Source organism: Nicotiana tomentosiformis, chromosome 12, assembly GCF_000390325.3.
Source record: "Nicotiana tomentosiformis chromosome 12, ASM39032v3, whole genome shotgun sequence".
Classification (NCBI taxonomy): Eukaryota; Viridiplantae; Streptophyta; class Magnoliopsida; order Solanales; family Solanaceae; genus Nicotiana; species Nicotiana tomentosiformis.
Genome location: NC_090823.1, coordinates 31794357 through 31855304, shown reverse-complemented (window position 1 = coordinate 31855304; position 60948 = coordinate 31794357). Strand labels below are relative to the sequence as shown.

General features: G+C 38.2%; 4 protein-coding genes across 4 annotated transcripts in view; 3 read left to right on the top strand and 1 right to left on the bottom strand.

The window, feature by feature from the left end:
* The first annotated feature begins 5298 nt into the window (after positions 1-5298).
* Positions 5299-5826, top strand: LOC138902426 (uncharacterized). Its single transcript, XM_070190292.1, has one exon. The coding sequence runs from the start codon at positions 5299-5301 to the stop codon at positions 5824-5826; it is 528 nt and encodes a 175-aa protein (XP_070046393.1).
* Positions 5827-5892: 66 nt separating this feature from the next.
* LOC138902425 (uncharacterized) lies at positions 5893-8013 on the top strand. The gene is made up of 4 exons (XM_070190291.1): positions 5893-6436; positions 6833-6914; positions 7536-7735; positions 7817-8013. The coding sequence occupies exons 1-4, from the start codon at positions 5893-5895 to the stop codon at positions 8011-8013; spliced, it is 1023 nt and encodes a 340-aa protein (XP_070046392.1).
* A 35788-nt stretch (positions 8014-43801) lies between these two features.
* Positions 43802-44862, bottom strand: LOC104118318 (uncharacterized). The gene is made up of 2 exons (XM_009629540.1): positions 44316-44862; positions 43802-44199 (listed from the first exon to the last, which is right to left on the bottom strand). The coding sequence occupies exons 1-2, from the start codon at positions 44860-44862 to the stop codon at positions 43802-43804; spliced, it is 945 nt and encodes a 314-aa protein (XP_009627835.1).
* A 14160-nt stretch (positions 44863-59022) lies between these two features.
* The window catches only part of LOC104118314 (uncharacterized), an 8352-nt gene continuing 6426 nt past the window's right edge, over positions 59023-60948 (top strand). The window contains exon 1 of the mRNA XM_009629536.4: positions 59023-59312. Coding sequence (XP_009627831.1) covers positions 59133-59312 — 180 coding nt within the window. The 5' untranslated portion in view covers positions 59023-59132. The remainder of the gene's footprint in view (positions 59313-60948) is intronic.

Sequence of the window (60948 nt, the reverse complement as noted above, 5' to 3'; positions counted from 1 at the left end):
AAACAACGCTAAAACCACGAATCGCACCCCAATTCAAGCTTAATGAAAATTAACGAATTCCAACTTCTACATTCGATGCTGAAACCTATCAAATGAAGTCACATTGAGTTTAAATTTTGCACACAAGTCATAAATGACATAACAGACCTATGAAAATTTTCAGAACTGGATTTCGATCCCGATATCAATAAAGTCAACTCCCAGTCAAACTTCCAAACCTTCAATTTTCCTAATTTAGCCGTTTCAAGTCAAAATCAACTACAAACTTCTAAATAATTTTCCGGACACACTCCTAAGTCCAAAATCACCATACGGAGCTATTGGAATCATCAAAACTCTATTTCGGAGTCGTTTACACGTAAGTCAATATTCGGTCAACCTTTTCAACTTAAGTCTTCATCCTTGATACTAAGTGTCTCAATCCATTCCGAAACCTCACCGGACCCGAACCAACTACCCCATCAAGTCACATAACAACTGTAAAGCATAAAATGAGCAGTAAATGGGGGAACAAAGCTATAATACTCAAAACGACCGGCCGGGTTGTTAAACTTCCCGGGCAAAGAGCCAAGTAGGCTTGAGGCTCAACTCGTTTGTATTTGAGCTCAACTCGACTCAACTTGGTTAAAATTAAAGCTCGACTCGGCTTGATTTCTGTCAAGATTTGACTGGGACTCAATTAGTTTCAAACTAATCATTACATGACTCAATCGAGCCAACCAAGCTGAGTCGATGCGAATCTAACTTAATTTCCACGTGAATTAAGTAACATGTTTAATGTTAATAGCTACTAACAAATTTATAAATTTTGCACTTCTTTAATTTATTAGATGTAATTACATCTTTAATACACATAGTTTCTTAAGACTAATTTATGGGTAATGCGAAGTGTGATTAATAATTTAAATTTAAGAATTCAAAATTTAATGAAGTTAATATTTGTATTTTTTTCAATTAATTGCTTCTTTATTTTTTATTTTTCGTCTGAAAGTTATATTTATGTTAGATACTATAAGTTTGCATCGTTTGAGTTTGAGTTCCAATTTAAACCGATAATGCGTATAATTCAATTACATTTGGTTTAAGCTATTTGATTAAATAATCAGGGTATTGATTTGATATTGCCTTATTATTTTGAATCGTGTACAACTAATTTACATATAATTTTATATTACTAGTTTTAGTATATGCGCGTTGCACGTGTTCTCATTCTAGTGAAAATAAATTTTTTAAGGATAGCATAAATAATATTCAAATTAGAGATGTATTTGTGATCTAAAATAAAGTTTAACAAAAAATTACAAGTTCCAAAATAATACGCAAAATTTAATAGTAACGTTTAGGAGTTGGGTGCATTCTAATGGTTCTTTCTCTGGTTGTTCTAGTACTTGATCATTGAATAAAAATGTTATAGGAATAATATTTGATTGAAAGGTAAAAAGGTCATTCAATTTTATGAGTACTTGGCTAGATGTTATATATATATATATATATATATATATATATATATAATTATTACAAAATTTTCTTGTGATAGTTTACTAACACTTGAAAATTTCAATACATTTTTCTCATTTTATTAGAGTGCTAAAAGTTGTACCCTTATCCATATTCATGCCTTAGAACTCACGTAGGTATCCAAACATGACAAATACTAATAGTCCTTAATTTTTTAGCTCGATCGTATTTTATTAATGGTTATTATAAATTTATAAGTCAATCATATTTTATTTTACCTATGATTTCTTTTTAAAAGAGTTCATTTTACATGCGGACAAATATATATATATATGTGTGTGTGTGTGTGTTGGTATTATTAATCTTGATAATGCAAAGCCAAAGATTTCTTTGTGGTCCCTTTACCTTCGTTATCTTTTTAAAAGACAAAGTCTCCCTCATTAGTTGTGGAAAGTCGTTTCCTTCTCTTTATATTGAATTGCTCTTTGTTGGGCTTGTAAAGAGCTAGTAAAAAGCAGTGATCCCGCGCACATGAGAATTAGTCCTGAAGGCAAAACGGGTCGATTTTTCACCCTACGCGCGAGATATACGTGAGGCATAATCCAAATTTGATTTTGATAAATTTATTTCTTCATTTTTTGTGCTTACCAGAATATGTCCAAATTTATTCTCTTTTGAATTAAATTTTTTAACGTTTGTAACAACTACAATTTAATTTATTGTAACTGCTACTAGAATTCTTGTAACTCCTACATGAATTCTGTAACAACTTTTTTATTTCATAACCCCCAATTAAATTCACATTCTTGTAACAACTCTAGCATCTTATCTATATTAGGAGCTGTTGTGTGAAGTTTTCAAATATAGAAAAATACCTTTATCTCTCTTCTTCTTCAACCGAATTATGGGTAAGTTTTGTGCAAATTCCAAACTTCCAGCCACGAATGCACGTGTTTGGAGGTGCTGTGGAACCTCGGGGACGACGGGGAGTGACCGGTCTTAATGATTTGCACCCAATCGGGCGAAAATAGCTTTCAAAGCAGTGGCTTGCCACGACACAGTATTTTTCGATAAGTTGTTCTTCTTTCTGTCATATTCTTAGTCAATACTATTATGATGACCCAAAATATCATCTTTAAATTTAATAATTATTTTTATGTTCTGAGACCTCAAATAGCACCATTCAGCTTTACTCGACTTGTGTGCGCAGTTCGAATAATTTTTTGGAAAGTCTTTATATGAAAAATTAATTAAAATGTGAAATAGAGCTTTAAAATCAACTGAGTTGACTTCGGTCAACATTTTGAGAAAACGGACTTGTATCATTATTTTGACAGTTCCAGTAGGTCCGTATCGTGATTTGAGACTTGGGCGTATTCCCGGAATCGAATTCGGAGGTCCCTAACTCAAATTATCGTTATTTAACGAAAACTAAAAATTTAAAGGCTAAAGATTTCCAAAGTTTGACCGCGGAGTTGACTTTATTGATATCGGACTCGGATTAAGATTCTAAAAATTTGAATAGCTCTGTTATGTCATGTATGACTTATGTGCCAAATTTGAAGTCATTCCGGATTCATTTAATACATTTCGGTACGCGTTTTGTAAATGGAAAGGATTTGAAAACTCAAGGTTCGAATCAAGATGTGAATTGTAATTTCAATATTGTTTGATGTGATTTGAGACCTCAAGTAAGTCTGTGTTATATTACGAGACTTGTTGGTATAATTGGACGAGGCCCCGAGTGGCTCGGGTGAGTTTCGGACATATTTCAGATCATTTTTGCAAAAAGTGCGAGTTCTGGTTCTGGTGCGTCGCACCTGCGAAGCTTAGAGCGCAGGTGCGAACACACTTCTGCGTGGAATTTGTCGCTTTTGTGACTTGAGCACCGGAATGAAAATCCGCTTCTGCGGAGTACTATTACGCAAATGTGCATTCGCTTCTGCGGCCAGTTCGTCACTTCTGCTATGTCGCAGGTGCGACACTCCTTGGGCAGGTGCGGCCACTCACCTGGCTGCTTGGCTTCGCAAATGCGGCCCTTGTTTCGTAAATGCGAGGCAGCAGATGCGACATTTTTGCTCGCAAATGCGAGACTGGGCAGAACATTAAGGGGTCGAAAATGACCATTTTTTTTCATTTCGCTTGGGTGTTAAAACTTCGGTTTCTGGGCGATTTGAAGGGATTTTCACGACTTTGAATTGGGTAAGTGGTCTATAACTAAAAGTGATTATATTTCATAAATTCATGTCTGTATTCATCATTTATTTCGGATTTAGATGGAAGAAATTGGAATTTTTGTATAACTTTCTAAAAACGAAAATTTAAGATTTGAAGGTCCATTTGAAATCGGAATTTGATAATTTTTATATGGTTGGACTCGTCTCAGAACGGGTATTCGAATTTCGTAAGTTTTTTCAAGATTCGATATGTGGGACCCACTGTCGATTTTTGAGATGAATTTCGAATTTTAATCCGGAAAATTAGTAAATTCATATGAATTATTTATGATTAGATTTGAGGATTTCGGACACGAATTCGCGAGACAAAGATTTATTGAAATCTTGCATTTGGCTGCAAAGCGAGGTAAGTGTTATGGTTACCTTGACTTGAGGTAGTAGGATTTTATTTGTTTATTTGCTACGTGATTTAATGTGCGGTACAATGTATATGTGAGGTGACTAGTACTTATGCTTTGTGGTTGAGTCAAAGCATGCTGGAGGAATTTAATTCATTTTGAATAATTATTTATTTAATTAAGATATTCCTGTTTAAGTTTATTATTGATTATTTTATCATGATTCATGAAATTTTTATTGATTTAATTATTGTTGAATATGGTGAGAAAGAGCGTAAAAGCACGAAGGTGATTCCATACCATTTTTATTATTTATATTATCATTCTCATGGTGAGAAAGAGCGTAAAAGCACGAAGGGTGCTGCCATGCCATTTTTGAGTGTAAAAGCACGAAGGGTGATGCCGTGCCATTTTCAGAGAGTGCAAAAGCACGAAGGATGATGCCGTGCCAAAAGAGAATAAAAGCACGAGGGGTGATTTCGTGCCAATTATTATTATTATTATTATCTATTTACCAATTTATGGGAGGAATGAGAGTAAAAGCACGAAGGGTGGTACCGTGCCATTTTCATATTATCAGTTGGTCATTTTATTGTTGAGGAATTAATTGGCTGCTAATTGATACTTCTCCTGCTGAAATTATTATATCATCCCCCTTCGCATTTTCCTTCCCAAATTTATAAAGTGTTATTTATTGTATTATTGTTGCTTTACGTACGTGTCCTGTCATAGCCTCGTCACTACTTCGTCGAGGTTAGGCTCGACACTTACGGAGTATATGGGGTTGGTTGTACTCATACTACACTCTGCACTTATTGTGCAGATTTTGGAGTTGGTCCCAGCGGCGTACCATAGACTTTCTCGGATTCAGCTACGCAGAGGAAACTTGAGGTATAACTGCACAACGTTCACAGTTCTGAAGTCCCCTTCTATCTTATGTCAGCTGTGTATTATCTTTCAAACAACTTGAATTTTACTCAAACCTTTATTTATATTATTCTAGTAGCTCGTGCACTTGTGACACCAGATTCAGGGATGTATTTGAATGGTTCGTTTGTTATGATCTTCTGCACTTTATTTCAGTAATGAACTCCTGTTTAATTTAATTTATTTAAAAATAGTTAAAATTATTCTAACGTTGGCTTGCCTTGCAAGTGAAATGTTAGGCGCCATCACGGTCCTGAAGGTGGAAATTTCGGGTCGTGGCAACTATCTTCTAATTTTTCTTACAATTTGAAAGTGATTTTTACATATAATATTTACTAATGGCTATCACTTTGAACAAAATACTTCCTGATCTGTCAAAGCTTGAACCTTTAGATGGAAACAATTATAAGTGTTGGTCCCAGAAACTTTTAATTTTCTTTGAACAGTTAGAAGTTGATTACGTTTTGTTTAATAAATCACCTGCTGATGTTGTTGATGATAATTCTAATACTGTTACTACTGTTATTGTTGATGATACTGCTAAGAAGAAATTTGAAAAAGATAATAAAACTGTTCAAGGGCATCTGCTTAACCATATGACTAACCCTCTCTTTGATTTGTTTATAAATTATAAATCTGCTAAAGTCATATGGGATAGTTTGGAGAAGAAATATGGCGCAGATGATGCGGAAAAAAAGAAGTATGTGGTTCGAAAGTGGATCAAGTTTCAGATGGTTGATAATAAGCCAATCATGGAGCAGGTTCACGAGTATGAAAACTTGATTGCTGATGTTTTGAACGAAGGCATGGAGATGTGTGAGATTCATCAGGCTAATGTTCTGCTTGAAAAGTTTCCACCTTCCTAGAGTGATTACAGAAATTAACTGAAACACAAGAAGAAAAACTTAACTCTTCAAGAACTGATCAGACACATGAGGACTGAGGAAGCAAACCGTCTCAAAGATGAGGAGTCTGAACGACTTAAGGAAAAGATGAAATATCTCTCTCTTAATTCTTCTAAAGCTAACCTTGTGGAATCTTCTAGTATGTTTTTGGTATCTTCTAGTACGTTTGTGAAAGACAGGTTTAAAGAAAAACAGAAGAAAGGCCAGAAGAAAGGACATGTGAAGAAGCAGAATTACTTCAATAAGCTGGAGGGCCATATTCAAAAGTCGAAAGGACCTTGCTATCTCTGCGGCAAAATTGGTCACAAGGGCTTTCAGTGCAACCAGAGACAAGGACAAAGCTCAAAGAAGAGAGGAAAAGCTCCATTCCAAGCTAACCTTACTGAGGGTGATGATGTCATTGCTGTTGTGGTCGTTGAGGCGAACATGGTGGCTAACAAAACTGACTGTATACTGGACACAGGAACTTCATGGCACCTTTGCGCCAGCAAGGAGCTGTTTCATGACTTTGAGGAAGCTGGTGATGGCGAGTGTGTCTACATGGGTAACTCCACTACAACTGGAGTTATGGGTAAAGGAAAAATTCTCCTTTAGTTAACTTCTAGAAAAACCTTGGCATTGAAAAATGTTCTATATATACCCTCCCTTTGTAGAAACGTAGTTTTTGGTGCGCTTCTCAATAAAGCAGGTCTTAAACTTATTTTTGAATTTAATAAAGTTGTTATTTCTCGTGGGGGAGACTTTGTTGGGAAGGGTTACCTTAGTGGGTGTTTATTTGTACTGAACATCGCTCGATAGATTACTAATAATGCTAGTACTTTCAATTCAGTTTATATTGTTGAGTCTATTGATTTGTGGCATGGTAGACTAGGTCATGTTAATATTGCTTCTATTAAAAGACTTAGAAAAATGAAATTAATTCCTGCAGTTAATGTTGATAATTTTTCTAAGTGTCCTATTTGTGTAGAAGCAAAATATACCAAAAATCCTTTTAAGAATATAACTAGTAGAAAGACAGAATTGCTTGAACTAGTACATTCAGACTTAGCGTATTTCAAAAACACTATTAGTAAGGATGAAAAACAAAATACTACATCGCCTTTGTAGATGACGTTTCTAATACTCTAGAAGCCTTTTGTGAGAAAAATGATATTATACATAAGGTTAGTGCTCCCTATACTCCCCAACAAAATGGTGTAGCCGAACGAAAAAATAGAACCCATAAGAAAATGATAAATTCTATGCTTTTGAGTCCTGGTTTATCTGATAATATATGGGGGGGGGGGGGGGGAGCTATTTTATTTTATCTGCATGCTATGTTCTTAATAAAGTCCCTCATAAGAAGTTAGATAAAATCCTGTATGAGTTATGGAAAGGGTTTGCCCCTAACTTGAAAATTCTGAAAGTGTAGGGGTGTTTGGCTAAGGTTGGTCTACCTGATTTTAAACAAGTAACTATTGGACCTAAGACTTTTGATGTTATTTTTATTAGTTATGCTCAAAATAGTGTTGCGTATAGATTTATGTCTTTGAATGATGGTTCTATTTGTGAATCTAGAGATGCAGAATTTTTTGAGCATGTTTTTTCATTGAAAAATAATTTTCCTAGTGATGTGCCTAATATGCTTATACATTTATGTTTGTTAATTCTCATATTTTGCCTTCTTCTAGTGTTATTGCTAATGAGCATGAAAATGAACTTAGAAGGAGTAAGAGATGTAGACTTGAAACTAGCTTCGGTCCTGACTTTATCACTGCTTTCTTGACTGAAAATATTGATCTTGATAATTTTGGTGATGAATTAGTGTCAATATATTTAATAGAAGAAGACCCTAAGACTTATAATGAAGCAATGAAGTCAATAGATGCTAGTTTTTGGAAAGAGGACATTAAAAGTGAATTAGACTCTATAGTTTCTAATTATACTTGAGACTTGTCTGATTTGCCTAAAGGTTATAAACCCATAAGTAGCAAGTGGATATTTAAGAAGAAATTGAGACCTGATAGTACAATTGAGAAATATAAGACTAGACTTGTTATTAGGGGTTTTAACCAAAAGAAAGACATTGATTACTTTGACACATATTCTTCTGTGACTAAGATAGCGACTATTAGAACTCTTATTGCTTTAGCCGCTATTCATAATTAGTGATACATCAAATGGATGTTAAAATGACTTTCCTAGATGGTGATTTAGAGAAAGATATATATATGTCTCATCCTGAGGGATTTGTGATCCAAGGACAGGAGAATAAAGTATGCAAATTGAGAAACTCTCTGTATGGTCTAAAGCAGGCACCTAAGCAATGGTATGAAAAGTTTAATAGCACATTAGTGGGTAATGGTTTTATTGTTAATGCATCTGATACTTGTATTTATTCCAAGATGATAGGATCAGATTGTGTTATTATATGTCTGTATATGGATGACATGTTAATCTTTGGCCCTAATGTGAATGTTGTTAATGAGACTAAGAATGTTGTCTTCTAAATTTGAAATGAAAGATCTTGGAGAAGAAGATGTGATTTTAAGGATTAAAATCAAAAGAACTTCTAATGGTTTTCATTATCTCAGTCTCATTATATTGAAAAAATATTGAAAAGGTTTAATTGTTTTGATGTAGCACCTGTGAGAACTCCTTATGATCCTAGCATACACTTGAGAAAGAATAAGTAATCTAGTGTTTCTCAAACTGAATATGCTAAGATAATTAGTAGTGTAGTATTTTTCATGAATTATACACGACCTGAAATTACTTATGTTGTTAGTAGATTGAGTAGATATACTCACAACCCTAGTAGTGAACACTGAAATACTCTTCATCGTTTGCTAAGGTATTTGAGAGGTACTATGTATTGGTGTTTGCATTTTAATAAATTTTCTGATATTTTAGAAGAATTTTGTGATGCAAACTGGGTTACTGACAATGATGAAGTTAGCTCTACTAGTGGCTATGTGTTTACTTTGGGTGCAGGTGCTATTTCATGGAAGTCTTCAAAACAGACTTGTATAACACGATCTACAATGGAGTCTGAATTCATTGCTTTTGAGTTGGCAGGGAAAGAAGTCGAGTGGTTAAGAAACTTATTGGCAGACGTGCCTTTATGAGGAAGACAAGCTTTACCAGTTTCTCTACATTGTGACTTACATGCGGCAATTGAAATTGCCAAAAATAGTGTGTACAATAAAAAAAGAAGACATATCCGCATTAGACATGGTGCGATAAAATAATTGTTGAAACATGGTGTTATTTCCTTAGAATATGTAAGATCCTAAATAAATTTGTCGGATCCTTTAACTAAGGGTTTGGCAAGGAGAGTTATCCTTGAAACGTCGAGGGGGATGGGGATAAAGCCCATGGATTGAGGAAGTATGGTGAATATCCGTTTGTGGTCAAACGTAGCTAAATGAGACCTTAATATGCACTACATTTTCTATCCTTGTGGCATGTGGTAGTGCTTTATAAGGTTGAGCTTAGTTTGCTCTTAATGATTCCATAGACTTAAGGTGCTCTATGTGTAGATAGACTTGATGGAATCACCTACGTGAGTGTAAAGGTGCGGCCTCCTTTTATGAAAGACTTGGGATGTCTTTCTAGAGCATTCATGAGACCCAAGGTTTGTGCATGACCATAAAAGCACTTTATTAGTAACACGGAGTTTGCATAAAATTAAGAATATAGTATGTGTTGTGGGGGTCTCAACTAATGTTCATTCAGTTCAAGAGTACTTCACTTTGTGGATGTTAGTTGTTGCCTCATTTCATTACGTGTCAATTCAAATCGAAAGATATTGACACTTAAGTACACGTTCCTTCTTTTGCCCAAAATTGTTCTTATTCTATTTTGTCTTTGAATTAGTGGGAGATTGTTGGTATTATTAATCTTAATAATATAAAGCCAAAGATTTCTTTGTGGTCCCTTTTCCTTCTTTACTTCTTTGTCTTTTGTGAAAGACAAAGTGTCCCTTATTGGTTGTGGAAAGTCATTTTCTTCTCTTTATATTGAATTGCTCTTTGTTGGGCTCGTAAAGAGTTAGTAAACGGGAGTGGTCTCGCACACATGAAAAATTGGTCCTGAAGGCAAAACGAGTCGATTCCCACCCACCCCCCTGTGCGCGAGATATACGTGAGGCCTAATCCAAATTTGATTTTGCTAAAATTTATTTCTTCATTTTTTGAGCTTACCAGAAAAGTGTCCAAATACATGCTTACCAGAATATGTCCAAATTCATTCTCTTTTGAATTGAACTTTGTAACATTTGTAACAACTATAATTTAATTTGTTGTAACTGCTACTTGAATTCTTGTAACTCCTACATGAATTTTGTAACAACTTTTTTATTTCATAACCCCAATTAAATTCTCTTTCTTGTAACAACTCTAGCATTTTATCTATATTAGGAGCTGTTGTGTGAAGTTTTCAAATATAGAAAAACACCTTCATCTCTCTTCTTCTTTTTCTACCGAATTTTGGGCAATTATTTTGTGCAAATTCCAAACTTCCAGCCACGGGTGCACGTGTTTGGAGGTGTTGTTGAACCTTAGGGAGCAACCGGTCTTAACGATTTGCACCCAGTTGGGCCGAAATCACTTTCAAGGCAGTGGCTTGTCACGACACAGTATTTTTCGATAAGTTGTTCTTCTTTCCGTCTTGTTCTTAGACAATACTATCTTCTGATTTTCTGAGAGAGAGATAGAGAGAGAGAGATAGAGATATTCCCGGTCCTATGTAGTAAAACTAAGAGTATACACATTCTTTACTTATGTATAACGAGGCTATTAAGATTTTAATTAGATTGACCAATTAGATGAAGTGAGTCTCTTGAGTTAGGCATTTTTTTGTAAGTTTTATGGTTACAGTATCAATTATCAAACTCGTAACTTTTCCAGATTTGCTATGAAATTATTAGTTTGGATAGTATTTTACAATAACAATGAATATTCAATCATATTGTGTATACTGACTTAGGCAGAATTAGTTTATTAACTTAATAAAATTACCAATTTTAAAAGTACCAACGTGTTCCAGTTATTGGTAAAGTAACATGCAATGCACTCGTTAATATTGTTAATATTTTACATATATGTAGTGTTACATAATAAATGACTAATTTATAAAAAAAAATTAATCGATGAATAAACTTAAATTGGCTGGAAGCATATTCCAAGCAACTTGGATTTAATAAATAAAATTTAGTTAATTTTTTATCCTGAATATTAGGAAAAGTAACATGCAAGCAATTATAATTATGTTACATAGCTCAAATGAGAAAACGATTTATGTAAGGTAAAATCGTATTCATTTTATAATTCCAAATTTTAGGAATTCCTACGTAATTTATTTTATTAAATTATTTTCAGGAAATGGGTTATTATCATGGTATTGTCCAAATTATCTTTTGCAGATCTTTAATACTTTAAGGTTTATGGTTTAAGAGTCTTAGCGTTTTGATATTTTAAATGGTAAGTTGTTTCGATATATCTCATATTTTTATTTCTTTTGTTGAGAAATAGTACATGTTAATACATTGAACATCAATAATTTCTATTCAATTTATGATAATAAAATGTTCTATTAAATATATCTCAAGTTTTTTGTTATTTTCTTGACAAATAAATCTCAAACTTATAACTTGTGACCATCGTTATTCCTAACATGGAAGTAACTAATATGATACATGAGATGCTACATTACTAAGATAAAGAGAATGAGTTGAATAAGGTAATGCTTTAATAATAACTGAGATATTAAAGGCTAGAAAAAAAAGAGTTGGAGTGAGAAGCTTTCCCTTCTCTCTACAAACTTTGTTCATTTTCTAAATCACTTCAACAACTTTCACCATGGAAATGACCACCACCAACTCTTCACCTGAACCACCTGATTTGAGTACCGTGCATATTGATCCACCCATAATACACAACAATGCCTATGTAGACACAAAACAATCATTCATGCACACACTGCTTCCACACAACCAATTCCACCATTTACAGAGTACTTGTCACATAACTCACTCACACATTGATTTTTCTGATGAAACCACCAACGATTACCAACATGAAACCTTTATTCCTTTAACGTCCCCCGATAAAATTAGATTGTATTCTCCTTAGAAATTTTCAGTTATAGTTAAAGTGTTTGGTAGAAAAGTGGGACACCAAATATTACGTACCAAACTGAGTACACTATGGCAACCTACAGAAGAATTACCACTAATTGATTTGGTATCGGACTTCTTCCTTATAAAATTTCAAAAGGAAGACAATATGAATAAAGCACTCCATGAAGGAACTTGGTTTATATTTAATAATTTCCTTTCAGTACGCAAATGGGAACCTAAATTCATCGCCTCCAATACACAACTCACTTATTCAGCAATTTGGATATGATTACTTGAGTTACCCACCGAGTTTTATGATTTCGACACCCTACAAAGAGTTGGCTCTAAAATTGGCACTCTTCTAAAGATTAATACTTGTACGTCTACTACCACTGGGGGAAGATATGCAAGAATATGCATTGAAATACCGTTGGAACAACCACTGAAAACACATGTTTTCATTGGTATGCAAATTCTATATGAAGGTCTTAACATGCTCTGCACCATATGTGGAAGGCTTGGTCACAACAAAATATTATGCATATTTAAAATAATACTTGAAGTACTAAGTACACTCCACGCTCACCCATCTTCAACCACTAACTCCAACACTGTTACTCAGTTACTCCAAGCAAATGAACACCCTCTTCAGCCATTACCATCCACCAACAAATGGAAAACAATAAGTTTTCCACCAAAAAACAAATACAAAAGCCTGTCTAGAGGGAAAGGCCCCATGCTTTCACATAACGGAGGACCACCAATCACAGTCTCCTCTACACACATCAATGCTATGACGGCTACTATGCTGGACCCCACAGGTACGTCCTCCAACAAGCAACTCCCAAACCCTGCTCCCCTACCTACAGGAAAAGACATCGCTACCCCTCCCCCCCCCCCCCATATTTTAATAGTTCTACATTAGAGCTAGTAGAGAAATTTTAGGATACCATCATGCTGGACTCAAACCCAACGACCTTCAGCACAAAGGCACAATACAACCAGCCCAATCCATATACCATACCAGCAGCCCCCACAAAAATTGGGTTACCCAAATTAGGCATAGCCTCACCTCATCATCTCATTGTACACCAGGAACACTCTCCCTTCTCCATGTTGAGTCATCCCATCACGACTACAATCCACGTGACACAGATAACTGACATCGCACAACTCGATGACACATCAGTCAACTTGCCACGAAAAACTATACTACACGATACTACACAACCCAATCTCCCTCATACTAACATGCCTATAAACCCTATTGTGTCAGGCCTAATATACACACATAACTCCTCCAATCCAAACCTTTTACCTCTAATAGCCCATCCCATCCCATATCCATCACTACACATGCAGAGAAGGCACGTGATCTCCCTACTACAATAGCTATATCATCTCCACCCCCATCTAATCAACTGCACCAATTACCCACTCAAATAAACCCTCATTCTGCCGCTTCATCATTAAACCCTTTCCAACACTAACATCTCTACTACAAGTAAAGATACCACTATATTTGCAATCCACATCAATGAACCGATTACCATTAAATCTTCAACATAGAAGGACAATTTCCTTCATGAACACTCACCTGCTCCAACATCCCATCATCTTGAACACACTAACCATACATCCATCCAACCAATCTCCACAACACCCTCCACCAATATACATCTCCCAGTACCCCCCAATATAAACTTACCCTTAATCATGGTTGAAAATGAGTCTTCAGGAATACGCACTGACATTCACAATGGAGATAGAAGGCCAAGATATGATCATCATGATCCAAAACCCAGCAGACATTGCGCAAATAGTGACGGAGGGAATGAGGATGGGGGTAGAACTTTACAATCTGTATTTATAGACCATGCACCCACCTTCGACACTCCATAACTATCCTTACCACACCAGTCCCACTACTACACCACCATTAGGAGAACAGTCACCAACACAACAAATATCACTCACTACCACAAACCACAGAGCTTTCTTTTTACCTACCCCAACTGCCACACCACTCCATAGTTCCATGGATACAACCCAGGTCGATATTATCTATCCAACACCACTACATGCACAAGAATCATCGTACCAACCAGTAACCCTACTAATGAGTCTAATACCCCCACCTCAGGGCAATCCCAACGAACTGGATAAAATAGAACAACTCAAAGTGGCAGCAACAATAGCGGACATAAGGGAAACAAGGCCAATACTATGCCTACTCAACAAGAACAAATCCTATATCCTCAAAGAGCAGTATGCAAGAAAAGTAGTAATAATCTGCCCCAAGGTAATAATAAGTTGTTCCCTAAATATTCAACCAACCACCAACCAAGAGATGGGGAAGTATGGGATAGTAATGATTCCATCGATGACACAAATGACGGCAACACAGGTGGAAGGGACTTTGAACATGACACCACCTTACTCCAACAATAAACAAATGCAGTTCATCATCTGGAATTGCAGAGGAGCACAATCGCGAGACTTCAGGAGAAATTTTCGATCTCTGCTCAATTACCATCAACTTGCACTTGTGGCACTACTGGAAACTCATCTCCAATGCCATGCTCATTTGAAAGATAAATTTGGTTTTACTAACATGGCTTATGCACCTATGGAAGGACAGTCGGGAAGAATTGTACTACTTTGGCATGATGATCTCTTACAACTAAATTAAATTGCGGTCACATCTCAAGTAATTCATTCCATAGTCCAGGTACCACCAAACTCTACTACTTGACTGCTTTCAGTAGTATATGCAAAAAATAATTTAACCGCACGTTTAAATTTATGGTCTAACCTAATGACCTTACATGATACTATTAACATGCCTTGGTTAATTGATGAAGATTTTAATGAAGTCGGCGATCAACAGAGAAATTTGGAGGCAACCCTATTAGCAATAATAGATGTGACATATTTCTTTAATGTCTTAATTATTCTCAATTACTTGACTTAGGTTATAAAGGAAGTCGTTATACCTGGACCAACAAGCACTGTCTAGCAAATAGGATACCGGAAAGATTGGATAGATTTGTTTGCAACTATGACTGGATTAACTTATTACCATAAGAGATTGTACAACATCTACCTAGAATACACTCAGACTATTGCCCGTTATTAATTAAATCAAAACACACATTCCATCGAAAAATTATTTTTAGATTAGAAACAATTTGGACCTCGCATCCATAATTTTCTTCCATAATTACTCAAAGTTAGTTTCCTAATAATTATTTACTACAGGCAATAGAGGACTTCATAGAAGAAGTTCAGGAATGAAATAAATCTTCTTTTGGCAATATCTTTTAAAAACCAAAAATATTTACTAGCCAGAATTTCTGGTATACAATCCTCCCCTAGTCACTCAACAAGCACCTTTCTTCAATACCTGGAAGTCGGTCTTATTAATAATTATAATGAACTGTTACGTCTTGAAAAAGACATTTGGCGACTAAAATCGTGTGTAAATTGGCTTCAACAACGAGATGCGAACACTAAATTCTACCATCTCACTACTCTACAAAGAAGGAGAAGAAATCGAATAACAACTCTTAAGGATACAAGTGGTAATTGGACTCTAGAACAGTCTCAAGTTAATGAAATGATTCAACATTATTATAAAAATTTATTCACAATAACTCACAACCATTCCAAAAAATACTATCCCATATCTCCCTATAATACAATCACTACATCAATCGAAACTGACTCGTGCCATTACCACAACGAAAATATTTCAGGAAGTAGCCTCATTTCAACCACTCAAAGCTCCAGGGCCGGATGGCTTATAGCCTTACTTCTACCAAATATACTGGGCCCAAATTTTCATTCAGTCATCTCCTTTTGTAACCTGGCGTTCACTAATCAACATATACCATCATAAGTCAATAAGACCTATCTATGTCTCATTCCCAAAGTCAAACACCTATCCTCCATTACTCAATACCGGCCAATTGGCCTTTGCAATGTTATTTATAAAATAATTACTAAAATAATAGTTAATAGACTCAAACCTATTATAACAAAAATAATAAGCCCTGAACAATCTATTTTTTTAAAAGGGAGATGTGCGTCGGATAATGCTATCATAGTCCAAGAGATTCTACATTCTTTTAGAAAAAAGAAAGGTAAACAAGCTAATTTCTTACTGAAACTACATCTGGAAAAAGCTTTTGATAAAATGGAATGGAGTTTCATTAAAGAAACTTTACATTTCTTTAATTTTCCAAATAAATTAATAAACATGATCATGTCTTGCATCAGTAATACTACCATATCTATCTTACTAAACGGTCACCCCACACCGTATTTCACACCAACCAAAGGAATACGCCAAGGTGACCCTTTATCCTTCTACATTTTCATATTATGCATGGAGCGTTTATTGCGACAAATACACACTGCCGTGGATTACAAACAATGGAAGCCTATAAAGGTATCACGAAGTGTCCCAGAAGTTTCTCACCTATTATTTCCCGATGATATTGCACTAACTTCAAGATTAACAACTACGAGTGTACATTCCATTATTGATACTCTTAACCAATTCGCATAAATGCCCGGCAAAGTATTAATTATACAAATTCCAAAATTCTCTTCTCCAAAAATTTAACACAAAATGATAAATTCTTTGTCCTAGATTCCTTTAGTATGAAAGACGGAGCAAAGTTTGGGAAATACCTGGGTTTCCCTCTTTTCACCCAAAGATCAACAAGATATGACTTCCAATTCATCCTTGATAACTATAAAGCAAAATTGGCGGGGTAAAAAGTTTATATGATTACCCTGGCAGGTAGAACTACTTTCATCAAATCTACCTTAAATACTTCTCCCTAATCATGCCATGCAAGTCATTAAATTTTCATAACAGGTCATATCCACAATGAACCGCTACCAATATAATTTTCTATGGGGCACAACACAACATAATAAAGAAATACACCTCATAAAGTAGACCACAATTCAAAGGCCAAAATGTCAAGGAGGATTGGGGATCCAAACTTTGGCCATCAAGAACAATGCCCTACTAGGAAACATAGCATGACGCCTTTTTAAATCCCCAAACTCACTTTTGGCTTCACTACTAATCGCTAAATACATCCACTCTTTCAACTCAAATCAATCTTCACTAATTTGGAAAGTCATCCAATTAGGCTGGAAATTTTTTCAAAAAGGCATTGTTTGGCTGTAACGACCCGGACGGTCATTTGTAGAATATAAGTCCTGTTTGACAGCATAAGACTCTGAGCAGCTTCGTATTATATATATTAACTTACATGCATGGTTGGTTTCAGTTACTGGATGATTCTGGGTGATTTGGGACACTTAGTCCCTAAAACGGAAGCTTAAGTCTTAGGATTTTGACCGTAGTTGGAACTATGTGAAGACGACTCCGGAATGGAGTTCCGTCAGTTCCGTTAATTCAGTTGGGTTATTTTAGACTTAGGAGCGTATTCGGACTGTGAATCTGAGGTCTGTAGCCGATTTAGGAATGAAATGGCGAAAGTCAATTTTTTGGAGATTTGGATCGGAAGTGGACTTTTTGATATCGAAGTCGAAATGTGATTCCGAGAGTTGGAACATCACCATTATATTATTTGGTACTTTCCTGCAAAATTTGAAGTCATTCCGGGTTGATTTGATAGGTTGCGATGCGAGTTTTGGAAGTTGAAAGATTTAAAAGTTCTTAAGTTCGATTCTTGATTCGATTTGTAGTTTCGCCGTTGTTTGATATGATTTGAGACCTCGAGCGAGTCCGTATTAGGATATGGAACTTGGTCATATGCTTGGACGGGGTCCCGGGGGCCCGAGGTGTGTTTCAGACGCGTTTCAGATGGTTTTTCGTGGTTGTGAAGAGGTCTGCGTTTTGGTGTAATCACACATGCGGACCTTGGGCGCATGTGCGATGGTCGCAGGTGCGAAGATGGAGGTGCAGGTGCGAGAAGAGATGGACTTGACAGTCTCCACAGGTACGGAGAATTTGTGCGCATCAGCGGCTCCGCAAAAGCGGATTCTGGGACGCAGAAGCAAGAGGAAGCGCAAGTGCGGTTGTACATCCGTACTTGCGGTTGCGCAGATGGAGCTAATTATGTATCAGGTGCGGTCACGCCTGGGCAGAAAAGATAAATTTGAGGGTTTGATTTCATTCTTCGTTTTTGGACTTGAGAGCTCGGAATTTGGCGATTGTTTGAGGAATTTTCAGAGGAAGCTTTGAGGTAATGATTCCTAACTCGTTTTTGGTTGTATTTCATTAATCTATAGTTGTTTTCTCCATTTAATTTCGATTTTGGGTTGAAAAGTTAGAGAAATGGGGGGAAAGTTCTTCAATCGAATTTTTGAGTTTTGATTGGGATTTAGGCATTGTATTAGGATAATTTTGGTACGAGTGAACTTGTGAGTGAATGGGTGTTCGTATTTTGTGATTTTTACATGATTCCGAGACGTGGGTCCGAGTCAACGTTTTAGGATGGATTTTGGAATTTTTATTAAAATCTTGATTTCATTAATTAGATTAGCCTATTATAGTTGTATTTATGATATGTAATTATTTTGGCTAGATTTGGGCCATTCGGAGTCGGATATTGGTGGAAAAGGTATTGTGACCGATTGATTGAGCTTGGTTCGAGGTAAGTATCTTGCCTAACTTTGTGTGGAGAATTTCCCCTTAGGATTTGAGTCTTCTATGTTGACTATAGTCTGTGTACGCGAGGTGACGAGTGCGTGCTCGGACTTATTTTTTGAAAGTTGGCCTTTTAGGGTTCTTAGGTCCTTATATTCACTTAGTATGAAGTTGTTCTTCATATGATTAAGTTCCTATTTACTAGTTTCACCTCTACATGGTTTAATTTGAATTAATTGCTTTCAGAATTCACTCTTATTGCCTATTTGACTTAACTGAAGATTTTACTTCCTCTATTGTCATGCTATCTTTTCATAGCTGTTTATATTTATTTGGAATTATTATTATCTCATCCTATATTTTATTCAGTCTTAATTGAGGTTATGATTATCTTTCCGCTGCTTATCCTTAATTGAATTGTTGAATACCCTTCGAAATTCCTCAATCTTAAAAGAAGTTTTAGATATCCTATATCTTAGTCGACTTGTTTTATTTGGAATTTATTGACTCGTGTTAGATTTTCTATTTTTGAAATGTATATTGTGGGATCGTTGCTGCATATTAGTTTTCCCTTGTTGAGTTGTTCTCTTTATGCCTAGCATTCTTTACTGTGGTTATTTCTTGTGAATTGGTTCTAGCGTTTCTTTGTGATTTAAAGTTCTTGAGTTGATTTACTTGTCGTACGTTGTATTATTGTCATTGTTTCTGTTGTACTTGTTGTGGTAAAGCATGAGGTTTCTGCCGTGCAGTTGTTATTATTGTGATGCATGAGGTTTCTGTCGTGTGGTTGTTGTTATAGGATTGCACGAGGTTTCTGTCTTGCTATTGTTACTATTGATAATTTCACATGCGGCGTGACAAGGCGTGATATATATGTATATGTGGGTTGCGCATGTGGCGAGACATGGTGGGAATATTATTATGCACGTGTGGCGAGATAAGGCGGGCATTTATGTTACTATTGCACACGTGGCAAGACAAGGTGGGTTGTGTAAGGGATTGATTTGTGTTGATTTTTGATGGCCTGGGGTCATTCTTGTTGTTGATATTTGTGTAGTAGTACACTTACCTGTGTGAGATTTATCTTGTGAAAGTTGTGAGAAAATATTCTACGTGTTGTCCGTTTTTTTCCCTATGCTTATTTGCCAGTATGGACTATGTTAGAAAACTTGCACAAGCATACACGTAGTTGAGCACTCTTATCGGATAAGAGGTATTCTTGATATTGTTGAGCATATATACTCACCCTTGTTTACTCGCCTTCTATGTGAGAATGACTCTATTGGCACATGAATTGAGTCGTTAGTGCAGTTATGAGGTGTTATGAGGGAACACGATGCCAAGTGTTAGGGCTCAGGTATTGAGACCTATGAGTTGTGATTTGTCCGAGGTTCGGTATCTCGTGGAGTTTGTTGACTAACACCTTATGTAAAAGCGATTGTAGTTGCTGAGTTATTACTTATCCTTACTGTATTTGTGATTGCGGATTTAGGTTGTGTTCCATTCACTTTTCGGTGTCATTTTTATGGTATTCCGCTGATACTTGTTGTTTCCTTTCTTATTGTAATTACTATATTGTTAGCCACATTGCGTAGTCTTTATGTAGATATCATATTTCTGTTGTTTCCTAAACTTATACTTGTTCAGTTTATTAGACCAGTGGGTGTCTTGATTGTTCCTCGTCACTACTCCACCGAGGTTAGTCTTGATACTTACTGGGCACCGCTATGGTGTGCTCATTCTAAACTTCTGCACATTTTTGTGCAGATCCAGGTATTTCGAAGTCAGTTGATCATTAGCTAGATGTGCAGATTGTTGCTGTAGAGAGTCAAGGTAAATTTGTTGCTGCGTTCGCAAGCTTCAGAGTGGCCTTCCTATTTTGTATTCATACTGTTTTACCTACCTCCAAACAATTGCATTTACAAATTTGTAGCAAACTCTGTAGAGCTTATGACTTGTACTACCAGTTTTGTGAATTGTAAGAGATTTCTATTTAACTTGTTAGATGTTATTTAAATAACGTTGTTGTTTCAATTAATGTTAGGTTTACCTAGTCCCTAAGACTAGGTGACATCACGATATCAAACGGAGGGAAAATTGGGTCGTGGCAAGTTGTTATTAGAGCTCTAGGTTCATAGATGCTACGAGTCATAAGCGAGTTTAGTAGAGTCTTGCAGATCGGTACAGAGACATTTGTACTTATCTTTGAGAGACTATAGAACTATTAGGACAATCTCACTTCGTTCATTCCTATCGTGTGAGCTTATTGATCTCGGAGTTTAAACTTTTATCATTCCATTCTCTCACAGATGGTGAGGACACGAGCTGCAGTTATCGACGACGCAGCTCCCGGAGCAGGTATCGCTAGAGGCAGAGGCCAACGAGGAGTAAGTGCTGCAGCCAGAGCACCTTCCAGAGCAGCAGTTGAGGAGCCGCCAATATTTCCAGTTGGGGAGCAGGTACCGGAGGCGCCTGTTTTTACCCCCGGACTTCAGGAGACCTTAACACAGGTCTTGAGCATATTTGGTACATTGGCTCAGGAGGGGTTGATTCCGGTTGCACCAGCTACTTCACAAACCAGGGGAGGAACCGAGACTGCAGCCGCCCATACCCCAGAGCAGCGAGTTCATGTTGGTCAGGTTTCAGGTGTCATGGCAACAAAACATATTGTTCTAGTTCAGTCCGTGGTCAGGGCAGCATCATCTGAGGAAGAGCAGCTTAGACTTGCAAGGTTAAAGAAATATGACCCTCCTACATTCAGTGGTTTGGCTTCAGAGAGTGCACCGGGTTTTCTGGAGGAATGTCACCGCATTATCCGTACTATGGGTATTGTGGAGACGAGCGGGGTTGCTTTTACTACGTTCCAGCTCAAGGGAGCGGCTTATCAGTGGTGGCGGGCATATGAGTTGGGTAGCCCAGCCGAGTTAGCTTTTCTTACATGGGTTCCGTTTTCAAAGATGTTCCTGAGAGAGTTTGTACCTCAGTCCCTTCGAGATGCATGGCATGCAAAGTTTGAGCAGTTGCGCCAGGGCACTATGTTAGTGTCAGAGTATCCCGTGAGATTCAATGATTTGGCAGGCATGCACCTGCTTTGGTCGCCACAGTTAGAGAGCGTGTTCGTATATTCATTGAGGGACTCAGGCATGATATTCGGTTCAACATGGCTCGGGAATTAGAGTCAGATGTTTTGTTTCAGCAGGTGGTAGGGATCGCTCACCGAGTAGAGGGCATGTGGCATCAGGAGAGAGAAGACAAGCGAGTCCATTAGAGAGAGTACAAGCGAGATCAGGAGAGAGAGGACAGGGAGGTGAGGAGGCCTCATAGATCGGAGATATCTACTGGTACTTATTTTGGAGGCAGGGTACGACATGGTAGATGTTTTGTGGGTCAGCTAGTTCAGTTTGCACTTCAGGCTTCGCACAATGTTTTAGGTGCTCATGGGTCTCAGAGTACCCATACTGAACAGTTCCCACAGCCACGACGGCAGGGATGTTGCTTCGAGTTTGGAGATATCTGCCACAGGGTGAGAGATTGTCCTAGACTTCGGACAGATGTGTCACAATGGGGTATTCAAGCTAGTAGAGGGAGCCCAAGAGGGGAAGGACCATCCTGCTGATGTGTCTCATATAGTAGGCTGGAGGCCGCTGCGCCAGATGATGTCATACATGTATGCTTTTGATTTGTTATAGAGGGGCACCATTCGTATTTTGATTCGGTTCTGTTTATTGAGGCGAGTTCCCCTATTTGCTGTCCCACATATGGGTGAGTTCATGACTTAGTATTATGTTTAAGTGTTTACCCATGTTGGAAGACTCTATGAGTGGTAGCCCATGTCTATCGTTTGTTTCTATTCATTATTGAGAGTTTCGAGGCTAGATCTGAATTCATTTTGTTTATTATGGCAGGTTTAATGTGATTCCTGAGTAATTTGGTTACGATTTGTGATTTGATACTCTACCGGAGTGAGAGTTTAGTAAGTGTTGTGATTTTATTGGCAAAATTGAGTTAGTGAGAGATTTCAATTGGTATGATAGTATTCGGCTTGTGATTCAGAGTTGAGGGTGTGACCCTCGCAATTCCATGTGATTTGATATGTTTGAGTCGGGTTGCGTGCCGCGGTGAAAGGTTATACCAGGATGAGATCCTTATGATTTGTTCATGTACTTTGATTTTTCTTTGGAATTGATTCGTAGTATGGTATTGTTAGAGAGTTGTGCATGTCAGGCTTGCTTGATATTTCCCTTATGTGTTTCTCTTTACATATTCAGTCATTTTCATTATGTGCTTGAGTTTTAGCTTGCGGGGTGTGTGCCCGGTGGTGTTAGACTTGTTGATTCGGGTGTATAGTTAAGAGGTATTCATGTTTCTTGCATCGTTGTCAGTGTTGTGGAGGTTTGAACAGGGTTCTTACGGATATGCAGCTAATTGTCGGTGTTGGTTTGATTACAGGCAACTATTGTGATCAAAAATGTTATTATGGGCCTATATGTGGTGTGCCTTGTTGTGTTGTTGTACCTTGTGGGTATAGGCATGAGTTGTTACAACTGGTTGAGACTGATACTGGTTATGGATTTAGAATCAGGTCTTTCGAAGATAAATGAAAGGTGAGAATTTTGACTCTAAGGCTTATCGGTGTTGATAGAAAGGATAAATTATAACTGGGATGGTGTCGTTAGGCTTATGTGGATTGGGGTGATATGAGGTACCCTGCGGGTGTATGTTGGATATGTACATTCAGTGATTTGAACACTTCGCGGCGATTCTTAGCACATTCGAGGATAAACGTTTGTTTAAGAGGGGAAGGATGTAACGACCCGGCCAATCATTTTTAGAATGTAAGTCCCGTCTGGCGGCATAAGGCTCTGAGCAGCTTCGTATTATGTGTATTGACTTGCGTGCGTGATTGGTTTCAGTTACCGGATGATTCAGAGTGATTTGGGACACTTACTCCTTAAAACGAAAGCTTACGTCTTAGGATTTTGACCATAGTTGGAACTATGTGAAGACGACTCCGGAATGAAGTTCCGTCGATTTCGTTAGCTCCGTTGGGTGATTTTGGACTTAGGAGCATGTACAGACTGTGAATCTGAGGTGTGTAGCTGATTTAGGCTTGAAATGGCGAAAGTTAAATTTTTGGAGATTTGGACCGGAAGTTGACTTTTTGATATCGGGGTCGGAATGCAATTCCGAGAGTTGGAACAACTCCGTTATGTTATTTGGGACTTGCCTGCAAAATTTGACGTCATTTCGAATTGATTTGAAAGGTTTCGATGCGAGTTTTATAAGTTGGAAGATTTGAAAGTTCTTAAGTTCGATTCGTAGTTTCGCCGATGTTTGATATGATTTGATACCTCTAGCGAGTCCGTATTAGGTTATGGAACTTGGTTGTATGCTTGGACGGGGTCCTGGGGCTCCAGGGGCCCGAGGTGTGTTTCACACGAGTTTCGAATTGTTTTTCATGGTTGTGATGGGGTATGCGTTATGGTGTTATCGCACCTGCGACCATCTAGACTTGGCAGTCTCCGCAGGTGCGGAGAATTTGTGCGCATCAGAGGCTCCGCAGAAGAGGATTCTAGGATGCATAAGCGAGAGGAAGCGCAAGTGCGGTTGTACATGCACACCTGCGGTTGCGCAGATACGACTAATTATGTCGCAGGTGCAGTCACGCCTGGGCAGAAAAGAGAAATTCGAGGGTTTGATTTCATTCTTCGTTTTTGGACTTGAGAGCTCGGAATTTGGCGATTTTTTGAGGAATTTTCAGAGGAAGCTTTGGGGTAATGATTCCGAACTCGCTTTTGGTTGTATTTCATTAATCTATAGTTGTTTTCTCCATTTAATTTTGGATTTGGGTTGAAAAGTTGGAAAAATGGGGGGAAAGTTCTGCAATCGAATTTCTGAGTTTTGATTGGGATTTAGGCATCGGATTTGGATAATTTTGGTACGAGTGAACTCGTGAGTGAATGAGTGTTCGTATTTTGTTATTTTTACCTGATTCTGAGACGTGGGCCCGAGTCAACTTTTTTGGATGGATTTTGGAATATTTATTAAAAAATTTATTTCATTAATTAGATTAGCCTATTATAGTTGTATTTATGATATGTAATTGTTTTGGCTAGATTTGGGCCATTCGGAGTCGGATATTCGTGAAAAAGGCATTATGACTGATTGATTGAGCTTGGTTCGAGGTAAGTATCTTGCCTAACTTTGTGTGGGGGATTTCCCCTTAGGATTTGAGCCTTCTATGTTGACTGTAGTCTATGTACGCGAGGTGACGAATGCGTGCTCGGACTTATTTTTGGAAAGTTGGCCTTTTAGGGTTCTTAGGTCCTTATATTCACTGAGTATGAAGTTGTTCTTGATATGATTAAGTTCCTATTTACTAGTTTCACCTCTACATGCTTTAATTAGAATTAAATGTTTTCAGGATTCACTCCTATTGCCTATTTGACTTAACTGAATATTTTACCTCCTCTATTGTCATGCTATCTTTCATAACTGCTTATCTTTATTTGGAACTATTATTATCTCATCCTATAATTTGTTCAACCTTAAAAGAAGTTTTAGAAATCCTATATCTTAGTCGACTTGTTTTATTTAGAATTATTTGACTCGTGTTAGATTTTCTGTTGTTGAAATGTATATTGTGGGATCGTTGCTATATATTAGTTTTCCCTTGTTGAGATGTTCTCCTTACGCCTAGCATTCTTTACCGTGGTTATTCCTTTTGAATTGGTTCTACTGTTTTTTTGTGATTTAAAGTTCTTGAGTTGATTTACTTGTCGTACGTTGTATTATTGTCATTGTTATTGTTGTACTTGTTGTGGTAAAGCATGAGGTTTCTTCCGTGCGGTTGTTATTATTATGATGTCATATTTCTGTTGTTTCCTAAACTTATACTTGTTCAGTTTATTAGACCAGTGGGTGTCTTGATTGTTCCTCGTCACTACTCCACCGAGGTTAGTCTTGATACTTACTGGGCACCGCTGTGGTATGCTCATTCTACACTTCTGCACATTTTTGTGCAGATCCAGGTATTTTAAAGTTAGTTGATCATTAGCTAGTTGTGCAGATTGTTGCTGTGGAGACTCAAGGTAAACGTGCTCCTGCGTTCGCAGGCTTCGGAGTCACCTTCCTATTTTGTATTCACACTGTTTTACCTACTTCTAAACAATTGCATTTAGAAATTTGTAGCAACCTCTGTAGAGCATATGACTTGATCTACCGGTTTTGGGAATTGTAAGAGATTTCTATTTAACCTGTTAGATGTCATTTAAATAACTTTGTTGTTTCAATTAATGTTAGACTTACCGAGTCCCTAAGACTAGGTGCCATCACGATACCAAACGGAGGGAAAATTGGGTCGTGACATTGGTACATTGCTACAGGTCGACATATTAACTTTGTAATGAACCTTGGCTAGGACCAAACATCACGCTTAGAAATATTATTAAAGGTCCACTTCCAAATCATGAGGATGGTTCCAAGGTCAGTCAACATATAACCAACAATATGATCAACACTACGAATTTGACATTCGACCTACCTATAGAAACTCTCACCTTAATTCGTCAAATATATGTACCACTCCTAATTAACCTACAATCTTTCGACCAAATCATATGGGGACTTGCCTTTTCGGTACAATTCACTATAAAATCTCTTTATAAAGAGTTGACTGGCACTCATAACAACTACTCATCAAATTGGGTTTGGAAATTAAAACTACCACCTAAAATACCTCATTTTATGTGGTTAATTTCTCACCAGCGGCTAGCCACTGCCACTTATCTTTATAAATTACATATCACCACTTCTAACCTTTGTACAATCTGTCTACAAAGTGATGAAACAATCAATCACCTATTATTCCAATGCCCAAGCGTTCTATAAATATGGGCCCAATTGGGCCTAACAGATGCTCTAAACCTTATAGATATATCAAATGATCACCCTATTAAAATCATTCAATCACTCATCCATACAAATAATACTTTACCACTCAATCTACCACCACAACTATTAATTCAATATACAATATGGAATCTATGGAACCTTCGCAACCTGTTTATCTTTAAACACCAACAACACACACCGAACATTCAGAAAATAACATCACAAACAACTGAATACTACTATATTATCTAGGAAAAAATACAAAAATTACTCACCACACCCATATATGTAAAATGGCACCCACCAATAACTGGGACTATTAAACTAAACACCGACGGATCGTCTAAAGGAAGAACACCCAAAAATAGATTAGGTGGAGTTTTTAGAAACGCTACATGTAGCTGGATACTTGGATTCACGTGCAACTTTGACCCACAAGCAACTCCACATACATGGAATTAAGTGCACTACTACAAGGACTGCAAATAGCATGGCATCACCACTTTAACCCATTAGAAGTCAACGTGGATTCCACAGAGGTAATATATATGTTGCACAATCACAATTTGCACTACTCATAATTGCTTTTGGAATATAGGTACTTGCTACGCCACCTGGGTAATCCATACATCATGCACACATACAGGAAGCAGAATCGTGTTGCAGATGCACTTGCACAATATGGAGCCATACAAAACTCGTCTGAGCAGACTCTTGTTCTCCATCAACCATCACCCTTTTTGAACCAGCAACTGATGGACGACCAACTGGGCACTACCTACTTACGAAACACAACAATGTCTACATCAGCAAACATAATGTATTTTTGTCTTAATGAACATGACAATGGATGTAATAGTGTAGCACCTCCTAGGGACCATTCTAATAGTCAGGACAATACTTATATTTGTAATAATCTGCAAAGCATAACCTATGCTTCTTGTGTTGGCACTCTTCTTTAATATAATATAATTTCGTATGTTGACCAAAAAAAGGTAATGCTTTAATTTATTTTAAAATCCTAAATATTAGGATATTTTATACAATTCAAATCAGAAAATATTCAATAAGTAAAATACTTATTGATTTAGTAGTCATAATTATTAGGAAAAAATATTAGATTACTATTTTACCCATGTGAAACTTATTTTTAGAGGGTAAAAAAGGCGAACGACATTTTGCTAAGGGATTTCATGATTTTAATATAGTATAGATAATCAAATATATAACAATGTTATAAATAGAATTGTATTTAAGGTGAATGCCTATATTTTAGAGAGATTTTAGGGTTTGTTACCTTATGACTAAGTCACTTTTTCCCTATAAATAGAGGGGTTCTTGTAACGACCTGATCGGTCATTTTGTTTAATTGATCCATGCTACCCTCTTTTATTGCTTCACACTTGTGTGTTTGTGCTTTTATGACTTGCGGGGTTGATTAGTTTTGTTCCGAAAAGTTCTCGGGTTGATTTGGACCCTTGATTCTAGACTTAGAAGATTTAATTTGAAAATATTGACCAAACTTTGACTTTTGTGAAAAACGACCCCGAAATTATGTTTTTATGACTCTGATAGCTTCATATCGTGATTTCGGACTTTGGCGTATGACCAGAATTGATTTTGGAAGTCATTAGGTTTACTTTTAACTATCGAGCTCTTTTGGGACTTGAAATAGGTTTGTTATGGCATTTAGAACTTGTCTGCAAAATTTGGTGTCGTTTGGAGTTGTTTTGATAGGTAAATTGCTTTGAAAATTAAGAATTTTGGTGTTTAATTCATAGTTTTAGATGTTATTTTTGTGTTTTGATCGCGCGAGCGAGTTCGTATGATGTTGTTAGACTTGTGTGTATATTTGGTTTGGATCCCCGAGGTTCGGATGAGTTCGGACACGTTCTGGAATTGTTTTGGGCTGGAAATTTGTAGAAACTCATGTCTGGTGCTCTAGTGTCACAAATGCAAACACCCGGCTTGCATTTGTGAAGGCGACATGTGATGGGCAGTTGTCGCAAATGCGACCTCACCTTCGCATTTGCGAAGCCAGCAAAATTTGGTCATGTTCACAATTGCGAATAATTTGTCTGTTTTGCAATATTTGACAGATCGCAATTGCGAAGGCTTTATCGCAATTGCGATGTATATTGAGCATGTCAGGGTTCACAAATGCGAGACCTGGTCCGCAATTGTGTGGGTTTGTAAATGGGAATTCTGTATCGCAAATGCGACATCTGCAACTGGTTAAAAGGTAGGGATACAAGATTTTTGAACTCATTCTTACATTTTTTGAACTCATTCTCACATTTTTTGAACCCTAGACTCGGTAGGAGGCAATTTAGAGAGGAGATTTTCACCTACAAATATTGAGTAAGTGATTCTTATCTATTTCTAATCATATTCCATCAACGTATCTTATATTTTAAAATCACAATCATCTGAATGAAAGTAGAAATTGGTGAAACTTTGCTAAGTTTTTAAAAAATAAGAAATTGAGTTTTGAGAGTCGATTTGGACTCGGATTTTGAAACTAATCCCATATATGAACTCGTGGGTTCATGGGTAGACAGAATCTAACACTTGACTCGGGTTTTGACCAGACGGACCCCAGGTTGACTTTTTGGAAAAGGTATAAAGATCTTAACTTTATCTATTATAATTGAATTCCCTAGCATTATTTGATGATATTGAGTCGATTCTTGCTAGATTTGAGCCGTGTAGAGGTGGATTTTAAGGGAAAATCTATTTCCGAGTGTTGAATTGGCCTAGTTGAGGTAAGTATCTTGTCTAACTTTGTGTGGGAGAACTACCCCTTAGGATTGGTATTGTTTGGTTCAATTGTGCTAAGTGAAATCCGTGTACGCAAGGTGACGAGTGGGTACACGGGTTGTATGTAGTATTTGACCGGTTTAGGCTACTTGATTATTTTCATACTTTAATTGAAAAGCCATATTATGTTCTAAATTCTCATAGTCAAATTATCCTTAATTGTGTTAGACTATCCTTAAATGCCTTAGGTGAACTTGTTGTCTCCTTTATTGTTACATGTTATCTCTTCATTGTTAGTTTTCATTGTTTGGATTAATTGTTCGTGTTATCCCTTTACTTGTTGATTTTCATTATTTAAGACTCATTGTTGAATGTTATTTCCTTCATTATGAGTTACTTATCTAATATTGTGGTTATACATTATTTTTTCATTGTTGAGTCATTTGCTATTGAAGTTGTGAAAGTGGTTAATACGTTGAGGCGATGTTAGTTATTGTTGAAACATCTATCCTATTGAGCATTTTTCATCCATTGTTATTGTTGATATTCTTGTATACGTTGTGGTGGAGCCATAGGCTATTATTGTAAGAAACATTGATATTGTTGTTGTTGGCAAGTTGTGATATGAGGGCACATGTGGTGCGAATTGTTATTGTGATATGATATTGACGTGCATGCGGCAGTATAAGGCTTGGGTTGATGTGCATGCGGCGGTATAAGGTGGGACTTATGTGTGTGTTGCTTGTAAGAGAACTACGTGAAGCCACGCGACATCATAAGGTAGGATAAAGTGCGTGTAGCTATTTCGGAAAAATTATTTTCAAAACCTATTTTAAAATGTAAGGCTCATACGGCGGTATAAGGAAAGATTGTGATTGAAATTGAGAAATGTGAATACGAGGCGGTACCTCAGTTGTGATTCTTGATTATACAAGGCGGTACCTCGGTTTGATTTCATTATACGTGAGGCGGTACCTCGTCGTGTTTCTTGTTGTTTGTTTCATGTTGCAAAGTGTTGTGGAAGGAATATTTCATGTTGCTTCATTCTCATTTATTCTAGCAGTTGTAGTCCGTACATGATCATTGTATAAATTTAGTTGCTTCTTTAATGTTATTTCAATTGTTACTTTCTGGCACTAGTACTTGCTATTATCTTGTTCTGCATCAGTTATTCTTCATTTTCCATTACTTATCTGTATTATATTTTTATACTGTTTATTTTATATTCTAGTAGGTATCTTGACCTGGCCTCATCACTACTCTACTGAGGTTAGGCTTAATACTTACTGGGTACTGTTATGGTGTACTCATACTACGTTTATGCTCATCTTTTTGTGCAGATCCAGGTATGTCTGCTCGTGCTGGTCATTAGAGGTTGTTGTAGCTGTTGCTTGGGAGATTTCAAGGTATACCTGCTCCACGTCCGCATGCCTCGGAGTCACTTTACCTATTTTACTTCCTATTGCATTTTCTTTCGAACAGCGATGTAGTAGTACTCTAGTTGTATTCATTAGAGCTTATAACTTAGTTCCACCAATTTTGGGGTGTGTATTGTGAGATTCTGTTTTCGGAAGATTTTAATTTATATATGTTCAGTTATAATTATTTGTTTGGCTTACTAAGTCGTAGAGACTATGTGCCATCACGACATCCTTCGAACGGAAATTGGGGTCGTGACAAGTTAGTATCAGAGCTCTAGGTTCATAGGTGTTACGAGTCAAAAGCAGGTTTCGTAGAGTCTTGCGGATCGGTACGGAGACATCTTTACTTATCTTTGATTCTTTATCGTGCGAATTGGTTGATTTCAAAAACTAAATATTTGACTTTCTATTCTCTCACAGATGGTGAGGAGACGCACCGCAGGATCCGAAGATCAGACACCCGTACCCCCTGCTAGAGCCGCGAGAGGCGGGGCCGGGGCAAAGGCCGAGACGGGCACGTGGTGCAGCCAGAGCATCTGCCTGAGCTGCAACAGATGAGCCACCAGTAGCTTCGGTCGGGGAACAGATAGGGGTGGGCATCAGTCGGTTCGGTTCGGTTGTAAATGTTATCGGTTTGACATATCGGTTATCGATTTATAAATATGCTAAACCGATAACTGGACTGATAAAATATCGGTTATCGGGTATCGGTTAGTTAGTTATCGATCTTTATCAGTTCGGTTATCGGTTTACCCTATAAGAATAAAACATATCCAAAATTTTCATGTTTTTATTATAGAATCGTGATCATACTGTTAAAAGAAAGGAACTGTATTTCTTTGCATTTGAAAATCTCAATGTATGATATCAATTTTCACAAGTTATAGTTAGTAGGAGTAAGGAATAAGACATTTAACAATCTAATCTTACTAACTATCTCACTACGGGCGGGCATAATTCACAGGAAAATAATAAAATCCTTATCTTGTAAAAACTATTGAATCAGTACAACAAAATAAACAAATATAAAAACTAAATATCTAATCAATTAATTCTTTAAAGTTTAAAACTAAATATCTTAACATCTTAACTGAAGAATAAGGATGAAAAATCCAGAAAAGTTTAAAACTTACTCTAAGGATTAAGGTATGAAGATGAAGAGTAACTGCTGAGAGGATTGATAGAATGAGAGAATGAAGCCATGAGGTAGACTTATATACTTAGTAGGTAAAATTATAACTTTGTTAAAGCTTATTGGACTATCGGTTAAACCGTTAATAAAATTGGGCAAGCCGAGACCCGAACCGATAACCCAATAGTCAAATAGCATTAAAACGTTATCGAACTATTTACCCAATAACCCGATATCGATAACCCAATAGTATTTTATTAGTTCAGGCTATCGTTTATACCCGATATATACCCAGTCCTAGGGATAGACACACGAGGCGTTTATTGCCACCCGAACACTTAGGAGACCCGAGGAGCATGTTCAGTACCTTTGCTCGGGCGGGGTTGATCCCTCTTGCACCAGCCACATCTCAGGTTGGGGGAGAAGCACAGACTCCCCGACCCGTACCCTAGAGCAGCGGGTCCAGGTTGATCAGGTCCCAGAGGTTATACCGGTACAACCTGTTGCTCCAGTTCAGCCCGTGGTTAGGGCAGCAACATTTGAGGAGGAGGAGCTTAGGCTCAAGAGGTTCAAGAAATAACACCCTCTTACTTTTAGTGGCTTGGATTCGAAGGATGCACATGGTTTTCTTGAGGAGTGTCACAGTATTATGGGCATTGTGGAGACGACTGGGGTTGCTTTTACTATGTTCTATCTTAGGAGCGACATATCGGTGGTGGTGGGAGTACGAGGTGGGTAGCCCAGCCGAGGCAGCTTCACTTACATGGGATCGGTTTTTAGAGTTTTTCTTGAGAGAGTTTGTTCCTCATATCCATCGGGATGCTTGGCACGTGGAGTTTGAGCGACTGCGCCAGGGTACTATGTTAGTGTCAGAGTATGCTGTCTGATTCAGTGATTTATCTAGGCATGCACCAGCCTTGGTCGCTATAGTCAAAGAGCGAGTCTGTCGATGCATTGAGGGGATCAACTAGAGTATTAGATTCAGCATGTCTAGGGAGTTAAAGTCAGATACTCCGTATCAGTATGTGGTTGAAATTGCACGGAGGTTGGAGGGTATGCGAGACCGTGATAGAGATGATAGGAAGGCCAAGTGGACTCGTGGAACAAGGGGATTTAGTGGAGGTCGTGCTGCAGCTACCGCCCTTCATGGTAGGGGCTTTGTGAGTCGTCCAATTCATTCAACACTTCCAGCTTCTAGTGCTGCTCCGGTTGTTCCGAGGTCTTAGGTTACACACTTTGCTCAACCACTTTCTAGTGCACCTCTTGCACAGGGTGCCGTCAGCGATCAGTCCAGCCGACCAGGCCCGAGCCAGTCCCAGCCGCCACGCCCACCGAGAGCTTGTTTTGAGTGTGGTGATACCTACGACATGGTTAAAGAATTCTCCAGACTCAGGAGGGGTGCACCTTCCCAGACTACTCAGGATCTACGGATCTAGTCAGGTCCGCAGAATTATCAAGCCACAATTGCTACCCTAGTTGCCAACACACCTACACAACCAGCTAGGGGTGGGGGACAGGCGGATAGAGGTCGCCCTAGAGGGGGAGGTCATGCCAGATTTTATGCTCTTCCAAGTAGGACAGAGGCAGTTGCTTCAGACTCAGTCATTACAGGTATGGTTCCGGTTTTCCATTGAGATGCGTCAATTTTATTTGATCTGGGATCCAGTTATTCATATGTGTCATCTTACTTTGCTCTGCATTTGGATATATCAAGTGATTCCTTGAGTTCTCCTATTATGTGCCCATTTGTGGGAGATTCTTTTATTGTGGACTGTGTGTATCGGTCGTGTTTAGTTGTTATTGGTGGTTTTGAGACTAGAGTTGATCTGTTGTTACTTAGTATGGTAGACTTTGATGTTATCTTGGGCATGGACTGGTTGTCGCCCTATCATACTATTCTTGATTGTCACGCCAAGATTGTGATGATGGCTATTCCAGGATTACCACAGTTAGAGTGGAGGGGCGTATTAGATTATGTTCCTAGCAGGGTTATCACATTTCTAAAGTCTCAGCAGATGGTTGAGAAGGGGTGTAATGCTTATCTAGCCTTTGTGCGGGATGTCAGTGCTGATACTCCTACCGTTGAGTCAGTTCCGGTAGTGAGAGACTTTTCAGATATATTTCCAGCATATCTTCCGGGCATGCCGCCCGATAGGGATATCGATTTTGGCATTGACTTGCTGCTGGGAACTCAGCCCATTTTTATTCCCCCATATCTTATGGCCCCGGCAGAGCTGAAGGAGTTAAAGGAGCAATTACAAGAGTTGCTTGATAAGGCATTCATTCGGCCTAGTGTGTCGTCATGGGGGTGCTCTAGTCTTATTTGTGAAGAAGAAGGATGGTTCTATGTGTATGTGTATTGATTTTCATCAGTTGAACAAGGTTACAGTGAAGAACAAGTATCCATTTCCATGCATTGATGACCTATTTGATCAGCTACAGGGTGCCAAAGTATTCTCCAAGATTGATTTGCGGTCAGGTTATCATCAGCTGAAGATTCAGGATCTGGATATTCCGAAGACTGCTTTTAGGACTCGGTATGGTCACTATGAATTCCTTGTGATGTCATTTGTGTTGACCATCGCCCTAGCATCATTTATACAATTGATGAACAATGTATTCCAGCCTTATCTTGATTCATTCGTCATTGTGTTTATTGACGACATCTTGGTGTACTCCCATAGTCGGGAAGATCATGAGCAACACTTGAGGATCGTGCTTCAGACCTTGTGAGAGAAGAAGTTATATGCAAATTTCACAAAGTGTGAATTCTGGCTTGATTCGGTGGCATTATTGGGTCATGTGGTGTCGAGTTAGGGGATTAAGGTAGATCCGAAGAAGATTAAGGCGGTGCAGAGTTGGCACAGACCATCTTCAGCTACTGAGATCGAGAGTTTCCTTGGTTTGGTCGGGTATTATTATTGTTTCGTAGAGGGCTTATCATCTATTGTTACACCTATGACCAGATTGTCCCAGAAGGGTTCTCTTTTCAGATGGACCGAGGAGTGTGAGCGAGCTTTCAAAATCTTAAGAGTGCTTTGACTACAGCCCCAGTGATGGTGTTGCCTACGGGCTCGGGGTCGTATATTGTGTATTGTCATGCGTCACGTGTTGACCTTGACGTGGTATTGATGCAAGATAGTAGGGTGATTGCCTACGCGTCTCGACCGTTGAAGACTCATGAGAATAATTATTCGGTCCACGATTTAGAGTTGGCAGCCATTGTTCATGCATTGAAGATTTGGCGTCATTATTTGTACGGTGTTCCTTGTGAGGTCTTTACCGACCACCGGAGTCTACATCATATGTTCAAACAGAAAGATCTTAACTTGCGGAAGCGGAGATGGTTAGAGTTACTCAAGGAGTATGATATCACCATTCTATATCATCCCAGGAAGGCCAATGTGGTGGTCGATGCCTTGAGTCGAAAGGCAAAGAGTTTGGGTAGTTTAGCATATCTACCGGTAGTAGAAAGGCCACTAGCATTAGAGGTAGGGGCCTTAGCCAACCAGTTTGTTTGAAAAGATATTTTGGAGCCCAGTCGAGTTCTTGCCTGCTTGGTTTCTCGGTCTTCTCTATATGACCGTATCAGAGAGCATCAGTATAACGACCCCCGTATGATTGTCCTTAAGGACACGGTTTAGCATGGCGATGCCAAGGAGGTTACTATTGGGGATGACAGTATGTTGCGGATGTAGGGCCAGTTATGTGTGCCTAATGTGGATGGTTCACATGAGTTGATTCTTCTGGAGGCTTGCAGTTCACGGTACTCCTTTCATCCGGGTGCCGCTAAGATATATCAAGACTTGAGGCAGAACTATTGGTAGAGGAGGATGAAGAAGGACATAGTGAAGTATGTAGCTCGGTCCCTAAATTTTGAGCAGGTGAAGTATGAGCATCAATAACCGAGTGGCTTGCTTCAGCGGCTTGAGATTCCTGGGTGGAAGTGGGAGCGTGTTACCATGGACTTCGTCGTTGGACTCCTTCGAACTCAGAGGAAGTTTGATGCGGTATGGGTTATTGTGCACAGGTTGACCAAGTCGGCTCATTTCATTCAGGTAGTGACTATCTATTCTTCAGAGCAGCTGGCTCAGGTTTATATCAGCGAGATTGTGTGACTTCATATGTCGGTATCTATCATCTCTAATCAGGGTACGCAGTTCACCTCGTATTTCTGGAAGGTTGTACAATGTGATCTAGGCATACGGGTTGAGTTGAGTACAACATTTCACCCTCAGATGGATAGACAGTTCGAGTGCACTATTCAGATATTGGAGGATATACTTCGTGCCTGTGTTATGGATTACGGTGGTGCTTGGGATCAGTTCTTTCCACTTCCAGAGTTTGCCTACAACAACAGCTACTAGTCGACTATCCAGATGGCTCTGTATGAGGCTCTATATGGGGAGACAGTTCCATTCTCCAGTTAGGTGGTTTGAGTCGGGAGAGTCTAAGCTACTAAGCATGGATCTAGTTCGAGATGCTTTGGAGAAAGTTACGATAATCTAGGATCGGCTTTGTACAACCCAATTGAGATAGAAAAGTTATGCGGATCGGAGGGTTCGCGATGTTTCATTCATGGTTTAAGAGCGAGTCTTGCTCCGGGTTTCACCCATGAAGGGTGTGATGAGGTTCGGGAAGAAGGGCAAGTTGAGCCCTAGGTATATCGAACCTTTTGTGATCTTTGAGAGGATTTGACAGGTGGCCTACAAGCTTGCTTCGCCACCTAGTTTATCTATTGTTCATCCAGTGTATCATGTCTCTATGCTCCGGAAGTATTATGGTGATCCGTCTCATGTTCTAGACTTTAACAAGGACCAGTTGGACGAGGATTTGACTTACATTGAGGAGCCTGTAGCTATCTAGGACCGGTAGGTTCGGAAGTTAAGATCAAAGGATATTGCTTCAGTAAAGGCTCAATGGAGGGGTCATGAAGTCGAGGAGGCGACATGGGAGATCGAGCACGACATGCAGAGTCGTTATCCTCATTTATTCACCATTTCAGGTATTTGCTTATCCACATTCGAGGACAAATGTTTGTTTTAAGAGGGGGAGAATGTAATGACCCGATCGGTCATTTTACGTAATTGCGCTCTGTTACCCACTTTTAATGCTTTACACATGTGTGTTTGTGATTTTATGACTTGCGAGGTTGATTAGTTTTGTTCAGGGAAGCTCTCGGGTTGATTTGGACCCTTGATTCTAGACTTAGAAGCTTTAATTTGAAAATATTAACCAAACTTTGACCTTTGTGAAAACGACCCCGAAACTGTGTTTTTATGACTCTGATAGCTTCATGCTGTGATTTCAGACTTGGGCGTATGACCGATAATGATTTTGGAAGTTATTAGGTTGACATTTAGCTATCGATCATAGAATTTTATTTTTGAACTTCGAATATGTTTGTTATGGAATTTAGAACTTATCTGCAAAATTTGGTGTCATTTGGAGTTATTTTGGTAGGTTTTGCACGCATAGTTGTAATTCTATAAGTTCTTTAAAATTTCTTTGAAAATCAAGTGTTTTGGTGTTTGATTCATAGTTTTAGATATTATTTTTGTGTTTTGATCGCGTGAGCGAGTTCGTATGATGTTGTTAAACTTGTGTGTATGTTTGGTTTGGAGCCCCGAGGGCTCGGATGAGTTCGAACATGTTCCGGAAGTGTTTTGGGCTGGAAATCTGCAGAAACTGATGTCTGGTGCTCTAGTGTCACAAATGCGAACACCAGGCTCACATTTGCAAAGGCGACATGTGATGGGCTATTGTCGCAAATGCGACCTCACTTTTGCATTTGCAAAGCCAGCATAATTTGGTCATGTTTTCAATTGCGAACAATTTGTCCGCTTTTTTGATGTTACCCCAGTTCGCAATTGCGAAGGCTTTATCGCAATTGCGATGTATGTTGAGCCTGTCAGGGTTCGCAAATGCGAGCTCTGTGTCGCAAATACAACATCGGTACTTGGTTAAAGGGTTGAGAGACAGGAGTTTTGAACTCATTCTCACATTATTTGAACCCCAGGCTCGGTAGGAGGCGATTTGGAGAGAGGATTTTCACCTACATGACGAGAGCAAAACCAATGTATAAAACTTAGGCTCGCTATTACTGTGGGCAACTTTGTATTATGTTCACTCTTAACTTCTATTGACTCTTCCGATTTCAACAAATGATTAGGCTATCTTAGGGATTCAAATCCTTCTTCCGATTGAATTAGAGTGCGCTAAACAACCTAATGATATGTGCTGAGAAAATATGCAACAATATGTTTAACGAATGATCCTACGAAGAATGTCTCTTGACTATTCTTCTAACTTGGGTCAATTAATAACTCTATTAGCTCTTTCGATCACCTGTGAGAGTCGTGAAATCAACCCAAACAAGATAACACTATTCAAATTACAGCAACACTTCTCTTTCGATTAAAGTAAAACCACAATTAGTCTTGCAATTCAATTAATAACTCATTCACCAAATTCGGGCAGATAACACAAAGCAACCCCAGAATAATAGTCAAATCACAATATCTGTCAATAACCCTAAGAAAGATTACTTCATAGTGGAGAAGTTATTCATCACAAGAATATTAGGAGAACAAGAAAATATTACAATTCCCAAAACCAAACAAACTTCCGTATTGAATGAATTGGATGAAGTATTTAGAGTCTCAGTTGTTTCTTTTCCTTCTTTTGTCCAAAGTTGCTCAAAAATCCCGAGATACCATCTTTTGAGACGAGTTAGGCTTCATATAAGTCAGCAAGCTGCCTCCAAAATTATAAAATTAGGCCTGAGTCGAATTTCCAGAGACGAGCGTGCGCGGTCGCGCACCTAGAAGTATGATCGCGCTCATGTCGCGCACCTCTGGCAGAATTCTGTAACACTTGCGCGTTCAAGTGCGTGCTGGGGTTCGCTCGTGCACGGACACGCACCTGGGATTTCCTCTTGCTCATCTCTTTTTCCTCCCACTAAGTGCACTATTCGTCCATTGATCCCCTCTGCATCACCTGCACTGAAAGTCAACATATTAGACCCAAATCAGACTAAATCTCTATCGAATCAACCAAAAGAAAGACGCAAAGTGGTCATAAATATTAAGTAACTTTAAGCTCATTAAACACCCCCACATTTAGCTTTTGCTCGTCTCGAGAAAATCTAATATGAAATTGCTCCTAAACTGCAACCACCTTAGACAAGTGGCCGGCCAAGATCAACTCGAAACCATCCTGGGGTCACATTCAACCTCAACCACAGTCATGACATTCCACTAGTGCTATGGTCAAATTGGCGCCAAATCCTCGACACACCTCACAAGAAAGAGACAATGCTCATTCATACACCACTTGCAATTAACGGCCTAGGTCAGTACACAACAATCACTCACCCTCACAAAAAAGTGAATCATGCCTTCAAGAGTACCATAAGCTTGGCTATCATATAACTCTCCATTAATGTAGGAACAACCTCATCTAGATCATGTAGGACTTTGTATTTGGTTGTAACGTAGGCTATAGGACAGGTTGGATATAGTCTATATAAGAGTTTCTATACCTCCCTCAGCACTTTAATGCCTACAACTTCATATGTGACCTACTCCTTTTTCATTGACAATTGTCCACAAACTTCCCATTCAAAAGCACACACCAGTTCTCATTTCCTTGAGCATAACATACAAGGATTTTACATCAGCAGGGGGACATTCACTTTCATTTCCTTACTCCGTGAGCAAATTTTTCTCTTTTCTTTTTCTTTTTTGTTTTTCCATAACCCCCTCCCCTCGTACCTCACATACATTCTTGATGGTGCACCCTTTTTCTACTTAACATTAGTTCTACTCAAAATCAGCCCCCACCCCCACACTTATGTCTCTTTATCTTTTAGCATCACACACAAGGTACTCAAGTGTTTAGGGATGGCTACTGGCTCAGGTTGTATTATGGTTTCAAAATAAAGAGGGAATCAGGTTCAACTGGGTTAACAATGGATAAATTATCAGTTCTCAAGCGGGGTTCAAAGCAGTTGAAGAAAAAGAAGCTATCAAAGAAAGCCTACGATCATGTTTAAACTCGACTATTACCTAAGATTTCGCCTTGAGTCACAACCAAGCCAAGTTCTAGACCCTGTCAGGCATGATCACTATGCAAACATTTGCCTCACCACGCATAGCATCTCAGATAGGCACACAACTCAGACCGTAGTCACCAATGGTCTCTCTGACTTACAGGGGCAGGATCATGCATCCCACCAGTTAGGCACAGTCAACTTTGCCAATCACAAGTAATTTTCCAAAGATCTAAAATAAAGAAATAACAAAAATCTACCCTAAAAGGTGTCTGGTTCAAAATGTTACGACCATGGTAAATAACCAAACAAGAAACCCATGGAAGTACAAGTGAAGAAGTTATCCTAAAAAACTTAAGAACATATTTTTTGGACTCTTTTTTTCTCTCTCAATAGGAAGCAACTTAAAAAGAAAAATAAGAAATTTAAACAAAGCTATTTACACTACACTACACTACCCCACCCCCACACTTAACTAGTGGCATGTCCCCATGTCATAAAATTAAAATGTAAAGGTAAAGAAACTCTCCTGATTGGGTCACTCCGTGTCAAAGACGGTGCCTGGGTCCATGTGACAAGCCCGGCCAAGTACACTCAGCCATGCCATGATCTTCTTCTTGGACTTGGAGTTTTGTGTAGCAAGTGAGTCCACTCGAGTTCCCAAATCATTGATAGAAGTACACATACCCACCATCTTATGTTCCAAGGCAACCATTCTCGTTTTCCATACGCCGCATGAAGGTCCTCAAACACCCTGTTCATGCGAGGGAGTAACATCATCATCCTCTCTGTGCACCTCCCTTTCCTCGATGGGCGCATAGGACTCCTCACCATTCACCTTAGTAGCCACATTAGGTTCCTTCCCAATGATAACTTTATCAATCAGAAATTTATGTTCTCAATTGACTTTCCCATCCGTAGCCTTGTTTTCTGGTACCCGTGCCTCACAGCACAACCGAGTGACTAATTACAAGAAAAAGAAACCATACCTCTGCACTGGACAACGAATTGTCATCTAGTCTTGAATGACCTGAGCCACATCAAAGTCGTGGCCAGTGACAAAGCACTAAATCAGAGCATCCCGGGGACCATTCACCTCAGTTGTGTTGCTAGAGGGCATCATGCGGTTATTTATGATGTATAGTCAGCACTTCCCCTCAAAAGTGAGTGAAGTAGAGTGAAATTTTTGGCTCAGGATTAACCACACCACTTGCTTTCTGGGCACACAAATAGTCGCAAAGACTGTGAGCCACGGGTATGGTTCCTTGCTGTGCACCAAATAGTAGTTGGTTGTATCGGGGTGTTCCACATACTCCGGCAGATGATAGGCCCTTTGGATAGCCTCATTGGAAAAGTCCACCTACTTCTTACGGATTGTACATACGTAGTCCTCATGTTCCGGGTAATTCGCATAGAACTCCCAAACAACCATTAAATTTGCCTCGTTAGGTTCTTCGAAGAACACCCCCATTCCTCGCATGACCAATTCTTCATGAACTCTGTAACAGTCATTTAGGAGAGACCCATTGTCGATTCCCCTTTTTGGTATTGCCTTTTTGCCTACCTTGCTATTAAATCATTCTTGGGCTTCCCAAGAGACAAACTTATAATGATCATATGGGCGAGTGAATGTAGAAGCTTGCAACCTGGACGTGCTTTCTTGACTACCGGTAGAGGCACTTGAAGTTTTTCTTTTTTTGTAAAGAGTCATTGCACCTAAAACAACTCGACAAATATCAGCAATTAGATCACTCTACTGACCAAGAAAGGCTACTCAGACTTCACCCTTATATTGGTCACAAAAAATACACTCTCCTATCCATAAGAAGGACCCATCCCACAATCAGGAGAATATACCCTGATTATCAGTTCACCTAAATTAAGTACATGGATTAGTATCAGGTGAGCAGAAGATTCTAGAATACACCACTCAATCCTTATTGTGGCATTTATACAAATACCTAACAAGCAAAGCTGCTCTTATTCCCCACAAAGCATTTTAGCCCTAGGTGGCCTACATACACACAAATTTCACTACCTAGCAACCACACTCTCAGTACCCATGGTGAAACCCAATCTTCAACCCACATTAAAAGGAAAAAGAAATGATAAAAGAAAAAACTACAAAAGAACAATGAAAACTAAAGTTACATACCTGAGAGGTCACTAGGAAGAAGTACTCTTGAGGAAAGGGGAAAGGAGAGAGTAAGGGAGTGGGTGGGTGTTTGGTCGCAGAGAGAGAGGGGGCGGGTTAGGGTTTGTTTTAGTGAAAGAGGAGAGAAAAGGGGGAAAGATTAGATGGGGGTTGGGGGGGGGGAAATTATAAGGTGTAGCGTACTTACCTGTGCACGGTCGGGTCCTCCCGTGCGTGGCCGCACATATAGGGTAGCGTTCTGGTAACTATGCGAGGCCATGAGCACGGTCATCCCTCCAGGTGCACGGCCGCGCATGTCCCAACGTTTGCTGACTCCATATTTTGTGCGTCAAATAAGCGGTGCACCCATCAGATGCGCGACGCGCACCTATACACGCAAAAAGTGCCCTTTAAAAACCTCAAGTCTGACCTTCCGTAATATATACCTTCCCGCAACCACCAAATCATAATATACACTAATTTTTACCTAATCTACGCTACGAAAAAAAACAAAAAAGAGAATTTAAGCTAGTAGAAGAGTTAGAGGTAGTTCTGAGTTATAGTCGTCAGCTTGACTCAACCGGGCATCCTCAACTGATTATGATGCTAGAGGATTGCTGAAAATATCCTCCAGAAAGATATGCTTTTAGCCTGTGCCCATTTACTTTGAAACTCTCCGTTCCGTCCATGTTCTGGATCTCAATCGCCCCATATGGTGATACATGTTTCACCGCATACGATCCCGTCCATCTAGACTTAAATTTTCCTGGGAACAATCTGAGTCTACTATTGTATAGTAAGACATTTTCCCCTTCATGATATTCCTTCAGTTTAATCAAACGGTCATGCCATTTCTTCGTCTTTTCCTTGAAAATTCGCGCATTTTCATACGTGTCCAATCTGAATTCCTCCAGCGCATTCACCTATGACATTCTGTGCTCACCTACAAGACTAAGATCAAGATTAAGCAATTTAATGGCTCAATAAGCCTTATGCTCTGTCTCCACAGGTAAGTGACATGACTTTTCATATACCAACTTGAAGGGTGAAGTCCCTATGGTTGTTTTGAACGACGTTCTATATGCCTATAGAGCTTTATCCAACTTTACTGACCAATCCTTTCTGGAAGCACTAACCATTTTTTCTAGAATTCTTTTGAGTTCACGGTTAGCCATTTCTACTTGCCCACTAGTTTGAGCATGATATCGGGTTCCTGTTTATGAGTTACCCCTTATTTAGATGGCAGAGTAGAAAACATTTTATTGATAAATTATGACCCATTGTCACCGATGATGACTCGGGGAGTTCCAAAGCAGGTGAAAATATTCTTTCAAAGAAATTCATATACTACCTCAGCATCGTTTGTCCTAGTGGGGGTTGCCACGACCCACTTGGAGACGTAGTCAATGGCCACTAATATGTATGCATAGGAATGGGACAATAGGAGGGGACATATGAAGTCGCTACCCCAAACATCGAAGATTTCACATATCAAAATAGAATTCAAGGGCATATCGTCCCTCTTACTAATGTTACATGTCTGTTGGCACTTGTCACATGCAGCCACGTAAGATCGTGCATCCTTGTATAGGGATGGCCAGTAAAAACAAGCCTCCATGACCTTTGTTGTTGTCCTATTTCATCCATAGTGTCCTCCAGTTTCTCCATCATGACAATGGGACAATATATTTCTCGTTTCCCCTTCTGGTACGCAACTCTGAATCACACCATCTGCATCTAGCAATTTGAGTATCTCTTTTTGTACCACCTCCGCATAGTTTTTATTTAATTTACGCTGGGGCTACACTACCGGTTTCTCCCTTCTTCCAACAGGATATTGTGCATGCATATTGCGGGGCTGATTCCCTGAATATCGGCTATGCTCCAACTGATTGCCTTTTTATGCTTCCGCAGTAACTTCACTATCATGTGTTCCTGTTCACCTGTCAAATCAGCAGCAATAATCATAGGAAAATTGTTAATCTCCAAAAAAGCATATTTCAAATGTGTTGGGAGTACTTTCAATTCCAGCTTTGTCTTTATCTTTTCTTTCTCAAATTCTTCTTCGTCTACCACATGGTTTTCATCTTCCAGTGCTTCAGTTTCCTTGATGATTTCATGGTCTCCATCCTTTGTTGTACTCGATTTGCTAATGCATCTTTCCAATGAATCACCTACCAGCTTGTCTAACTTGTGTTGTTTAGCTAACTCTCCACGACATCCAGTTTGAAACAAGCATAGATAGAGGCCTCATCACACGGGCATTTCATCATTCTCTTCATTTGAAACACCACTTTTTCATTTCCCACTCGTAGCATACGTTGACCTTCATATATATCAAGAATAGCCCGACCAGTGCAAAGGAATGGTCTCTCCAAGATTAGAGGTACCTTCTTATTCACTTCCATGTCTACTACAATGAAGTCTACCAGGAAGACAAATTTGTTCACCCTCACCAGAATGTCCTCGATTATGCCCTCTGGTATGATCGTAGTCTGATCTTCCAGTTGTAAATATACCAGCACAAATTTGATCACGCCTAGTTCTCCTTCCAATTTTTTGAACATCGATAATGGCATCAAGTTAATGGATGCATCTGAGTCGCACAAGGACTTGTCAAAATTTTCTCTCCCCAATGAGTAGGGTATAGTGAAGTTGCCAAGATCCTCACGGTTTTGAGGAATTTTGTTTTGTAGAATGGCACTGTAGTGTGCATTGAGTTTGACCACCTTCATTTCCTCAAGCTTCCTTTTACTTGATAGGATTTTCTTCAGGAATTTGGCATATGCAGGCATCTGGGTGAGCACCTCGGTGAATGGGATGTTCACATACAACTGTTTCTGCATCTCTAAGAATTTCCCAAGCATTTATGTAATTTTCCCGCTTCATCTTCTAAGGAAAAGGTAATAGTGGCATGTGCTTGATTTCTTCAATTGCGTTTCTTGACTTCTGCTTATTAATCTCATTGTTATTGATGTCCTCCTTAGCCAAAGATTCGCCAATTTTATGCTATTTTGTTGTCTTGGTTGAGTTGATCACCTTCTCAACCCGTGGTTTTGCAATGGGTTCTGCTAATGTTTTCTCACTCCTGAGAGACACAGCCTTGATCGTCTCTTTTGGATTCTTCTCAGTGTCAGACGATAGAGCCCCCAGAGCCCTCTATGATAATAATGATACGAGCTGTCCTATTTGTCTTTCAAGATTCCGAATGGTTGTGCCTTGCTCCCGGATAGTTGTTCCTTGAGTCTCAAACTTCTCATCTGACTTATTTATGAATGCATTCATTAGATCTTCTAAACTTGAGTTGTTGGGCTGTGGAGGCTGGTACTGTTTCCTTTGTTGGTTCTGGAAGCCAAGAGGTCCTTACACGAGTGCTCTAGGATTTTGCTGTTTCCATGAGTTCAAGCTACCATTTGAAGAACTCCATGAGAACACCGGATGTCTCTATCCCATAGAATTGAAATTATTACCTCCTTGGTAGTTGCCTCTGTTGAAATTTCCCAATGTCTTAACTTCTTCATCTGCAGTGGAGGTTTGGCACTCATGAGTTGGGTGTCCATTCCACAGATGTCACATTCCATATGTGATTGATTTTTCACCTGAGCTATCGTTAGTTTCTTGATGTCCTTAGCCATAGCTGCAATTTGGGCCTGCATTGCTACAGAAGATTCTACTTAGTGCACCCCTGCTGATCTTCTTCGATCACCTTGGTCAGTGGACCATTGTTCTGCGTCTTCAGATAGTTCATTCAAGAGAGTAATAATCTCTTTTAGAGTTTTCTTCATCAGAGGGCCTGCAACCACACTATTCAGCAATCTCCTTGATTACGGGTTTAACCCATTCGAGAAATCTTGGACTTGCATCCATTGCTTCATTCCGTTGTGAGGGAACCTTCGCAATAGCTCCTTAAATCTTTCCCATGACTCGAACAATGTCTCCCTTTATCCTTGGATGAAATTGAGAATCTTCTTCCTCATCTGTCCAGTCTTAGTAGCAGAGAAATATTTTTCTAAAAACTTGGTAATCATCTCCTCCCACGTACGGATTGACCCTGTGGGTAGACTCTTTAACCATTGATTTGCATCATCCTTAAGTGAGAAAGGTAATTCTCTGAGGTAAATGGCATTATGTGATGCTCCATTGTATCAGAATGTGTTCATGATTTCATCGAAGTCCATCAGGTGGTTGTTGGGATCTTTAATGGGTTTGCCTCTGAATATGCAGTTGTTCTGGATGGTCTGAATGACTCCCTGATTGAGTTCAAAATTGTTGGCATCAATGGGTGGGGCCTCACACTAGATTGTCGCTGGTTATACACCGGTCTGGCATAATTTCCTAGAGACCTCCCGGGCCTGGGAGCTACATTTTTAAATTCATCTTCGACCATAGTTTGATTGAGATTGAATCTTCGATCCTCTTCGACTGTTTCGTTAGCAACTCTAAGGGCTGCTTCAGTTGCTAACCGTGCAGCCTATTGTTTAGCAGCTTCTCACGCAACTAGGTTCACGTCTTTTTCATTGTTGAGCATTGTATTTTGAGTCGAAGTCTGACCCAACAATGATTCGCTTGATTCTTTCTCCCTTCTCAGTTCCCGCATTTGCTTGTCTAATTCTAGATTATATGGCACCAATTCCTTGGAGGAGGATCGAGTCATACACCAATAAACTTAGCATGTTGCCTTCACACAGATAAAAAGAGCGTAAAAAAGGAAAATAAAATAAAATAATTCCTATATTAGCACCGAAAATTATTTTGAACACTATTAATCGCCAATCCCCAGCAACGACGCCAAAATTTGACGAGCGCAAAACCAATGTATAAAACTTAGGCTCGCTAGTCAAAGATAGTATAGTATTAAATCGTCTCCACAAGGATTGGGTTAAATAATGCTCAACGAGATCTTCATAGCTTAACATTATTCAGGAAAATCAATCTTTGAATTTGAGTTATTAACTCTTTAAGAATAACAACAAAGATTCTCAATTGTGAATGAATAATGGGAATTTAGTAACTAAATAGCAATGATTGAATATCAAGGTGAAACAAGGGCTTTGACAAGATAAGTGATCAACTATTAATGTGGGCATGTTTGTGTTATGTTCACTCTTAACTTCTATTGACTCTTCCAATTTCAACAAATGATTAGGCTATCTTAGGGATTCAAATCCTTCTTCCGAATGAATTAGAGTGCGTTAAACAACCCAATGATATGTGGTGAGAAAATATCAATAATATGTTTAACGAATGATCCTATGAAGAATGTCTCTCGACTATTCTTCTAACTAGGGTCAATTAATAACTCTATTAGCTCTTTCGATTACCTGTGAGAGTCGTAAAATCAACCCAAACAAGATAACACAATTCAAATTGTAGCAACACTTCTTTTTTGATTAAAGTAAAACCACAATTAGTCTTGCAATTCAATTAATAACTCATTCAATAAATTCGGGCAAATAACACAAAGCAACCCCAGAATAATAGTCAAATCACAATATCTGTCAATAACCCTAAGAAAGATTACTCCATAGTGGAGAATTCGTTCATCACATGAGTATTATGAGAACAAGAAAATATTACAATTCACAAAATCAAACAAACTTCCGTATGGAATGAATTGGATGAAGTATTTAGAGTCTCAATTGTCTCCTTGCCTTCTTCTCTCCAATGTTGCTCCAAAATCCCGAGATATCTTCTTTTGGGACGAGTTAGGCTTCATATAGGTCAAAAGGCTACCTCCAAAATTACAAAATTAGTCCTGAGTCTAATTTCCAGAGATGGACGTGCACGGCTGCGCACTTGGAAGTATGGCCGCGCTCATGTCGTGCACCTCTGGCAAAATTCTGTAATACTTGCGCGCTCAAGTGCGAGCCGGGGGTCGCTCGTGCGCGGCCGCGCACCTAGGATTTCCTCATTCTCATCTCTTTTTCCACCCACTAAGTGCACTATTCGTCCATTGATCCCCTCTGCATCACCTGCACCGAAAGACACCATATTAGACCCAAATCAGACCACATCTCTATCGAATCAGCCAAAACAAAGGTGCAAATGGGCATAAATATTAAGTAACTTTAAGCTCATCAATACAAACCTTGGGTAAGTGATTATAATCTATATTCCATCAACATATCTTATATTTTAACATTTTAATCATGTGAATCAAAGTAGAAATTGGTGAAACTTTGCTAAGTTTTTGAAAAATAAAAAATTGAGTTTTGAGAGTCGCTTTGGACTCGGATTTTGAAACTAATCCCATATATGAACTCGTAGGGTCATGGGTAGACGGAATCTACCATTGGACCCAGGTTTTGACCTGGTGAGCCCTGGGTTGACTTTTGTTGACTTTTTGGAAAAGTGTAAAGATCTTAACTTTATCTATTGCAATTGAATTCCCTAGCATTGTTTGATGATATTTAGTCAATTTTAGTTAGATTTGAGCCGTGTGGAAGCAGATTATAAGGGAAAAGCTATTTTCGAATGTTGAATTGGCTTAGTTGAAGTAAGTGTCTTGTCTAACTTCGTGTGGGGGAACTACCCCTTAGGATTTGTATTGTTTGGTCCAATTGTGCTAAGTGAAATCCATGTACGCAAGGTGACGAGTGAGTACACGGGTTGTACATAGTATTTGACCGGTTTAGGCTACTTAAATTATTTCCATGCTTTAATTGAATAGCCATATTATGTTCTAAATTCTCATAGTCAAATTATCCTTAATTGTGTTAGACTATCCTTAAATGCCTTCGGTGAATTTATTGGCTCCTTTATTGTTACATGCTATCTCTTCTTCATTATTTGGATTAATTGTTCGTGATATCCCTTTACTTGTTGATTTCTATTATTTGAGAGTCATTGTTGAATATTATTTCCTTCATTATGAGTTAGACTTATCTAATACCGTGGTTATATATTATTTTCTCATTGTTGAGTTATTTGGTATTGAAGTTGTGAAAGTCGTTAATACGTTGAGGCGATGTTGGTTATTGTTGAAACATCTATCATATTGAGCATTTTTCATCCATTATTGTTGTTGATATTCTCGTTGTGTTGGATCCATGGGCTATTGTTATAGGAAACATTGATATTGTTGTTGGCAAGTTGTGATTTGTGGGCACTTGTGGTGCGAATTGTTATTGTGATATGATATTGACGCGCATGCGGAGGTATAAGTCTTGGGTTGATGTGCATGTGGCGGTATAAGGTGGGACTTATGTGCATGTTACTTGTAGGGTAACTACGTGAAGCCACGCGACGTCATAAGGTGGGCTAAAGTGCGTGTAGCTATTTCGGGAAAGATTGTGATTGAAATTGAGAAATGTGAATACGAGGCAGTACCTCGATTGTGATTCTTGATTATACAAGGCGGTACCTCGATTGTGATTCTTTATTATACAAGGCGGTACCTCGATTTAATTTCATTATACACGAGGCGGTACCTCATTGTGTTTCTTGCTGTTTGTTTCATGTTACAAAGTGTTGTTGAAGGAATATTTCTTGTTGCTTCATTCTCATTTATTCTAGCAGTTGTAGTCCATACATGATCATTGTAGCACTTTAGTTACTTCTTTTATGTTATTTTTATTGTTAATTTTCGGTACTAGTTCTTGCTATTATCTTGTTCCATATCAGTTATTCTTCACTTTCTATTACTTATTCGTATTACATTTTTGTAATGTCTATTTTATATGCTAGTAGGTGTCTTGACCTGGCCTCGTCACTACTCTACTGAGGTTAGGCTTTATCTGGGTACCGTTGTGGTGTACTCCTACTACGCTTCTGCACATCTTTTTGTGCAGATCCAGGTACGTCTGCTCGTGCCGGTCGTTAGAGGTTGTTGTAGCTGCTTCTTAGGAGACTTCAAGGTATACTTACTCTAATTCCGCAAGCCTCGGAGTCACCTTCCCTAATTTACTTCCTGTTGCATTTTTATTTCGAAGAGTGATGTAGTAGTACTCTAGTTGTATTTTGTAGAGCTTATGACTCAGTTCCATCGGTTTTGGGGTGTGTATTGTGAGATTCTATTTTCGGAAAGATTTATCTACTATTCACTTATTTTTAGTAACTTGTTAATTTATATCTTTCCAGTTATCATTATTTGTTAGGCTTACCTAGTCATAGAGACTAGGTGCCATCATGACATCCTTCGGAGGGAAATTGGGGTCGTGACAGTTCTATTCCATTGTAATTAATCCCAAATCAATAAGAATTATCTCTCTCTCTCTCTACTTTTCTCTGTATTACTCTTCTTCTTCTTTTATTATTTTATAACACGTTATCATCATGAGACTTAATCAATTGAGTAGATTGTGGTTATTTTAAATTATAGATATACTATTAATTAGTTGTCTAATGCTTGAGAAATTAAACCACCCGTGGAGAGAAGATATAGGAATTTGCGTGAATGCATTAATTGTAATGACTCAACCGGTCATTTTGACTTTTAGAACCTCATTTCCCTAAATAAAACACCCTGTATGTACTTTTATTAATTTATGACTTGCAGGGATGGTTAGTTCGAGATTTGAAAGTGTTCGGGTTGAAATCGGAACACTTGGTTCGTATGATGTTTTAGGACTTATTAGTATATTTGGTTGAGTTCCCGAGGGGCTCGGGTAAGTTTCGGACGGCTAACTGATCACTTTTGGCCTTTGGGAGACTGCTCATAGTTGCTGGTATTTTTTTTTTCTCATTTCCTTATACGCGATCGCGTAAATTTGTCTGTGATCGCGTAGTGTAATTTGGGCAGAGGCGACTTTGTTCTACGCAATCGCGTAGGCTTGTTTGAGGCAGTGATATTTTTGTTCTTCGTGCTCGCGTGAATAGGGCCACGATCGCGTAGGTGTGGGAATTTAGTATTCGCGACCGCGTAGAGGAGGTCGCGTTAGCATAGAGTAAGTGGAGCAGTAGGGAAGGCCACGCGTTTGTGCTTAGCGATCGCGTGAAATGGTTTGCGATCACGTGTGCCTGTAGGTTTGAACTTCGTGATCGCGTGGGATAGTTTGCGATCGCATAGGGTTATTTTCTGGGCAGTAAACATTTGTGCTATGCGATCGCGTGAGGAAGTTCGCGATCGCATAGAAGAAATCACTAGGCAGAGAGTTTAAGCTCTGCCCATTTTCTATTTTTATCGATTTGGAGCTCGGATTGAGGCAATTTTTGGGAGATTTTCAGATAAAACAACGGGGTAAGTGTTCTTAACTCAATATTGGTTAAATTACCCGAATCCATCACTGCTTTTATCATTTAATTTGTGAATTAAGTTGGAAAAGTTTGAAAACCCACTTTGATAGATTTGAGGATTTAAGGGCTGAATTGTTATCAGAATTTAGTAACTTTGGTATGGGTAGACTCGTGGTTGAGTAGGTGTTCATATTTTGTAACTTTCACCGGATTCCGAGATGTGGGCCTCACAGACAATTTTTGAATTAATTTCGAATTTTTATTTAAAAATGTAGTATTTTCTTATGGAATTGATTCCTATAATTTTTAGTGATTGTATCTAATTATTTTGGCTAGATTCGAGCCAAACATAGTTGGATAATCATGGAAAAGGCCTTCTAGTGGATTAAATTAGAGCAAGTTGAGGTAAGTCTCTTGTCTAATCTTGTGAGGGGGAAATTACCTCATAAGTGATTAAATTAATAATTGTTGCTAATTGTGGGGGCTACGTACGCACGAGGTGACGAGAGTCCGTGCGTAGCTACTATTTATGTTAAAAGTCCGGGTAGCTTAGGACTCAAATCATAAATTACTTGTGTAAATTGTATTATTTGTTTAATTAAAATTACTTGATATATATATATATATATATATATATATATATATTGTGAATTGTTAGGGAAAAATATTAAAAGATGAAAATCTTATATGCTTAATTTTCTGTTTAAATTAATTAATTATTAAAAGCAATTGTTCATCCTCTCGAATTGATCTTATAATAAATATACTCTCCTTCCGGAGGTACATAAGAAAATGTCCTCCTTTCTTGTGGAGCGGGACGAATACCTAGGCATGATAGATGCATCTATGGATCGCGTCGCACGTCTCTCGGCAATATACACGACACTCTGGAACGGGCCGTACGACCTCGGCAGAAATCGTGCCTAATAATGATTAAAAACAATTACACGATACCTTGTTATTTTAATTGCAGCTTGTGAATTTAATTAATAGATTGGAAATTGTTGCATTTGAAGGATTTTTATTATTTCTGTTAATTGAATAAAATTATTGTTAACTCTGTGAATCATGTTGATGTAAATAATTATATTTTATGCTATTTATTATTGTTGACCTTTAGTGAGTGTAAAATCGACCATCTCGTCTCTACCTCTTCGAGATTAGGCTTGATACTTACTGGGTACACATTGTTTACGTACTCATACTACAATTGCTGTACTTTTTGTGCAGGACTTGAGACAGGTGCTATAGTTGGACCTATCGGCGCGCACCCGCTTTATCCGTAGGCTTAGTGGTGAGCTACTTTTTGAGCTGTTCTGCAGCAACTAGCGCCTCTTCCTGAATTTTTATTCTGTCTATTTCATTCCAGGCAATATTTATAATTTTTGTATAATCTACTAGATGCTCATATACTTGTGACACCAGGTCTTGGCACACACACTGATAGAATTTGGATTTGTATTATTTCTTGAATTTAAATTAATCAATATCTTTTCTATTTTCTTTAATATTGCTAGTAAAATAATAAAATTACTTAGAAAATTATTCTGAAAATAATTGATATATGTTTAACTTATTAGTTGGCTTGCCTAGCTGAAGTGTTGGGCGCCATCACGGCCTTTAGGTGAAATTGGGCCGTGACATTAATATTCATATACTAGGCATCTACTTTCGTCATTAGCCTTTGGCATACGTTCATGATGCTCAACTTGTAGATAATAATGAGCATAATGATCGTCAATTGATCATGAACTTTCTTCAGGAATAAATACTGAATTTAAGGTAAGTATTTAACCTTATTTCTCTTTTAAATTCTTGAAATTCTATAATTTAATTTTAAATACAAGCAAATATAATAAAATTTGATTATAACTTAAATAGAGTTTGCAAGAAATTATAACCACGCGAAGTAGCATAATTTCTAGGTCTTGTTATGACTAGATTCATGTATGATTATGACCACCAATAGTGGAAACCCGTCCCATAAGTCTAAAATAAGGCATGATGTTACCGTGGAGATATGAATGGATGTGGATGTGGTAATGGACGAAATTATAATCGTCATCACTAGGATAATGAGAACAATAATGGTTCTTAAAATAATCCTTCACTTTGTGAAGGTAATGTTTGCCATTGATTTGGGAAAGAGATTTTATAAAGCATGTATAGATTATTATGTTCCATTCCTGAAGTGAATGTGAAAATAATGTGATAATCATTATGAATACATATTAATTCTTGGAAGAATAATATGAATGTGTTAGTGATAATGAATATACCACACTCATATCTAGAAGGAGGTTTGAGATGAAATAAGAAAATAATGTCATTATTATGGCATGAATGATCATTGGTCACGTACCTATTGTACGCCAAAATATTTTGGCAATGTAATTATTAAAGGACAACAGTAATGCAAGAAACAGATCTTACATATAATTTTGCCCATGACTATAATGGTATAACTTTCTTTTTGAAAGAGATTCACCGTGTAGATGTTGATGAATATGTGGTAATACAAAATTAATTGAGAGCTCTAGAAGAGCCAATTATACTATTTTGGAGAAATAAAATTGATTATCAATAAGGTATTGTGTTGTAGTAAGTCTCAATGAAACTTATTGAGTTTCTAAAGTATTCGTGAAAGCAGTTGGTTATATTGAGACTATAAATAAAGAATTTTTTTTATATCTTTTATTACTACAACTTATAGCAAGGTAATATGTATGTGAAAAGTTACCCGCTTTATTATCCAGTGTGTACTACACAAATAAAAGAATTCCACAATAAAGTAAAAGTTTATTCATATAAAAACCCATATCATAATAAAATTGGAGTTTATTGATACTTGCACACGTCATGGTGTAAACCTGAAATTTTTCAATATTGATAATTTATTCAGTTGGCATAATTGGTTTAGCCGTGTTAATTTAATTATGATGTACAAAAATAAAAGGGAATTCACATGGGTAAATATTAAAGAACTAGAAAGTTCTTTACGAATTCTCTTATATTGCTTGTTCTCGTTAATTTATCGACAAACTAAAATTGGGATTAAATCGCATGAATGCTGGAAATATCATAGGTGAATATGGGCTCATTCACCTGCCATGTATACCATATAAGATGCATCTATGAAATGATTAAATGTGCGATTATTATTAACCCACAACATGATGTTTGCGAGGTAACTTGCTCAATAACTTTATTTAGAGCATAATTTTCAGATTTTCAATTCAAGACAGTTCATCTTGATAAGTTGGTTTACATCACAGTTGGTTTAACAAAATGATTTATTGAGTGTCTCCGCTTAACAGCTAAACTATTGCTTATGAGAACAAAGTTATCTATATCAGTTTGATATAGGTTATATACGAAAGAATATTACATTCTCCCCTCACAAGTGGTTCAGGGTGAGGAACCAAATAATTCTATCTTATTATTATTGATGTGCAGTGTATATTTTGATTAACACTATAATGCACAAAGGTGGGTTTGCAAAGCTGAGGAAGCAATTAGTTTTTCTAATATGAGTGGGAGACATGATAAACAATTGAGAAAAAGTTACGTGGAATGAATTATCATTAGTACATCTAGATCCTCGAATAAGATAATATAAACTTGAAGTTCATAAAAAGATAATTCATTTGTAATATATTGCAAAGCATGCCAGACGCATTTGCTGACCCAAATAAAGTAACTATATTCTCACAACAAACGCTCCTATTAGAATAAGTCTATGGTAAGTTTAAAACGTACAGACAAATTGGTTTCAATTAAAATTCTTGATAGAGAAGATGAGCAAATGATCTTAATAAGGAGGCAAGTGATCTAGAAGATCACATGACATTACACTTCTGTCACGACTCAAAATCCTAATCTGTCGTGATGGCGCCTATCTTGATACTAGGCAAGCCGACAACCTCAATAAACTATAATTTCTTTTAAGTTTGAAAATATAATATTTAAATATAATCCACAAGTTTTGCAAAATACCGATACACACACTCCCAAAATCTGGTGTCATTGAGTACATGAGCATCTATACATTACAAGTCTGGAAAATGTGGTCTATAATAATATGAGACCAAATACAATAAGCAAAAGTATAGGGAAGGAAATACAAGGTCTGCGAAACATGGCAGCTACCTCTGAATCTCCGAAAAATCGACTGTGTGAAAGAATCAACACCCACTATATCCGAGATTCACCTGGATCTGCACACGAAGTACAAGGTGTAGTATGAGTACAACCAACTCAGTAAGTAACAATAATAAATAACAACAACAACCCAGTATAATCCTACTAGTGGGGTCTGGGGAGGGTAGGTGTACGCAGACCTTACCCCTACCCTGAGGTAGAGAGACTGTTTTCGATAGACCCTCGGCTCCCTCCTTCCAAGAACTCCCCACCTTGCTCTTGTGGTGACTTGAACTCACAACCTTTTGGTTGGAAGTGGAGGGTGCTTACCACTAGAGTAACCCACTATTGTCAAGTAACAATAATAAATAAAGAACTGAAAGTAGTGACGAGCTTCTCAGCTAAGTCCAAATACAGTACTTTCCAATATAAAAGAGTAGGCATGCTCTCAAGTTCAACATTAAATTTCACATCAAGTTTGACCGAAATAGAAAATAATATTTTTACGAAATTTCCAAAAATAGTGATATATGACAGCTGAAATGCAGCAAATAATAAAATCACTGCATCCTCTTAGAGTAACAGTCGCTCATTCCTCACAGTTAGTCATCACTTGGCACTCGGCATTTGTCACTCGCACTCAGTAGGTACCTGCGCTCACTGGGGGTGTGTACAAACTTTGGAGGGGCTCCTTCAGCCAAAGCGCTATATCAAGCCAATCATGGCATAAATCAATGAAATATGTTGCGGCGTGCAACCCGATCCATAAATATCCTCACAATTAGGCCCTCGACCTCACTCAGTCATCAACCTCTCCAGTCTCCCGGACTCTAAGAAATCATGATAAACAACCCAACAACAATGATATGATGCATCAATAATGAATAAGAGAGACTAAGGTACAAAAAATATGCAAATAGAATTGTGACTGAGTGCAAAACAACAATTTAGCAAATAATTTCACAAGTACATGATCTATGTGGGTCCCAACAGTATAAACATATGATTTAAACATGATTCATAGATTAATTTCTCTAATACGGGGAAAAATGTACGGATATCAACAGATTTTTCAACTACACAGTTCCATGGAATTGACCAAGTCATAATTCCCATGGTGCACGCCCACACGCCCATCACCTAGCATGTGTGTAACCTCAAAACCAATCACATAATACATATTCCGGGGTTTCATACCCTTGGGACCAAATTTAGAATTGTTACTTACCTCAAACAGTGAAATTCTCTACTCTGCTATGCCTTTGCCTCGTGAATTGTCCTCCAAACGCCTCGAATCCCAAACACCCATGCAAGAATCTCTCCAAAAATCATCTTCCACCGAGCTCCCAATTTGATTTTGTATTATGAACTCAAAACCCCCGTTTTGGAACTTTTACTTCTGCCCAGAAATGCCTTCATCGTGTTCGCAACCATAGCTTCACGCTCGCGAAGCTCAAAAATGTGCTGCCAAGATTCCTTCTTCGCGTTCGCGATCTCCTCATCGCATTCGTGATGACTTCCGACCTCTGCCCTTCGCGTTCGCGAGACACGAGCCGCGTTCGCGAAGGCTTAACGCCAGGCAGGCCCCTGTTCCCTTTCCTCTTCGCGTTCGCGTTCGCCCACTCGCGTTCGCGTTGGCTTCCCCAGCCTCTTCTTCGTGTTCGCATCTCCTTCATCGCGTTCGCGATAGGCAAATCCCAGCAGCCCAAAATCCTTCTTCGTGAACGTGTGAGACCCTTCGCGTTCGCGAAGAAGAATACCAGACACCAGTTCCAGCAGTTGCAAAACAAGGAAAAATGATCTGAAACCATCCCAGAACTCACCCGAGCCCCCTAGGACCCCAACCAAACATACCATCAAGTCCCAAAACATCATACGAACTTAGTTAAACCTTCAAATCACCTCAAACAACGATAAAACCACGAATCATACCCCAATTCAAGCTTAATGAACTTTGAAATTTTAAATTTCTACAAGCGACACCGGAACCTATCAAATCAAGTCCGATTGACCTCAAAATTTGCGCACAAGTCATAAATGACATAACGGAGGTTTTCCAATTTTCAGAATTGGATTCCAACCCCGATATCAAAAAGTCAACCCCTCGATCAAACTTCCCAAAAATTTGACTTTCGTCATTTCAACCCTAATTCCACTACGGACCTCCAAATAATTTTTCGGACACGCTCCTAAGTCCAAAATCACCATACGGAGCTATTAGAATCATCAGAATTCAATTCCGAGATTATTTATATATAAGTCAATATCCGGTCAACTTTTCTAACTTAAGTTTTCAATTATGAGACTAAGTGTCTCATTTCACTCCGAAATCTTTCCGGATCTGAACCAACTATACCGATAATTCATAAAATAACTGTAAAGAATAATTTGAGCAGTAAATATGGGAACGAGATTATAATACTCAAAACGATCGGCCGGATCGTTACAACTTTATAAAATTTCAGGAGAGGTTCAAGTACCTGAAATTATGAATGGAGAGCTCTTTATGTCATGTCTTTATGATAAAAGGTGGTTGGAACCGATATAAAATGTTCGTCAATGACATCTATGATAGTGCTAAGTATAGATGGGGATCTTAAGTATGTCGAATAAAGACACAAAAATAATGGCAAAATGGAAGAGACACAATTCGAATAGAATTGGTTTCGGATGAAATATATGTAGTTTTGGACATGTAGTTCAAACACTCGAAAATATAAAGTTAATGGTGTGTGCAATCACTTTCATGTATCTTATATGTCTGGCATGACATGAAACCTTGATGCAAATCTAAAGTCTATTTATATGGCCTATTTGACTATACTTATATGGCAATCCATGAATGATTTAAAATGTTGATAGCATATACAATTCTTGGAGAATTTTTTGGTCATGAATTACTACATCCTAAGTGCAATTTGTGCATATATGTATCTTGCTATAACTATAAGCATGATAACACGATATCCTAAGTGCAACATGATAACACGATTCCAACAAGATCATATGAAGACAATACATCTCTATCAGGAATAATGATTTCAAGGTGAAACAAATTCGTTCAAGTTAATACGGTTGATTTGTTAATCAAATCTCTACCAACGATATTTTGAAGATGATGCACAAGATTGGAATGCGACGGCTCAAAGATGTGAATTAATTATCTCGTCAGGGAGAGTTAATACACGCTGTACTCTTTTTCTCTTACAAGATTTTGTGCCACTGGATTTTTTCACTGCAAAGTTTTTAACGAGGCAACCAAAAGGTATATTGTTAGATATGTGTACTCTTTTTCCTTCTCTAGAATTTTTTTCCACTAGGTTTTATTTTAGTTAAGGTTTTAACGAGACACATTATCTGTTGAATAGATATTCAAGGAGAGTGTTATAAATAGAATTGTATTTAAGGTGAATGTCTATATTTTAGAGAGATTTTAGGGTTTATTACTTTGTGACTAAATTATTTTTCCCTTATAAATATATGGATATTATTTCATTATAATTCATCTCAAATTAATAAGAATTCTCTCCTCCTTTTCTTCTTCTTTTATTATTTTATAACAAACAAGAAATAATTTATGTATTATTAATCACTCTATTATAACTTGTTTTCGAACCAAACCGTGTAAAAAAAAAAAGGCCTAGCCGAGTTGCATCAATTCTTTCACACCTGGCAATTGACACTAGTATATAAACCTTGGATTAGCTTCCGCACCTTAAACGAACAAAGAAGTAAAGGAACGAAGACATAAAAGATTGGGCGGCTATAAAAAGCCAATTGAATTTGCGGAAACCTCTTAGCTCTTACAATCTTCTTGAGAAAAATGTCGGTTCGTTTTATGAAAAAAATCTTGAAAGAAAAAGAACAACCAGCTGAGCCTCAACAACTCATCAACAACAGCGAAGAAGAAGAATCTGAATCTGAATCGCCTCCTCATTCTTCCTCTACCTTTCGTAATCCATTCGATCTCCTTGACGACGAAGACGATGCTGTTGACGACCAGGTTTTGTGTTTATTACAATTGGATTTTTTTATTTAATAGTAGTTGTTTTGTGATTTTGGTTGAATTATATGGTTAATTTATTTCATAGAATTGCGTCCGGTGAGTATCACTGAAGATAAAGCTGAAAGTGCCAAGAATAAGTGTGCCAATGAACAAAACCCTAATAAATGTGATGAAGGCAGTAAGTAAATTATAGACCACTTAAGAGCTGAATTGGAATCTTTATTATAGACCCTAAAGTAAGAGCTGTCATCTAATTGCATTGATGGCTGCTTAAGATTCCAATTCAATTCAAGTAAGCACCTAGGGTATGGCCTAACGGTCAATGAGATGGATGAAAACCTTGGTGACCAGGGTTTCTTCGCGGCACAAACAAAAACCGCTAAGCGATTTCTTCCCATCAGCCTAAACCTGATACATGTGCTGGTGAGAAGAATCAGATACCTTGTGGACCAATCGAGGTGTGTGCGTAGCAAACCCCAATATAATCTTAATGAAAAATAAAATGAATATGTTAGAATTGGGTAAACCCTTAAAAGGTTTATTTAACAGTTCTAATTGGTGTATTCACATTATTTCATAGAATTTCTTATGGTGGCTATTTTATTTTTCCTTCCCTCGTTTTTGTGGCCACTTGAATCACCGAACATAAAGCTGAAAGCACCAAGAATAGGCGTGCGAGTGAACAGAACCCAACCCTAGATTTATGGTTAAGTACGGTTGTAAGTGGATTATTGACCACTTCAAATCTTGTTTTCAAAATATCAATGAAACTAGGGGGGGAAAATGGATGTGATCAAATTGGGCGTGAATAGATTTCTATAAATCTCTGTTTTGAAATGGTAGTGAAGGGCCATCGATGAAAGGAATCAAGATGCTTAAGATGCAAGAATATAGTATAACCTATAAAAGTTGCTTGACAATTCTAATTGGTGCTTACACATTACTTGTTTTAGATATATAGGTTTCCTACTCAAGCACTTATCTAAAAACGTTTCCTATTCAAGGAAGAAAGAACAGGGTATAACCTGAAGATGCTGCTGACGAGGTCTGTGTACTAGTTTCAGAAAAACAAGGCATTTTGATTTGATCAGCTTTCCATTGTGATAGTTAACATAGGTGCTTCCAAATATTGCCTTCATCCTACTGCCACTTTTGTGTCCACATATATCATAGAAAACATAGCTGCAAGTGCCAAAATTGAGTGTGACTGCAGATGCTAATCTAAAATGTAAGGTAAACCCAACCCTAATTTTAGGGTCAATTAAGCCGGTAGACAACAACATATCCAATAATATCCCACACCGTGGGGTCTGGGATCAATTAAGCCGGTAGGATTAATGGAAAGAATAGGGCATAATCTGAAGTGACAGGGAATCATTGCAGCCCAGTTGGTTGGCTATTAAGCTGTTTTTGTAAATAGTGAGAATGATGTAGAAAGCTTTGAAAGAACTTCTTAATTCCACTTGTTTATTTGGTGAGAGAATACCATGATGTGTTGACGGTCAAGCTTGATGGAGAAGTGTGGATGAATCGAGTTGAGTAGTATGCAACTATGCACTACTCATAAATATATTTTTCCACCAACTTGATGTTTATTGCTGAAATCTTTATGCATCCCTGGCGCCACCTCCTA

Coding starts and splice junctions, on each gene's coding strand:
- LOC138902426 (XM_070190292.1), top strand. CDS start 5,299: ATGGCTATCACTTTGAACAAAATACTTCCTGATCTGTCAAAGCTTGAA.
- LOC138902425 (XM_070190291.1), top strand. CDS start 5,893: ATGAGGACTGAGGAAGCAAACCGTCTCAAAGATGAGGAGTCTGAACGA. Junction 6,437..6,832: donor CACTACAACTGGAGTTATGG/GTAAAGGAAAAA, acceptor CTATTTGTGTAG/AAGCAAAATATACCAAAAAT. Junction 7,736..7,816: donor AATGAAGTCAATAGATGCTA/GTTTTTGGAAAG, acceptor ATTTGCCTAAAG/GTTATAAACCCATAAGTAGC.
- LOC104118318 (XM_009629540.1), bottom strand. CDS start 44,862: ATGCTTGGGAAATTCTTAGAGATGCAGAAACAGTTGTATGTGAACATC. Junction 44,200..44,315: donor TGATATATATGAAGGTCAAC/GTATGCTACGAG, acceptor GTGGAGAGTTAG/CTAAACAACACAAGTTAGAC.